The 72,089-nt window shown below is 42.2% G+C and overlaps 2 protein-coding genes across 2 annotated transcripts; both read left to right on the top strand.

Annotated features, from left to right (window-relative positions):
- Positions 1 to 26,042: 26,042 nt before the first annotated feature.
- LOC148010599 (cactus-binding carboxy-terminal, cactin) lies at positions 26,043 to 66,526 on the top strand. The gene is made up of 13 exons (XM_087671806.1): positions 26,043 to 26,450; positions 27,171 to 27,262; positions 27,725 to 27,824; positions 61,982 to 62,053; positions 62,168 to 62,230; positions 62,416 to 62,556; positions 62,918 to 63,013; positions 63,102 to 63,386; positions 63,940 to 64,084; positions 65,014 to 65,153; positions 65,268 to 65,462; positions 65,550 to 65,816; positions 65,918 to 66,526. The coding sequence occupies exons 1-13, from the start codon at positions 26,133 to 26,135 to the stop codon at positions 66,035 to 66,037; spliced, it is 2,034 nt and encodes a 677-aa protein (XP_087527932.1). The 5' UTR covers positions 26,043 to 26,132; the 3' UTR covers positions 66,038 to 66,526.
- On the top strand, positions 46,157 to 48,455 carry LOC148010600 (uncharacterized). Its single transcript, XM_087671353.1, has one exon. The coding sequence runs from the start codon at positions 46,416 to 46,418 to the stop codon at positions 47,748 to 47,750; it is 1,335 nt and encodes a 444-aa protein (XP_087527479.1). The 5' UTR covers positions 46,157 to 46,415; the 3' UTR covers positions 47,751 to 48,455.
- Positions 66,527 to 72,089: the final 5,563 nt, after the last annotated feature.

Genomic DNA, 72,089 nt, shown 5'->3' with positions numbered 1-72,089 from the left:
CTATGTGTTTTGTCCTGGCATGATAGACTGGATTCATAGCCAGGAGTACACTACTCAGATTGTCACATAGTAACTTCACTGGAGCATCTATCTGTATGTCCAAATTAGCCATAAGCTTGAGCAGTCATGAAATCTCGCATGCTGCCAATGCAGCACCCCTGTACTCTACCTCAGTACTTGACAAAGCAATCGTAGGCTGCTTCTTGCTGCTCCAGCTAATCATGCCGCTACCAAATCCAAATGCATATCCACTCGTAGATCTACGATCATATGAGCAACCTGCCCAATCTGCATCCGTGTATCTAGTCAATATCAAGGGCTTATCTCTGACATAGAACAGCCCATACTCTACAGTGGACTTAACATATCTCATAATGCGTCTAACTGCATCCAAGTGCAGCTTTCTAGGCTTCTGCATAAACTGGCTTATGAGCCCTACAGCATAGCTCAAGTCAGGCCTAGTGATGGTCAAGTAAATCAAGCTGCCAACCATCTGTTTGTACATAGTCACATCCTCTACTTCAGCCTCAATGTTCATGTCTAGCTTGACATTCTGATCAAGAGGTGTATCCAGCGGTTTGCATTCAGCCATGCCATACTTCTTCAGCATCTCTATGGCATAGTGCTTCTGCATCAGCCATAACCCATTGTCAGTTGGAATTACCTCAATGCCTAAGAAATATTTTAGTTCTCCCAGGTCTTTCATGTCAAATTCAGATTTCAGCATCTTCATTACATGCTGTATGCCCAAGTCATCATCATCAGTGATTATCAAATCATCAACGTATATGATCAGCACTACTAAACCATTGTCAGTCTTCTTTGTAAATAGGCTATGATCAGCCCTGCCAACAGCAAAACCCAATCTCTGCAAGTAGTTACTGATCCTAGCATGCCAAGCTCTCGGAGCCTGTTTCAGCCCGTACAATGCCTTTTTCAGCCTGCATACATAATGCTGAAAATCAGGGTGAACATACCCTTCCGGCTGAACCATATAGACATCCTCTGCTAGGTCACCGTTAAGAAATGCATTCTTAACATCCATCTGCTGCAATTTCCAGCCTTTAGCAATAGCCAAGGCAATCACAGTGCGTATAGTTGCCATCTTGGCAACAGGCCTGAATGTTTCCTCATAATCAAGTCCATACTGTTGGGCATACCCCTTTGCAACCAGCCTGGCTTTGTATCTCTCCACACTGCCATCTGACTTGCATTTGATTTTGTAGACCCATTTGCAGCCAATGGTCTTTTTCCCTTCAGGCAGTGGTACTAAATCCCATGTTTTATTTTCAGCCAAGGCATTCATTTCTTCATCCATGGCTACACACCAATTCTCATCTTTCACTGCTTCAGCATATGTACTTGGTTCTTTGACCTCCATCACTTTTGTCATGTACGCATAATGCTTTGCAGAGTAGCCACTGTATGTCAACCTGTCAACAGGGTATCTGACCCTCTGCGAGCGTCTAAGCTATGGTGCACTACTCGATTCCCCTCTCTCATGAGGCGGAATATACCTGCTCTGCCTTGTGTCAGGCGTATAGACAGTCGGAATACCAAGTTCGTTGTCTAAAGTATCACCAGACTCATAGCCAGAAGTCATTCTGCCAGGTGCCATCATACCAGATGCATCCTCAATAACTTTCTCTTTTCCTTTGCTGTCCAAGACATCATGTCTCCACCTCACTGACATACCGGTGTCAGTGGACGGCAAGCTCCTCAATCTCCCTGTCCATGGGGATACTGTCTGACTACGAGGTCCTGTCATAACAGTACTCTGCTGTAAATCAATTGTAGAGGCATGAGTGGAAGGAGTATCCACTGGCACTGCAACTGGTGATACATACAAGAACCCATCACATCAAAGATAACATCCCTACTTATTACCAAAGTCTCCCTGGTAGAGGGATCATAACATTTGTATGCCTTCTTCTCCTACGAATATCCAATGAAAACACACTTATGTGCTTTGGGATCCAACTTCTTCCTTTTCTCGTCTGGAATATGCACATAAGCAAGACAACCAAAGACTTTCATGTGACTTACATCCGGCTTATAGCCATACAACTTCTCAAACGGTGTCATCTCATGAATACCTGCAGTGGGAGTCCTATTCAAAATGTATACGGCTGTCATAATAGCCTCTGCCCAATAGTAAAGTGGCATATGCTTTTCATTCATCATAGCCCTAGCAGCTTCCATCAGAATTCTATTCTTCCTTTCAGCTACTCCTTTTTGCTGCAGAGTATAGCTGCAGGTGAGCTACCTACGAATGCCATTTTCAGCCAAGAAATCTTCAAATTCATTTGATAAATACTCCCCACCACTATCAGATCTCAAGCAAGAGATGTAGCATTCAACCTCCTTCTCAACCTGTGCTTTAAATTGCTGAAAAACAGCAAAGACCTCATCTTTTGTTTTCAATATGTAAAGCCAGGTATATCGACTGTAGTCATCAATGAAGGATACATAATATCTGGAACCTCCCATAGATACATTATGAGCTGGCCCCCAAACATCAGAGTGCACTAACTGCAATGGACGTGTACTCTGTCGTACATGCCTGATAAATGGCAATCGTGACTGCTTACCGAACTGGCAAGCCTCGCATACATGACCAATATCTGAATATTGGAACTTCGGTAACCCTGTAACCAGCTGTTTCTTTTGCATAATTTGCAGCCTTTGCAAATTGACATGCCCCACTCTCTTGTGCCATATTTCCAAATCCCTAACAGTGCCAGAACCATGGGCAAACATAGCTGAATTTAGCTCTGGCAAAGAAGAATTAAGAGTAAACATTCTGTCATTCCTGTGACCACAAGCTATCAACTTGCAGCCATTTCCAAATTTTTCAATAAAGCAGCCATGCTTATTGAATCTAACCTGCAAGTTCTGCTCCGTCATCTGACCAATAGATAACAAGTTCTTCGTAATTGAAGGGACATGCAATACATCATGCAAATTTTCCTTTCTACCATTATGGACCACAAGAGGCACTTTGCATTTATGCTCAATGCTATGCTGCGTGTCATCACCTGTGCATACATAGCCATGTTTTTCAACCACCATATCCGTGAACCAATCACCGTGAGGGGTCATGTGATTCGACGCCCCTGAGTCAATGTACCACAGTGCATCATCATATGATTTTTCAGCAGCCTTATCTTTGACATACTGCATGGCAAACAGTCTATCACCAGAGTCATTTGCCTGACTGGACGTAGCATAATGTCCATGCTGCTTGCCCTTCTGGTTTCCCTGCTTCTTCCAGCAGTCCTTTGCAATATGCCCATACTTTCCGCAGTAGTGACAATCCTTATCTTTATTTGGATTTTCTGACTGATGCTGCTACTGCCATGAGCCTCTGCCACGGGAGTTAGATCTCCCCCTGCCTCAAAAGTTTCCACCACCTCTTGCATTTGATGACTACTGATTGCTATTACTATAGGATGCATTCTGTTGGCCTCCTCTGCCAGATTCATAGCCTCTACCACGGCTACCACAACTACGCTAATTCGAGTAAAAAACTGCATCCTTATTCTTTGAGCTGCTTGACCCTGTAGAGCTAAGCCAAGCTTCACCTCTTCATGAATCAATAATGCAACCAGCTCATTAAAGTCAGGCATCTCAGTCTGCACAGATACTGAAGTGTCAAAAGACTTGTACTCCGGACCCAAGCCATTTAAGGTCACTGCAACCATATCCTCATCTTCTACCTGTGAGCCAACAGATGCCAGCTGATCTGCTATGGTCTTAACCTCTGTGACATAATCTTGTATGGATATGTTCTTCCTCTCCATGTTATTGAATTTCTGCTTCAATTGTATCTTCCTTGCACTTGTAGTTGTGCCATAGTATTTGACCAATATATTCCATGCATCTGATGGGGATTTACAGTTCATGATCTGCATCACCATAGCATCCGAGATACATAATGAGAACCAATGTAAAACTCTGCGAGCTCTTTCCGTCCAAGCTCGATGCGCTCGTCTTTGATCACTGTAGGATTCCTATCTGGAACTTCAGATTCAGCCTCAACACCTGTCACTAAGTCCTAGTATCCTTTGCATATCAAAAAGTTCTCCATGCGGAACTTCCATATTGCATAATTGTTGCTATCAAGCTTTTCTCCCACAATCTGGGTTACATTATCAGTTCTATCAGCATTTGCCATGTTGTAGACCTTGCCTGACTACCTGCAAACCAAGATCTTCTTAACAGTTCAACTTCAACCCGGAACTGTTTATGATAGTTTTCTGCAATTAATTGCAGTAAAAAACCAAGGTATTTCAGCCCACTGACAGTCCAAAACAGCTCACACCAAGTGGCTTAGCCTGTGAGTAAAGCAGTAAATGCAAATACTATGTATTCACTTCGGTTTGAACTCCTGCAACCTCACTGCCAGGGTACATATATGCAGTCTGAAAACTGTAATTCTGTGAGTGACCAGCAGTGATTTCAAGCCCAAAACTGAGTAGTATACATGGCATACATGTCCCAAACCTTCATAGACATCTGCTAGTACATGTAGCAATCTGAGCATAACCAATGAGGCACAAATCAGTGCATAGATAGCAGGTATAAGTATCAAGCCTTCTGCTTACAAATTGCAATTAGCAACTTCTCAGTAAACCACAGTCAGTCCAGCTCCAAAACATCCTCAAATCATGTCAGACATTCACTTTGAAGTGTTAGGTTCAATACATGAGCATTCGGGTAACTATAGGCATCCTGTCTTCATAAATCCAATTCATATATTGCATTTACTGCTTGCAACCACTGAGACAATGTCACTGCAGTGATCACCAGCCTTAGACTTCAACTTCCATGATCCCTTGATGCTCAACCCAATCCATAAACCTTCAGCATACATATCCCATGTCATACATATGATAAATCCCAGCCAAGTGTCATGTAATGCTTCAGTGAAAGCTAATGCTTGCTGCCCACTGTTCTGAGACAGGTTTCCAGCCTGTTTACACTTCTAGATCTGAGTATTTTCTTCAAGGAACTTCAGCTCAAAGGCATGAGAACTGATACATATGTCTTCCAGAGTGCTCCTAGGCTCCAATGAGGTCCATAAAGCATGTCAGAGAGCTTCAAGGCTCTTCCAAAGTATTGCATATGTTGTATATACACTGTATACAGCAGTTCAGCCTTCTGTCCTAGGTCTGTGTACTCTGATTTTAGCTCATAATAGAGCTCCAACACAAGCAATGGCTTCTTGTAACCTTGAACTACCTTCCAATATATGCTCACTAGCATTTGATGACTTCTTGTACAGTGCTCATGTCAATTTTGCTTCAGCAGAAGCCATGCCTTCATCAGGCGCAAACACGCAGGTCTGCCAGGAGTGTACAACAGCACCATTTGATGATAATAATCATGATAGGGCCCACACTAATACTCAATCAAGCCTTTGAAGACTCCTCAGCAAGCTACAACTCCTCCTTCAAGCAATAGGAATCCAATGCTTCACAGTATATACCTTTGTGTGACCATTGATGGAAATGACTGTCAGTCCTCTTCCTTTTCCAGCTCTACAGGTCACTTTTCAAGTCTTCTTCTTGAGTGCATTCCACCAGTGAGCCCATTCATGGCTCTGATACCATGTTAGATTTCATGGAAGCAGGAAGGAGAGCAACACGGAGTGAAGCAACATGCTTCCTCTCTCTATTCTTCTTCTTATTCATTTAACACACCCATAGTGCATATACAACCTAAGGTCATAAAGACCATTCACACTAGAAGTAACACCAACTTATTTAATATACCTAACTGATCTAGCCAGACTAGCTGTGTCCAGCTCATGTCGGTCAAACACACATGTACGAGCTTGATATTCTAACAATCATGTCAGGCAGCAACATCGAGTCCCTAATGGTGCTATTCCTCTTTTTCTCCAAGCGGTTTGGCTCCTTGAGTCTCCTACTTGAAAGTCTAGGGTCTTCTCCTAATGGTGGATACGTTCAATTTACGTTATCTTGTATGAGTTCCTTGTTATTCCAAAAAGTCCTCTAATTAAAGCAATTGCCTTGTGATAAGTGCTCTTGACTATGAGCTGTGTGAAATCAAGCTTTCAAATTTTCATGTGCATTTCAAGTGATTAAACATTGTGATATCCAAATGCAGCAAATTCAATGCAAGTCTCGCTCCATCCTTCATTTGATTTTGGCCCAATGTGGCTCTAAGGCACAGATTGTGGCCGCCCTCTTGGTCTGCTTAGGGTCTCTATTGGGTGCGATTAGCGGTTGCAATCACTCCTAGACTGCCAAGTTCCAAGTCTTCGGGAGAATCCACTCTTTGTCATATCTACTTGCCTGGAGCACACTTGGGTGTCCTACGGCTAGGGTTTTGGCCTCTATCTAGGTTTGGTCAAGTTAGAGCTACAAGTCAAAATCTATGTTTTTTTCATCTATCTGATTTTGACAGTTTCTATTTGATTCCCAAAATCGGTCGTCTAATTTCACATTTTCAATTCTCGATTCTAATTGTCGATTTTTACTTTTTGATTTTGGTGTCTGATTTTCGGTTTTGATTTCCATTTCTAATTTTGGTGTGGATGTCCAATTGGACAAATGGCATTGTCTAATTCTGATTTTGAAAATCGGATGTTCATGATCTGATCAAACCGTCCAATTCTAGGAATCAAACTATCTAATTCCATTTGTGCAAACACACAATCTAGCACTAGATCAATGCATTTGGTTGGGTTTCGATTGTCCCCCCCCCCCCAAGGTCCTGCAAACTCCAGACACAATTTATGACATATAAAAAACTAAGGTAGCTCACATGTAGGCATCATATTCACTCAAATTAATGTGATCTCCACTCCCTTGTCTTCTGCAACATCCTGTCAGCTCTCTCTATCTCTCTCTCAAACCCTCCAAGTGAAAATGAGCTCTCTCTCTCTTCCTCTGGGTCTTAAATCCCCTTTCCAACACTCCTTCGATGCCCCTTTCTCTTTCTTTTTGGATTTCAACCTCATTTTCCTCTTTTGTACCTTGATTTAGGCCTACTGCTACAGCAAAACCCTACTGTGTTTTTCCTTTTTTCTTCCCTTATTTTTCCTACCTAAATGCCTACAATCACAAGAAAATATTGATACTAATCAAACCAACCTATCTAAACTTCAAGAATCCAAAACACTTACTTGCAATGAAGATCAAACACCCTTTCTTTTTACCTATCTACTTCAAGCATTGGTTTGAGGAAAACCCTACTCCAATGCTCGATTTAGGCACACAAGCACTCAAGGCTTGAATCCATTAGTCCTGGCAACAAAACCAAAATGTGGGAGCTTTGCTTGATTGCCAAGACCCATGGACCACTTATTTCTCAAGCATTTTGAGTCGAATGCTAATGGCTATCTCTCAAATATCCATGCATGCCCTCTATCCTATGAGTATAGTGAGCTTACCTCCATGCCCAATCGAGTACCCTTCTCTCTTGAACCTTTCGGTAGCTCCGCAATCCAAGATGTGAGCTAAAGCAACCTTAATCCTCCACCTTCAAGCTCCATGCTCCATAGCTGCATGAGACAAGAGATGAGAAGAAGAAGGGGAAGAAGAAGAAGAGAGAAGAAGATGGAGAGCTTCTCCACCACGGTCCCTCACCCTCACTCCCTCACTCTCTCTCACTCCCTCACTCACTCTCTCAAGCACAAGTAAGAATAAGAAAAAGAGAAGAAGAGAAGAAGAAAATAAGAAAAGAAGAGAAGAAGAGAAGAAGAATAGAAGAGCCACTTTTTGCCACAAACCAAGAATAAGCTTCTCTATTCACTTTTTGGTTGTTATACATGCCCTAATCCCATTTGGGCACCCATCCCCTTTTTTACATGACCAGCCATCTTGCCTAGGTCCTCTTTTCCTATTCCCTTCTATTTACATTGTCCCTTCACCTATACCTATCTATACATTACAAATTGCATAGGAGGGAGCTTGGCATTCTTTTACAAATATTTAGGGGCGCTTTTGCATTTTAAAATGCACATTTTCCCTTTTGCATTTGCCTTGAACTTTTAAGGTGCCCTTGTGCTTTTGACCTTTTCTCCTCTTATTCCTTCTGTCATGCTATCTTTTAAGGTTGCTCTTGTGCTTTTGGTCTTTCTTCCTCTTATTCCTCCCATCAGGTTGTCTTTTTTCATATTTTTGAATTTTCTTTTACTTCCTTTTTCTCTGTCTTGCACTATGGTTAACACGCATAAGGCCCAAGTTCTTATATCATGATGGTAGGAGCTAGCTAACTACTAACATGACAAAGTGCTCAAAGTTTCCATGACAATATGAGGCTATGTCTCAACCAAAATAGAGAAAAAACTTGCAGATATTAGCATGGAGGCCTAGGTCATATTTTATAGCACCCTGCCCCTTGAAAGAAAAAATCTCACCTACATCCCCTACCCAAGGAGGCGTGGGTTGATTTTGCAAACGTGACAAACATGGGAGATATGACTTTTCACTTACCTTCAACATCAATGCCCATAGAGAGAAAGACACCCTTAAATTCTAAGAAAAATATTTGGTGTCCTCCTTCAAGCAAGTCATGCTAGATTTTTCAAATTGTCCTAATCCAACTTTTCTCACTACGTACTACTTGTGATGATTATTTGTGACATTATTGAACCAAAGGAAGGTGGTAGAGAAAGATGGCCTACATGCACTCTTTCTAAATGTGAATATAGACATTAACAAGTATGCTATGGAAAGTCTACTCCTTTGAGAAATAATGGTATTAGCCTACTACCTCGAGTTGCTGGAGGACATGAATGCTAACAAGTTAACAAATTGTAGCCATCCCTTCCTTCCAACAACACCATTGGTGGCGAGGCTAGCCCTGAAAATTTATATGATGAGTAGAGCCTGCATTGAAAAGTTATTGAAGCCACTCCCTCTAACCACATGTGAAAGGGGAAAATAACCAAGAAGAAATTGTTAGCAGTCATGTGTCTCTTGTATGGTCATCTCCTACCTATGAGCCTCGCTTTAAGTTAGATGAGGACATTAAGATGCCTAGAGCTACATGTTGGGACTAATGTGTTGCAGCCTTGTATCTTTAGCCATTGTAGTCACATGTTCCTCCTCTCTCCTACATTCTCTCTTTGTCTTCTTCTCTCCATATCTATGAAGAGGAGCACCATGTCCAAGTTTTCAACTAGCTTGACACCATCTTAGAACTACTATTGATTTATGTTTCAAACCAAGGTAGCATGTTCCCACATTCTACACCTTGCATTTTACCCTAAGGCCTTATCCCCTTGTTGGGAGGTGTTATCATTACTTTGTGGCTTTTTTTAAATGCAGTATAAACCCATTTATTTCTTGCATTTCAATGGAGGAAGCTTTCTTTTATCTACATTTTATGTTGGCAAGCCATCATTCCTCTTGTGCAATAGCTATTCATTGTGGGTGACATTATTTTGCTAATCTAATGGTTGTGTTTTTCTCCTCATATCAGCTTCTTTTCTAGGTAGGTGGACTACCTTTGTGCTACATTTACTAAAGAAAGACTTGCAGTAGCCAAGTGTTACCTCATGTGGGCATCTCTACATCCTCCACATCTTGGGCGGCACCTTTGCAAGCTGGGCGACATGTTTTCATGTGGATATTCTGTGACCAAGATGACTCATTATTGGTGCTAGGCTTCCTCTTTGTTAGGATTAAAGTAAGGAAAATGTATGTCTATTGTAGCTACTCTACTTTGGGCACTCCTAGTCTCCTACTAGCCCCTAGACTGGCTAGTTTATAGGTTGAAGACTTGTACTCATCTATGGTTATTGCTCCCCTTCTTTGCTTAGCATCGAGTCATTTCTCTCATCTTGGATACTCTACGTCTACACTACTAGGAATACATCTTCTATTGACCCATAGATTGATGAACCCCATACAAGTGGAGCACATCCCAGTGGCAACACCTTCTTTGTTTTCTTACATGTATTTCTTGAAGTATAGATATAACTTATGTGTATGCTTTGGGGATTTTGTGGCTTGAGATCATGTAGATCTTTGACACCTTCTTATCTCTCTTTATTGCTATATTATTTTGGGGTTTCTTGTCTCTAATTGCCATTGATGGCATCTCCTAAGTAGGTGCCAGTCCTACCCTCTCTACCCTCTATGGTCATGTCGCATGGAGTGCCTCCTCAATGAGTGTGACCTTTGGGATTTTGTTACCATCCTTATACGTCGACCTACCATGGATCCTCATGATTGTATGACCATGGACTCGGTATCTTATGGGATTAGTTGAATACTGGAGCCTACTCCTTTCTTTTTGAGTTGTAAAAATATGTGCTCAATCATGTTTAGCATATCCACACTAGTACAAAGGTTTGGTAGAAATTGGCATCTCTCTTTCAAATCCAAACATTTGGGCATTGCTTATCTCTAGAGTTGAAGCTAGAACAACTTTCTGTCATAGATTCCCCTACGATGAGATCTCACATCTACTAGATGGAGACTCTCACTTAGGAGGAGCACATCCCCTTCTTGCTTGAGTAGGATGCATGTCATAGTGAGATAGATTCTTGCAAAGCCCATGCACATGGTTGTGCTTATGCAATTTCATCTCCAAGTACATGCACATGGTTGTGCTTATGCAATTTCATCTCCAAGTACATGATAAACCAAGCAAAAGAAAGGGAAGAGGAAGAAATTCATCTTGTGACTCTAATATGGATTTTGTGGGAAAGTATAGAGGATATCCCATGTGTCCTCATTATGGGAAGACCTCACACCCCCGAGGAGTAGTGTTGGAGGAATACCCTCACCTTCTTTTGGGAGCAAAGGGTGGATCCACATTGAAACCTTGGTCTACCTCTTTCTCATCACATGCTATTACCACCAAGTCTGTGTTTCTACGCATTTCTCAAGTGGAGGAGCCTTTTTCTATTATCTCATCTTCTAAGCAACTTTGGCACAATGGGCTATCAAGTCTTATGACTCTTCAAGGTGATTTGCTGTACGATCTCTATTTGTCAGAGGGTATTGTCACTATAGGTGACCTCTCTTGGGTGCCTATTACTAGTGTTGGCACCTTGCCTCTATTGTCTAACCATCCATTGATGGGTCTACATGTATAAACTTAGCATGTCGATGGTCATTATGATCCTCACATGGCCATTGACTTATCACTTATTATATTTGATTTGTTGCACCTATTGTCTAACCATCCATTAGATGGGTCTACATTTCTAAACTTAGCATGTCGATGGTCATTATGATCCTCACGTGGCCATTGACTTATCACTTATTATATTTGATTTGTTGCACCTATCTATATGTAGCACATTTATAGTGCCAGTCAATTAGTATAGTCAGTTATGCATTGTTTGACTTATTAGGCCACTTTCCTTTATGTTGTATCTTATGTATACTTTGTGTATATTGTATTGTGTAAAGAAGAAGAAGAAGAAACTAGGAAGAAAACATTTTGGCCTCCATCTCTCTTCTTTGTTCTCAAGTGAGCTTCCTCTTGCGTGTATGGTGTATGATTGGTGTAGCAACTCAAGCAAGTCCCCCCACCACACGATTTATGACATGGCCCTCCCTCATTAGTGCTTGACAAAAGAGAGAAAAGGAAAGAGGGACTAGTCACAAAAAGTATTGTTCAATAGTGACCAGCTAAAGTTGTATATGAGAACAGTGGTGTGTGGTGTTATGTATGCAAAATTTAAGAGATCACAATGCAGTGCAAGTGTTTGGGTATATAAGCACGCAGAGTATATGCGTTAGTGCATGTATCAATGTACTCATATATCAATGAGAGTATTAGTGTATATATGAGCATGTAGAGTATGTGTGTTAGTGCATGTATCAATGCACTCATAAGAATAATCTTCATCTCTCTCCATCCTCTACCCTTCCTTCCTCCACCTCCTCCTTTGCCCATACAGGCTCTCAGCTAGATAGTCATGAGCATGCCTAGATGATCATGGCCCAAGAGGATTTACACTTGGTACTTGGCCTAAAGTGATCAACTTAGCATGTGTCGTGTTTGTAGCCCAAAAGAGGCTATGAATTGGCCATTTTGGCCTCAACCAACCCACCCCATCTTGGACTCGATCATCTCAACCATAGCATTTAGCCTCGACCATCTTGACCTCAACTAACCATCTTAGACTCAAGTGTGAAGGCCCACACTACTTGCCTCATTGAAACTTGAGCTTAGCCCTATGGGATTAGCCACCACAATTTGGCTACCTCCATCATTGCAACTCAATAGCTTGGTCATGTGGGTTTAGCTACCATAATGTGGCCATGTGGACCTCAAACATAACAACTTTGGCCTCGGCCCTATGGACCTCATCCATAACAACTTTGCATTGGCTTTCACAATTTGGCCTCAAAGGCCCATTTTATTGCATTGACTTAGATAGAGGGGAGCATGACTTTATTGATACATGAGATGGTCGGCAACCTGCACAATCCAAGGGGTAGAGGCTTAGCCCATTATTTGGGCAACCATCACATTTGGCTTCTAGCACTCAACCCATTCAAGGATCTCAAATTCTTGGCCAAAAATTGTAAGGCTTGGCTAAAGGTCCATAAGACCTCATGCAATAGGCTAATAGGCCCCTTAATCCAAGGACAATTAGGCCATTGGTATTTTTCCACTAGGCCCTCATCTTGGGTCATAAGGCTTTGCTTAATGATGGCACATATGTTGTTTGATGCAAACCCTCCCACTTGAGTGGCACGACCACCTAGTTGGCCCTTGTGCTAGGCCACCAAGACATTAGTCAAGCACTCATGCATAAAAACATGACCATACACATTTCTGCACACTCATACTCATTTACTTCTTATGAACCATAGGCCGCATTGGCCTTGGCCTAAAGAGCCATTGCATAAGCTTAAGGGTTGAGCCCTAGTGCATAGAATCTAATTGCATCTGAGGTCGCCTAGTTTTTCCTTTGGCAATATAGATGTGTGTAGCATTTCTAGTCCATTGTCCACTTAGGCATCCACCTCATTTGACCATGCGTTGTTCAAACAAGAGATCCATTGATAGCTATACCATTGGCACCTTGACCACATTTGTAATTGACCATCCTCACCTCATATTCTACTTTGCAAGAGCAACGTTATCATAGAAGAGTGGCTACAACACTTGCCTTGATTAAGAAAGACTAAAGCCTTGTCCCTTGCTCCCACACAATATGTTCACTATAATCAGCATTTTATCTAGTGAAAATTTTAGCAAAACCATGACTTGAGAACTTGAATCCAAGACTCAAGGTTGTCAAGCCACTAGAAGAACAAGAATTTTAAGACACATCAACTTGGTGCTTGTAAGCAAGGTAAGAGGGTAAGAAATAACTAATTGTGAAGCCAACACTTGAGCTCGTGAAGGAGTCCAAGAAGTTAGCACACCATAAACTTACCTTGGAAGCACAAGTATCAGTATCATTACCTTTCACAATTTAGGAACTCTAAAGTGGCCCTAGTACACCACTCGTAACTCTAAGAGGAGCTATTGGACATGCCACTAGACAACCACTAGGGTTGCTATCTTGAACATCACTAGGATTGTTGATGAGACTCTTGTGGGTCATGCGTTAGCACGATCATATAGGGCACCTTGTTGCTTAGGGTGAAGAAGTCCATCAAGTCATCCTAGCTTGAAGTAAGAAAACTCCTATTTGGACAAACTACCAAGCACATGGTCAAGTGAGTACAAGGCATCAACAAGGGCCACACACCCTCAACTCATTGTTGAACCCAACAATTGGGAGCACTCTCTCGATTGTAGTTGTAGTTAAGGAATTCTACTCTTACCAACAACTCAATAAAGCTAAGAATCTGTTGGAGCTTATTACATCACTCTATTGATCATTGACTACACCTAGGAGCTCATAATTATAAATTTGTTGGTAAGGTGCACTAGGATAAAACTTGCCTACTTAATGCCTACCTCCCAAAAGAGATTGCTAGATGTTTGACAATCAGCATACAAAACAAACTCAAGTGGCAACTTGAGAATTGTGCGTGTACTTTTTTGGAACCATTTTGGAAGAACAACCTAAGTTGAGTTAAACTAGCAAAACTTGTCAATGCCCCACGTGACTAGGCTACCAAGAGTGAATGTCTTTGTTTTAGAATTGATTGCATTTAAGGAAAAACCCTAAAAATAACGTGAACTTGCCTTGATTAACCAACAAAAACCATTCATGAGTGATTGGACCATCAAAAGGGAATTAATAGATTGTGAAATCATGTTGCACTAATCGTGGATTAATACTTGTTTGCACACATTGCATTTGAATTGAAATATAAATAGCTTACTTGAGTAGCATAACCATAAAAGTACTTGCATTGCATTGGATCACATCGATTGCTAAAAACAAAAAACATAATTATGTATAGTGCACTTGCACTCATTTGCATTACTTGGTAAAAATATCAGTTTCTTCTAAAAGGAACATGAAACACATATATATATAAATTTGAAAAAGGAACCATGAGGGAACAAGTAAACCAACCCAATAGGACAGTTGAGTGTGACATAGGCAAGGAAGGAGAAACCAAGGAAATTGAGAGACCAAATATTGATCAAGTCAATGTGACTATAGCTTAGACAAAGAAAGCATACCTTATTATTGGAACCATCCTAGAGCTCACACGCAACAGAGACCCCAACACACTTAATGATCCTTATCAGTTGATGAGGATGAATTAGGCAATGACCTTTTAGCACTTAGAGTGTAGCATGTCAATCACATGATAACTTGTAGAGTGAGAAGTGTCTTTCTTGGGAGCCATTGTCTCACTATCTAAATTGACCAGCCTTATTAAGACCATAGTCAATCAAGAAAAGTTAGGGACCATGTCTGCTTTAAGCTCAAATGCACATAACCTAGATTTCAATCCTAGCAAATTTCCACCAAAAATTCAACAGTTACTAGCACAATATGACTAGCCGACAAGGATAGTGCATGTAGGAAGGATAAAATAAGAGATACTTGTAGACGTAGAAGAGGAAAGGAGAGTAGGGAAAGATCTGCAACATCAAGTCACTAGGTACACATAGGCATAGAGGATTGATATAGGCAAAGGAGAGAGGTCAAGTTGTATCTTGGTATTCATAGAAAGAACTTGATTGGGGGTAAATGTTAACATGAAATGAGCCCTTGAACTGGATCTCACCCTAACTGAACTCTTGACCAAACAGTTGCTAGATAACTTAGCTAATGAGTGAAGTAGTGCAACACGTAGCCTCAATCTAGCCAGATTGAGAATAGCATCCAACACTAAGAACTAATAAAAATTTCCTATAGTTACAAAGTAGATCAAAGAGCACAAAGCAAGGGATGATCCCTATAGCTTTGTAAAGCACTTCAAACAAGTTTGTGAGGCCAACAACTTCTAAGACTTGGACAAACGAGCATAAAGTTTTGGGCTATGTCTAGGAGAGAAGGGAAGAACCTTGTGTCAACTTGGATGACATTGTCATTATCAAGAGATTCTTGGAAGCTAGGAATGCAAATAATCATTCTATCAAATGAATTGGTTGCTCAACTATAGAAGGGAGCTCCATTGGTATTACTAGTATGCAAGGAGCAAATACTTGCGACATCTAAGGTGGATGGATACCAATCTTATAGGAATACCTAGACCATGTAGAGCCCAAGCAAAATAGGTTGGCATCTCAATGCCAAGACCAACAATGTAGAGGCATCTTTGATAAGGAAGAAGAATCAAAAGAAGAGAAAAAAGAGAGCAAAGCAAAATTCACCCAAAAAATAGATACTTCTACAATGTTAACTAATGAAAAAGGTCATTGATGCAAACAAAGAAAATTTACTTTGAAGACAAAAAAAATAAAGGAATTGTGAAGGTTGGAGTGCCATAACTTAAACCAATATTCAAAAATAGTAGAAAATATTAAAAGTTGGTTGAGAGAAGCACATGCACATCTCTAGGATGCAAAACTCATATTGAAAAATGAACCGCATGAGCCTACCTTCGTCCCCCACATACATTGGATTGGAGGGAAATTGACTACCTAAAGAACTTAATCAAGAGCCAAGTAGCAATACAACTTGGCACCAACTAAGCACTTTTGAGCAATAGAGATAGAGCATTAGATGGCATAAGCATGGAGGAAAAAATGCCAAATTTCTTAACCTTAATGCTAGTCTCTCTATTACTTAGATAACTACTCAAACAAGGCCCTATGCCTTAGGGAAGTGCTGAAGGAATGGATAGAAGGACCAATATAGCCGAAAGTAGGAATCATGCAAGGACATAATGTTGAAATGCATATGCCAAGGATAACCCTAAACCCCATATTAAGAACTTTCGAAATTAATGCCTTTTGTGGGGAGAAACAAAAATGTATGTAGTTTCCCTAGTTGTAGCTTTAAGCGATACAATCAAAAAGGGAATTGTTGACACTTGGGTGTGAGGTAGCATCCTTAGCCATATGGTTTTATATGCTTGGGGTAGTTCACCTATGGAATGGGCTCACTTTAATGTCACGTTGGCCAACAAAATGAAAGTTTGACCTATCAAGGTACTGAAGAATTGGACAATTAGAATCACAAATATCCAATTCTTAGTGAAGTTTATAGTCATGAAGGGAGTTAATTATGATATCCTACTAGGAAGACCATAGATGAGAAATACACATGCAATTGAGGACTCATGCAATGGTTTGATATTCTTTGGCAATCAACAAAGATAACTAGAATCAAGATGGACACATGGAAGACCTCACTAGTTGACCTAGATGCCATTTTGGTTATGTTGAAAGGTGATTCTCAAACTCCCATGTGAAATTATAGCCTACCCCTAAAGTATATCCCTTGTCCAGAGAATGTGCAAGACTAGATGCACAACCTTACAACCATTGATAGCCCTTCTTAGATGATGAGAACGACAATGAACATTCAACTAACTAAGTGAACAATACAAAATTACCCTTGGTCTTGATCTACATGTTGGTGAGAAGTACAAACATAATGCCTCACATGACCTATCAAGTGCCTGCCAACAGCCTTTAGGGCACACTCCCTTCAATTGGTATTAGAGCCATTGCATTGGCATTGAGGAGCTCAACCTGACATCAGCTTGTCGAGAAAAGCTTCAACTCACAATTTCAATGGCAGACATGGATTCTCTACCCCAAGGTATGCATTGAGCTCTACCTTCTCCTTGACTTCTTCTTATCAAACTGAGGCTTATCCCAAGGCTTTCCTAGGACCTAGTGAGCTTCCCTAGCCGTATATATTATCAGCAGGAGTAGTACAATAGCAAGAATAGCCAGCGTGATTTGTGCCTAGCTATTTTGCTCCTTCTCTAGCTTCATTCCACCTCCCATGTGGCCTTTGCACTTGGGAAATCCTTCCTAACACTCCCCCACATTGGTCTTTGCTACTTGAGCACTCCATTGGAGTGTTATCCTTTAGCTATGGACTATGCGTTACAATTTACATGCTGTAATAATAGGGCAGACCCCTATCTTTACTGTCCCATGATTAGTAGCATGCTCGTTTGATGCCCAAATGGCTACGTATGATGCTGCCATGTTCGGGGATGATATGCTTATGCTTTGAGCTCACTTTGAAACTAATTTGAGCATTGTTCTTGTTCAATTTGATAGTGGTTTGGTTGCTTTAATAACCAATGTGCTGAAGCCTGTTTTATTAGTGAAAGCACGTGCCTATTGCTCTCGGGTGCTTACCGATTATTCTAGGTGATATATTGATGCTTATGGTTCATGTTACATGTTTGGTTATGCTTCTGGATTGCATTTGACCTAAGATTGAGCTTTAAATATTGACATTAGTTGTCATTTACTATTATGTATGGTTATTTAATGCTCCAATAAAAGCTTTGCAAAATACTTGGATCAGATGCTCTTGGATGTATGCTACTTGGAACTTGGATGTATGGATTCCTTCCACATGATATTTTTGAGCTTTGCTTGCTCATTTAATATTCAACTTTCATTCTAGTGGGAGACACTTCTCGACATTTGGAGATTACATTGAGCTTTTAGTTATGCAATTGAGCTTGAGGGTCTTACAGTGAAATCGTGGGACTTGGTGACGTGTACATGCTCTTGTCGTGCTTTATATATGTAGTTGATGCTTAGTGAGTTGATCTAACATTACTTTTGGGTCGGTACTTATCTCTGTCTCATGATGTTGCTAGCGATGTATGCATCTTGGTTGTGGTTATGTATCGAGCTTATGTTACATTGCTCAATCTGTTGTACATGCAGTTGGTCTCTTCTGTTACCCTAAGACCCACTCTATGCATGATGGTTGTGCCTATGGGATGTTTCTCAATATGACACATTGATTATTTGAAAGTTCTTCGTGCCAGTCACATATTCACTCACTACTAGTTGGAGCTATTCTCTATTAGTAGTTGCAATTTGTCTTATATCAATGATTGCCCCACTTTTGCATTGATTTCTTACTACTGATGTACTTCACTTTCAACATGTTGTAATTGCAATTTATTGTGATCACCTTCATTTGATTGTTCTTTACATTGAGTTTGTGGAAAGTTCGTTACTTGGTCAGCACCCTTTGTTTTTTAGCGTGATCTAGCAGTGGTTTTAGGGCTATTTGCAATAATTATAGTGGCATATTTCAATAGTTTGTGCACTTGTTTGCCTTCATTATGACTGGTGGCTCGACTAGTAGTGCTATCTTTAAAATTGACAAGTTGGATGGCACCATCTACAACTACTGGAAGGCCCAAATATGGCAAGTTTTAGTGTAGAAAATGCAAGTTAGGCCCTTGAAAGATAAGGGTATCAAGCCCAAACTTATTGATGTAGATGATTGTGCTGAATTAGATGAGCTATGTAAGTTCACCATCATATTATCCCTCTCTAAGCGTTTTATAATTTTGTCTCTTTGATGGGTAGTCTACATGGGAATTATGGGAAATTATTTGCAATGTTTATGACAAGCAAAGGCCTGCTTCTCAGATGTATTGGTTGAAGCAACTCGTAGACCTTTGTCTGAAGGAGAATACTTCTATGTCATCCCACTTAAATAAGCTTCATTCCATTATCAACCATTTGTCATCCCACTTAAATAAGTTTCATTCCATTATCAACCATTTGTCTTTGCAAGGGATTGAATTTAAGGGCACTCTTCTTCCCTTCTTTCTCTTAGTTATATTGCGTGACTATGGGATACATTTTGCATTGGTATGTGTGCCAATATACCTACTGATGGGTCACAATTTGAAAGATTAGAGGGTGCGCTCTTGATTGAAGAGGTTAACAAGAAGAATGTCAATGCTTCTTCCCACACCTCTCATGTTTTGATTGTTAAAGGCAATAATGGTAGGGGTGGTGATCATCATGGCAGAGACTCTTAGTAGTCTCACTCTTAGTCACACGGATAGTCTTTGAACAAGTCCTATGGCCGTAAGTCCTCATTGACTTGTCATTACTGTCATAAAAAGGAAGGTATATTTGATTGCAATGCCATAAAATGCACAAAAAAGAAGTGCAAGAAAAAGGGCAAGGGTAAAGCACATGACAAAAATAATGATTGCACCATTGTCCATAGCAAGCCCAGTGTTAAGATTGAAGAGATTGTGCAAGTTGATTTTGATGACGATTTCATACTTGCAACTTCTTCTCTTGATACTTCACACAGTTGATTGATACTTTGTCAAGGTATACTGAGTGTTGGTTGATAGAGTTAGGGGCTTCTTTTCATATGACCCCTCATAGAGAGTGGTTTCACTCCTATTCGCAGATTGACTGGATCTATCTATTTGGGTAATGGCCTAGCATTGGAGATAGTTGGTATTGGTGATGTCTAGCTATAGTTTGGTTCAGGTTGCATATTTACTCTTCATGATATACATCATGTACCAACTCTCACGAAGAGCCTTATCTCTGTTGGCACTTTGGATGATGCAAGCTATGTAGTTTCTTTTAGCGATTCCTCATGGAAGATTGCCGTGGAAATCTTGTCATTACACGTGATGCTAAGTCTAATACTCTCTACCCCCCCTTGCTTGTATATGGGTTAGTTGACTATATTTTGGTAGTGGATGCAATTCCACGTGTATCTCTTTGGCATCGTCGCCTTGGATACATGTCCTTAAAAGGAATGAAAATGCTTACTTATTTGTAGTGTCTTCCACCCCTTGATTATAAATGTTTTGAGTCTTGTGATCATTGTCTATATGGCAGACAAACACGTAGTACGCATAAAAGGTTTGGAATGACATGCATGGGTGAGCCTTTGGCTCTTGTTCATTCGGATGTATGTGGTCCAATGCCATGCATGTTGTTAGGTGGCACGAAGTACATTAATTTCATCGATGACTATATACATAAGGTCTAGGTATATCCTATTAAGTAGAAATTAGAAGTCTTGGCTACATTTCAGCATTGGCTTGCTTTGGTTAAGAACCAGTTTGGGTATACATTAAAATGCCTAAGGTTAGATAATGGTGGTGAGTATGTCTCTAAAGCCTTTGAGAAATTTTGTGATGAGAGGGATATTAAGCATTAGCTAACTGCCCCATACACCCCACCCCAAAGTGGTATGGCTGAACGCATGAATGGGACAATTCAGGAGTAAGTTTGTAGTATGCTTAGCTAGGTAGACTTACCATAGCATTTCTGGGCTAATGCAATTACTACTATTGTACACTTGATAAATCAGTCCCCATGTGTACTACTCTTGACTATTAGGTTGCAAAGGAGGTATGGCCTAGAAAACCTCCCTCATATGCTCATTTGCGTGTCTTTGGTTTTGTGAGGCTTTTTGCTATGTATCCAAGGACAAGTGCAATAAGCTAGATTCTAAGTCTAGGAAATGCATATTTCTTGGTTATGGGGATGCAGGTGATATGGAATCTGCAAGCTCAAAAGGTTATCCATAGCCATGATGTTTTTCACGAGGAGAAAATGCATAAGCAGTCTGAGCATGTTGTTGAGGTACATAGGGCGATCTTTAAGAAGGAACCTCATGTTAATTGTGCAACTAGCTAGACAGCCTATAGCAACAACTTATGCCATCGATTCCTAATGCTCCGCAAGATGTACAAGCCCCACAACTAGCTTTGAGGAGGCAGTCTACTAGAGATAGCTATTGTCCTGCATAGTTTGAGTCCTCTATGGATTATGTTATGGTGACATATGTATGATGTTGAGCCTCTTATTTATGATGAGGCCATGCATGGAGGTGGTAGTTACTCTTGGGAGAGGGCTATGTAGTTAAGAGTATGACTCACTATAGAAACATTATATGTGGAATTTGGTTCATTTGCCTAGTGGCAAGCATGCTTTGCCATGCAAGTGGATATACAGGTTGAAAAGTACCCCTGGACACCCCAATCTAAGGTATAAGGCCAGATTGGTTGCTAAGGGCTTCAAGTAGGAACATGGTGTGCCTTTTCTCTTGTTATTAAGATGACTATCCTATGATTGGTACTGGATTTGGTTGCTCAGCTTGACTTCTATCTTTACTAGATGGATGTGAAGACAACTTTTCTTCATAGGGACTTGCATGATGAAATTTACATGGAGCAGCCTAAGTGCTTGGATCTTTATTAGATGGATGCTAATAGCTTTTCTTCATGGGGACTTGCATGATGAGATTTGCATAGAGCAACTTAAGGGCTTTGCAAAACATGTTAGGGAACACCTAGTGTGCAAATCGAGGAAGAGCCTTTATGGTATTAAGTAGGCACCTAGGGAATGGTATCACAAGTTTGATGCCTTTATACATTCATAGGGATATTTTAGAAATAATATAGATCCGTGTTTATACACAAAGAAGGCTCGTGATGGCAACCTTATCATTTTGATCCTCTATGTGGATGCTATGTTGATTGCTAAAAGTGCTCATGATGAGCTAGAAGCTTTAAAAAGTTAGCTCAATAAGAGCTTTGAGATGAAGGATATGGAACAAGGCTCACATATTCTTGGGATGCACATTATGCAAGATCACTCTAAGGAACTCCTCTACTTGTCACAGAAGGAGTACATCCAAAAGGTCCTTGAGCAGTTTCGTCTGCAATACGTTATGCCTATTAGCTGCCCTTTACCTTCTCATGTGAAGGTTAATCGGGCCGATTATCCACAATCTGATGAATAGAAGGTCGAGATGGCTAAGTTCCCCTATGTATATGCAGTGGGTAGCTTGATGTATTTCATGATATCCACTCATCTTGACATAGCATTTGCAATGTGCATTGTGGCATTATATATGGCTACACCTGGCAGTTGACAGCATTGGGATGTTGTCAAGGGATGTGCATATGTTATAGTGGCCAAGACATGTGAGTCATAGGATACATTGACTCTGATTATTCAGGACATGTAGATAGTACAAAGTCCACCTCTGGCTATGTCTTCACCTTTACTAGAGGTGTTGTTTCTTGGATGTCCAAGATGCAAAATATATGGCTCTATCTACTACAGAGATAGAGTATGTTGCATACATTGAGGCTCTTTGGTTAGGCTGTATGGTGGTAGACCTTGGTATTACTGATGTGGTCCCTACATTGCATTTGGATTCTATAAGTGCTATTCAGTTAGCCAAGAATTGGTCTTCCGCGTGTGAAGAAGAAGCACATTGAGGTGTGTTACCACTTTTATTCAAGAGATCATGGAGGACAAGTCCATTGAGCTTGTTAAGATCTCAATTGACCAAATTTCTGCAAATCTACTCACTAAAAGTCTCTCAATGAAGCATTTTGCCTTTCTTGGGACGTTGATGGGTAGTGGATGAGATGATGTCTTTCCTCATCCTGTTGTACTTATGTACATTTATTCTTTGTATTTTTTTCTTGTTCTCTCCTCACTAGGGGAACATTTGCCCTTAAGTGGGAGGTTGTTGGGGATAAAGCCCTTGTGCCTAACTACCCATTGATTAGTTACACTGATAGTACCCGCATACGTGCACACATGTACACTGCAAGTGGTGGGTGCTCATTGTTGTCATTTCATTCATTCCTTATTCTTTCAGTGATATTTGAATAAAGGGAAGGCCGGTCACACATTGTGACTGTTGGAGTTCCCACATCTTGAGTGTGTCTCTCTCTTGCTCTTACTCCTTCCACCATAGCTCTTACTTTCACTCCTTGCTTCCACTTCAGGACACACTCCCTTTATATGGAAGTGGAACAAGGTGTACAAACTAAATCTTATGTACAACTGGGTCCTTCTAGATGAGAGCAATAATCTAAACCAGAAGATGCCTCTAAATGATGAACCTATTGATAGGCTAAACACAAAAAGCACTTACATTGATATTGAATTTGAGGGAGAAGCCTTAGGAATGAGCTTGAGGTAATCAACTATGACACTGATGAGCATATAATAGAGATAATCATTGTTGACTGTAAGTGTACAAAAACACTCATTGATGGAATGATCAAAATGGATGGTGATCAAACTTGGCTCAAGTACTTGAAGGTGCTACGAACAAGCAAGACTTAGCCAAGTGAAACCAATTGCACTATATAAGGTTGATCATTTTGAGAGAGAGAGAGAGAGAGAGAGAGAGAGAGAGAGAGAGAGAGAGAGAGAGAGAGAGAGAGAGTAATTTTCATGCAAATTGTAGTATTATTTGAGTGAGGCATCATGAGCAAAAAAATTTGGCTTGATAAAATTGAAAAAGGTTTTCTGAAAAGGAAAGAGTATGCACCAAATGAGGAAAGATCCATTTGCGCTAAATGATGAGAGGATACCCAAAAAATCAAGGCCATCTATAAAAAACAAAAAATGAATAGATAAGCTCGTCCTTGTGATATGCAATCTTATGGAGCTCTCTTCTTGCATATTGCTTCTCCATCTTGCTAGAGAGAGAGAGAGAGAGAGAGAGAGAGAGAGAGAGAGAGAGAGAGAGAGAGAGAGAGAGAGAGATGTGTGTGTGTGTGTGTGTGTGTGTTTGTGTGTGTGTGTGTGTGTGTGAGGGACTAGTGCAGGTGAAGCTCTTGCTTCTTCTTCTTTATGGAGCATGTGTAACAATTGAGGCTATGGAGGTTGAGCTTGCTTAAGGTGCACTACTTGAGTTGTGGAGTCATCAAAAGCCTTTGTGAATAGAGTACAATGAAGAGGTAAATCAGTGAGTTCACTATGTTATTTGTAAGAGCATGCAATGGTTATGTGAGAGGCAACCATAGCCATGTTGTATGAAGCACTTGAATCAATAAGCATTCCATTAAAGCTTTGATATATACATTAGGGTTAGGGTTAGGGTTTACACCTCCAATTAGGGTTAGGGTTTCCATCCAAGTTCGATGCCTTACCCACTTTTGTGGCTCTAACTAGTCCTCCTTCACCAATAGAGTTACCTACCTACAACTTTGACTTTTGTTGTTGCAAGTCGTTTAATCTATCTCAGGGAGGTGTCATAACTTGCATGAGAGTGCGTTTGGCTCTCCCATGATAATAATGTTCGTTGATTTGTTAAGGAATACATGTAATAAATTACAACAACACATATGGATATAGTACCTAAAATAATGTATTGAGGCCTAAAAAATAATCATTTTTCAAAAACAAAATTTAGTACAAAACTTTGACTTTACCTTTACATCTTGCATAACCTTATTTCTTTTGTGGTTAATATCATCTTAAGCAACATGTTTGTCATCACAATAAAAAGCAAAGGGGCTAGGGACACCCTTGCCTAGTAGATATTTTCAATTGGAAGCTTCGTGAAGAGAACCTACTTATACTTATTGAGGGCATGGCACAAGCCAATAATGATATTATAAGAAACTATAGCACAACTAAAGATAACAAGGAACACAAGTATAAGAAAAAATAGGAGATTATAAATTTTTTTCTCTCTTTTACCAAACTAATACAATTGATGGTGGTGGTTGAAGGTTCTTTTCACTTGTGCACTCTACGAGCTTCAACGATGATCTAGAAATATGCTAGACGGAGAACAATGAGTGTAGAAAGTATAATGCTCAATAGCTATATTATATTGGAGGGGAGCATTGCCTATGTATATATAGTGATGGAGGTTGACTAGTCATTGACACATATGGGCTCACCACACATGTGATTGGCCTTGATTCACTGCCCATGTGGTTTAACTGACCCATTGACCATTGCCTATGTGTATGATACATGTTGAATCCCATGGACAAAGTGCATTCGATAACTTGTCACTTGGTGTATCACATCTTCATTGTCTCTTTCCCACTTGACACAATGGTCAAATCCATATAGGCCATCTTGTAACCATATGGTCTTCGAGGATAGACCCTTCTAATGTTTAAGTTTGGGCACCTTACCAATACCTAGTGCCCATCATATGGCTTCTCCTTATTTGGGGATCTTACAACATTTGGGACTTGGAACATAGGAATGTGATTAAGAGGTGGGCATTTGAGTGACCTCCAACACCTATTGTAGAAGGGAGAGCCAAAGCCCATAGTTGCCAATGTGGCTATAGTAAAATCCCATCTCACTTGATCATAACCTTTGTGCATATCCATGTTTACCAACATGAGTTCACATCCTCTCTCAAGTGAGAAATCCTTTGCAAAAACTAAATTAAGAAAAGTATCATGGATGGGTCTATCATGAATAAAGCCATATTGGTCCTTATAACAAATCTTCGCAATAAGAATTTGATACGTAGAGCTAATGCCTTAGCAACAATCTTGTAGCATAAATTTAGCATTGTGAGTGGTCTTCACTAGTTGACCATTAGCCTATTTGTGGACTTTGATATTAACTTGATTGTTCTATAGTTGACAAAGTCTAGAAAAAGCTCAACATCTTTGAATTGGTTGCCATATGCACATAAAACAGGGCCTTTGACATTTCATGTAGCTGCATGAAGCTCTAGTGACAAAGCCTTGAAAGCAAAAAGCAGAGAGAGATGATGAACGATCCAAGTTGCAAATGGAGTTGCTCCCAATGATGATAGGTTCCTAGTCTTATGTATTCTTATTTTACACACAAGGGTTAGTGAGTTAAATCTAACTCTAACCAAGCTTGGATTGGAATATTGCTCGTTAAAGGAGCAAAGCGTAGGGGACCTTATTTAATAGAGAAGGCCGACAAAATTTCATTGCTGTGCTTGTAGCGACACATTATTGTTGCGGAGCATGTAAGACTGCAACAGTCCGCCTCACACACAGAACACACACACAAGCTGCGACGTGATGGGCAAGCACCGGAGCAAGAGCAAGGATCGCTCAGACGATGACGATGACGAGGAGGAAGAAAAGGACCCTAGCAGAAGACAGGAACGAAGGAACCGCTCCCGTTCCAGCAAGAAGAGGTCCTCCTCCGATAGGACCAGAAGCCGCCACCGACACGGGAGCCGCAGTAGCAGCAGGCGAGCGAGGAGCAGGTCGCCCGAAGACTCTGCCAGTCTGACCGAGTCCTCCGATGCCAGCCCCGATGCCCATCGTTCTGGACACCGCATGCCCACTGATGCAGAGCTCTTGGATTACATGGTCAAGAAAGCTCAAAAGAAGGTAGCTTGTGCATCCCCTGGGCACAGCTGATCTCTGTTTTGCATCTTAGTTTTATTTAGGGCCTTCATGTCATTGTGTGGGGCTCATCTCTACAAGCACGGTGTCAAAGTATGAAGCAAATATCTGCTTGTTTGACCTCTCTGTACCACGTATCAGTAATTTGCAGCTAAATGCACTCTAAGGTGGTGACTGGTTTGGTGAAGGAACTGATGTGCCTGCATTAGCACAATTCAAGAGCACTCCTAGTAAGTCGGGTGTGCTCATCTCTTGACTCAGTGATCACGTTCACTGGTTCAACAAGTTTGCAAACTTCATGCAACTATGGTCGTTTTCTTGGCACGGTTATGTTCATGCTCCAAGTAAACTTGTTCGCTTTTCCACATGTTGCTAAGTCTTCAAACACATGATTCCTTTGCACTCTCATGAGTGCAAAAGGAATATGTGAGAAATTTTACAGCTAACATGTTTGATAATGAATACCGACAGTTGGGTTTGTCTTTAAGATGGTTGAATTGGATGTTTAGTGAGTGTTTTAGAAACAACTAGATGTATTTTGTCTTTATTGAACTTTTAAAAGTTGGTAATGATGCTTGACGATGGCTTGCTTGAATCACGAGTCCTTTAAATGGAGGACATTCATAAATACAAAACTAGGAGTTAACTCTTGAATACTCTAGAGCATCTAGTATTTTCCTCATTTTGACAATTGGATTTTGGCAGGCACAAAAGGTGGCCAAAAAGTTGAAGGCTCAAGCTCCGGGAGGGTATTCTAACGATAGTAATCCTTTTGGGGATTCCAACTTAACCGAAAAGTAAGCCGTCAAAAATTCCATGTTTGAGAGTTGCAAAATTTATTTGTACATTACCTTCAATCAAGCCATTTTTTGATTGCTAATACAAATGTTCAGCTTGGTGGCCAATATTGGTGGCTCACTTGATTGCTGTAATCAAGGAATAGAGTAATCATATCTAGTGGCAGTTAGGGTGCTTAAGTTAGTCCAGCCTGAACTTTCTCAAGCAATATTGTTGTCATATAGATGTCTATAGAAAGGTGCTTCTATTTTTAGACAATTATTGGTTGTGAATAGTGACTTTACTGCCTTGTAAAAATATTTAACTTGTTAGCATGTAATACTTCGCCTTTGATTGAACGGATGCTTGGCTTAAGGTTTGTCACTTGTCTGAATTGCTTACTTAGAAAAAAAAGAGAGGAACACTTTGTTGTTATCTTGACAAATTGCATATATTTGCTAATGGAAAACATTGTTTGCTAGATTTATATGGAGGAAAAAGATCGAACGTGACCTGTCCCAACGAGTTGTTCCAACTGAGGTTTCTTTGAAAGCTGAAAAACGACGACAAATGGAACGCTTGGTATCACTTCAAACTTTACTTGCTCATCTCTAAAGATTCAGTAATATCTTACATGTGTCAATAACCTTATCACCATTATAGAGTTCTACTGTGAACTCCTTTTGTTTTCATTTATTGCTAATTTATTGATGTAAATGTATTTTGGAAGTGGGTTCTTTGTTTTGCATGTAAGTAGCAGTTTTATTTCACCATTACAATGTGAGAGTGTGACACGGAAGAAGAAAAAAGAATGCACATAGAGAGAGAGAGAGAGAGAGAGAGAGAGAGAGAGAGAGAGAGAGAGGGAAAAGATTGCACTGGTATGAAAATGAAAGCTGAATACAATTTGGACTGATTAGTCTCCTTGCACCCAGCCCAAGGTGTTAGTCAGTGAGGGCACTAGATCAAGTTGATGCAGAGGAAGATGTCAAGCTAGACAAAGAATGCTGGCTGTACAAAAATGAATGTAAGAGGGAAAGCTATTTATGGCAGCAGCCCAAGAATGTGTGCAGTTGGTTGCATTAATCATGGCTGAGTCAACGTAGACGGCTGCAATTAATGCACCCAACCTATATAGGTAGGTCATCGACCTTATAGAGAGTGAATGCAGCTTGGTTTCATTGAAATTGAAATGCAACGAGACTAGTTTGGTGTTTGGTGTGAACACTCAAAAACACACAAGAAACTAAAATGCTTGGGCTTGAAGTTGAAATGCATGAATAGTCAAAGCTCCTATATCTTTGTCACACTTTGATAAAGCTCACAACTAAGACTTGTATCGTCTTGTGTGGGACATTGGATGACTACTATTTAGGATTTCATGATTTGTGCATGTAAGACGTATTTATATTGTAGTAGGGATTTTGAAGAGATTGACAACTCTCTACTGAAGGTAGACATTTGGGCACCTTCTATCTCTCGAGTTGAAGCTATGATAGCTTTTTGTTGTAGATTCCCCTACAATGAGGTATTATGTCCATAGGATGGAGGAGTTATGGGATGAGCTTGCATTCCTTGGTCAGGACATTTCTTTGGGGGATCTAGCTATGACACTTCTCTCACATTTTCTGTTGCTAACTTATGATGTGTCCTACATGAGTTTTCTCACCTCTTGTATATGGGAGACTATTACTTGGGAGGAGCTACTCTTGTTGGTTCTTGAGTAGGATGTGTGTTACAAGGAGACAAATTTTGGGTGCTAGTGTCCATAGCCATGCTTTTGCAACAATATCTACAGGTATAGGACAAGCCAAGCATATAAAAGGGAAGAGAAAGAAGTCAATCATCTTCAAACTCTTATACATATTTTGAGGGAAAGTGTAGAGGATATCCCAAGTTTCCTCACTATGGAAAGACCTCACACCTACGAGAAGTGTTGGAGGTATACTTACTTTCGTCTGAGAGTCAAGGGTGGACACAAAAGCAATTGCATGACAAAGCATAAACTGATAACATAGATCACAATTAGAGTTAGGGTAACTCAGAGATAGTGAACACAATGAATAATGAAGTGAATGACTACTGAATATACAATGCTCATGTAACAAACACACTATGCAATGAATATTGAATCTCAAACTCTCGTACCTTTGGGATCAAGGTAGAGATTATGAGCTAGAGAGCGTGTTGTACTCTGAAATGGATCCCAAAACGTAGCAAGGTAGTCTTTGTGTGTCGAACACTAGTAAATGCAACGAGAGGCTAGATCTAATGTAGATAGGCAGTGAGGAAAGAGAGAGACAAAAAACATAGGTACGTGGGGAGAGAGAAAACTTGGGTGATAGTAGATGATTGTGCAAGATGTGTAGGCGATAGTTGGAGGGAGAAACTTAGCAAATGCAAGGTTTTGGGTAATGGCAACATTTCCAGATGATGACATCAGCAACAAACATAGGGTTTTGATAGAAGGGTAGGAAACATTGAATGGAGATGTTGGAGGTTGTTGTTTGTGTAGTGGGTTTTGTTCTTTCTGTTATACCAGGATTTAAGTACCAAACCCTCATCCCTAAAAGACACCTTCTATTTTAGCGCTCTGCTCAAGAGTTCTATTGAATCCTACTGAGATGAAAGGAAAATATTTGAATATTTATCAGCTTTTAGTTGGTCTTTGGGAGATCAAGAAGTAGTCACTCGTAGGGGCTTTTTTTCTTTTAATATCAAGTACCCAAGGTGGCAAATGAGCCTGAGAAATGGCTGGTTGCCTGAAATGCAAATCATCAGTTGAAGAAGCAAGGTCGAGAGAGTCAAAGCAAATATCCTTTTTTTCGTGTGCGTGAAATTTTGAGACGCTTTATTATGTCGATAACATTTGATTAAGATATTTATTAAATGTGCAAGGTTGTTAGCACATGGTAGTTATTTCATGGTAATATGCCAAGGACCTTGAGGATGCAATGGGCGCCAAAGGCAAAAGTTGTAATAATAGTATCGTACAGATCGTATCATACGAATTAATTCATACTTCATAAGAAGACAACAAAGAGAGAGAGAGAGAGAGAGAGAGAGAGAGAGAGAGAGAGAGAGAGAGAGAGAGAGAGAGAGAGACGAGAGAGAAAAAGAGTGTGGGAGGCTTGAGAAAGGCTTGGGGGAGAGACAGAGAAGAAAGAAAGAAGAAAAAAAAAAGAAAGGAGAAAGAAAGAAAGAAAGTTATAGCCTTGGGGAAGAGTGGCTAAAGAGTGCCAGTTTTTTGTACTAAATTGTACGAATACGTACGGTATGGTGCCCTATAGATCATATCGTACGAATTAGTCCGTACAACGTATGAAGACAACCTTGGTTTGTGAATAGGAGGGTCACATGACTAAGGACTGTTGTAATAGGCGGCAAGTTGAAAAATAAACAAATTAGGGAGATCCCAAGGGTAAGATAAAACCAGCCTTCCTCCTTGGATAGGGTGGTACTAACCTGATTTACCACTAATTACAGTAAGTATAAATTTGTATAAACTGAAAATGCAAATGTTACCACTTAACCTTGGACATTGGACAGCTTGTTGGCCCAAAACTTGGTGCCCTTTGAGGTATTTGTTTAACTTGTATTGCAAATGGTATTAGAGATTGTCATCCCCTGGATAGGCATTTTCCTCAATTAGGCTGTGTACATATGTATTTTTCTAGTTGGGTAGTCATTCAAGAGTGTTTTCGGTGTATAGAGCAGGTTACAGTGCCACATCAACAGCGCCACATCAACAGCCAGATAGGTAGGATGCAGTTGGCTAGTTTGCAGTACAGTCAGCTGCATTTAATGCAGCCGATCTGACAGTTTTTTTCGTATTTCAGCAAGCTATAAATAGCCTAACATCAACACACTCTCCTACACTTGCAGTTGCAGATTTCAGGGCAAAGATCGGGTAGAGGTGTAGGGAGATATTGTCAAGGTCAAGATACGTAGACAATACGGACTGCGCCCGTGTACATATCTGCATTCCTTTGTATTTGGCATACTTCATAAGGCAAATATTCTTGTTCTTCTATCTCTTTCTCTCTTTCCTCTGTGTGTTCACCCTACTCTCTTAGTCTTGGTCCCATGCTTCCGCATTGCTGTGCTCTGACATGGTATTAGAGCAGTGAAGACGGACTGACTGAGTGAAGAACCCATTTGAAGAGGAGATTTCAGTGTGACACAAGGCTATGTTTCTAGCATTCGAGGCCAAGCGGGAGTGCTGTGCATCGGAACAAGGCTGAAGTGAGCGTGGGTGTGCAGGAAAGGAGCAAAGTTTGTGAAGTTGTTTATTGTTGTTCCAAGAGGAGGAAGGTTGAGTTTTTGGCCTTCAAGTGCAGATTTTTTTGGGCCTTCAAGTGCAGATTTCACCTTTTCATCACCTTCGGCGAGTGAAGAAGAGCGGGATGATTTGGTGAAGTTGTTGTTTATTGTTGTTCCAAGAGGAGAAAGGTTGAGTTTTTGGCCTTCAAGTGCAGATTTCACCTTTTCATCGCCTCCGGCGGGTGAAGAAGAGCGGGATGAGCAAACCATAGTCCTAGCAAGCTGCATTTTCATAGGCAAAGAGGGCTGCTTTTTGTGTTTTGTGCAAGCATTGTCAGTGAAGATGTATGAGATCGTCCCATGAATTGTAGCTATGGAAGTTTTGTTTATAATATAGATAGTAATATGAATAGTTTCAAACTAAAAATATTTATGAAAATTCTTTTCAACCACCATCAATGTCCATGCAACTTCTACAATATGATTATTTTTTCTTTTTGTAACCCCATTTTTTTGTGGGATATACCTACAAGTAAACCATCTCTTTATCCCATGAGACTTCAAAAAGTCACTAAACTCATTAGAGAGGTACTATCCCTCTCCATTTGATCTCAAGCACTTAACTTTCAATTGAGTATGTTTTTACTTCAACACTAGCCTTGAAAGTTTTGAAGTGCTAAACTGCCATTCTAGAGTCCTATGATTTGGCGGAGCTTGTTACAGAGGCTATCCATCGTCCTTCTTTGCGAGACGAGTCTAGACAAACTCTCTTCTAGTGATCAAGTGGAGTTGGCAAAGGCTTAGGCACATTGGGATAAACTCAATGCTTGCATTCGCTCGTTTTTATTTCTCTTATGTACTATAGCCATTGTCTCTCATATTGAGCATTTGACGCTGGCCCAAGAGATATGGTTGGAGTTGGATCAAATGTACAATCGGATGATTGTCATGAAGCGAGTTTCTTTGGAAGTAGAGATGTGGACCATGAGTGTCAACAAGTCATCTTCCACGTGGAAGCATATCAACAAGCTGAGACAACTTGAGATGCATGTTCAAAATGCAGGGAAGGTGATCACTTTTGAAGACATGGTGATAACTCTCCTTCACAATTACCGCTCTGCTTCATTGGTTTTTATTCCACCTTGATTGGTTTAAGGCGGTCTGAGACTCTTCGGTGGAAAGAGTTGATTCCTATGATCTTGGACCAAGAGGAGCAACCGAAAGGAACGAATGGTTCGAAATTTGAGGCATTAGTTGGTCAGTCCTCTCAAAAGAAGGGAAAGGACCAAAAGAAGGAGGAGGAGGAAAAATCTAAGAAGGATAAAAACAAGGAGTCTACTTGTCACATTTGTGGCAAAATGGTTCAATGGAAGAAGGATTGCCCTGACAAGGAGGAGAAGGAGAAATCTTCAAAGGATTTCGGAGCGGTGGTTGCTTCCTCATCAGCTGCTTTTCTCCATTTGGAGGTGGTTGAGGATTTGCCCCTGACGGTTTTTGATGTTGCATTGATGGCTCCATACACTCGGGAGTGGATTGTTGACAGTGGTGCCTCTTGACACATGACTCCTTCAGTAGGTGTTACTCCTTTGTAGCTTTCGCATGGCAAGATTCTAATTGGTGACAATTCGTCTATTCCTATATAGGGACAGGGCAAAATGCATCTTATTCTAGATGGACGCGGTGGTACCCATACATCTGAGGTACTTCATGTGGGGGCTTTGTATCATCTTCTTTTGGTGCACAAGATTTGTGCCCTCGGCCTTTTGGCCGAATTTGATGTGTATTCTTTTCGGATTCTTGATTGAGGATTGAGACATGTTCTTTCTTTAGGTAATGAGGAGAATGGAGTCTACAAGTTGCTGTCTTCTTCTGTCTTGACTTTTCTTCTTACCTCTCAAACTGAGTGCGAGCTTTGGTATGCTAAGTTTGGCCACTTGAATTATGATTACCTTCAGAAGACGTCTTAGGGACGACTTGTTCAAGGCTTGCCGGATGTTGTGGTGAGCTAGCAGCCCCGTGTCTCTTGCATCCGTGGGAAGCAGACTTGTGATGTTCTTCTTAGCAAGGCTTCAAGGCGGTCTTCGGCACCCTTGGAGCTTGTTTCTATAAGCTTTGTGGACTGATGAGGATGGAGTCCTTTAGAGGGAGCTTGTATTTCATGCTCATCATGGATGATTACGACAGGATAACATGGGCCTATTTCTTGAAGCTGAAGTCGGAGGCTTTCTCCAACTTTAAGGATTGGTTGCTCTTTGAGGAGATTGATTGGGCCGGAAGCTGAAGACCTTACGATCGGATAAGGGCCGAGAATTTGTTTCTAATGAGTTTACCCGTCTTTGTGTAGATCGTGGTATTCACCAGGAGTTTGTCAATACAAATACCCCTCAAGAGAATGGCTTCTTGGAGCGCAGGAATCATAGGGTAATCGAGATGGCCTGTATCATGTTGGAGCATTATTAGACACCTCAGTGTCTATGGGTTGAGGTTGTGGCTACTGTAGCTTACATCCTTAATTGTTTCCCTACTTCCTTTGTTGTTGGTATGGCTCGATATGAGGTGTACTTTGGGTCCAATCCGATGTTTCTTATTTTTGGGTTTTTGGGTGTGATGCCTATATTCACATCCCGAAGACCTAGTGTAACAAATTAGAAGCGGCTTCCAAAAGACAGGTGTTTGTGGGCTATAGCTCATAGTCTCAAGGCTACCAATTGTATGATCCTGTTGTGGGATGTCTACACGAGCTGTGATGTTCGGTTCGTGAAAGTTCCAACCCTAGAGGGGGGTGAGGAATACCTTGTTCTTGGAGATCTTGGTAATAACTGGGCCACAACGACTGTTCCTATGGATCTTGTACCTCTTAAGGACTCTTCTTTGGATGAGGAGCTTAGTTTCCCGCCATCAGATTCATTGATTGCTCCCTTGCCATCGGTGGACCTTCGAGAAACTTCAGCAAATGTATGGCAAGTGATGAGGCAAGATCCGGCCTCCTCTTCGTTGGGCTCATGACATGCTCCGAGATTCAGAGATCTAGGGGGTCCTTGAGGAGTGGCGACTGCAAGATAGACCGTGGAGGTCATGGCAGCACTAGGCACATTCTATGGAGCTTGTTTGCTCTAACTACCGTTTAATGTCTTGTGTTATGCAGGATAGAGAGTCTACCTCTGTGAAGGAGGCTTTACAGTCTGACCATTGGCGGAAAGCGATGGAAGCCGAGTTAAAGGCTATTGAGAGGAATGGCACTTGGTACCTTGTGGCTCGTCCCTCTCATAAGAAGGTGATTGGTGTCAAATGGGTCTTCAAGACTAAGTACCATAGTGATGGCTCTTTGGACAAGCACAAGGCCCGCCTTGTTGCTAAAGGTATTGCTCAACGAGACCAGGCATTGATTTCAATGATACTTTTGCCTCCACTGCTCATATGGCGGTGATCCGTGCTGTTCTTGCCTTGGCTGGTCATAGGAGATGGCACATCGTTCAGTTGGAGGTGAAGTCGGTCTTCTTGAACGGCGACTTGAAGGAGGAGATCTATGTAGAGCAGTCTCCTGGCTTTGGATCCTTAAAACTTGCAGTGCCAATGTTAAAAAGTAGAAGGATGATCAATCACCAAAGCGTAATAAGTTCAAGGGCTTTTGAAAAGCCTTAAAACTTCTCACGTGGTAATGCTTTGGTAAAAATGTTTGCAACATTTTCTCGTGTGGATACATACATCAAGCTGATTTCTCCTGCATAGCATCTCTCTTTGATATAATGGTTATGCACCTCAATGTGTTTCATGTGAGCATGAAACATAGGATTTCATGCCACTGCAATAGCACTCTGATTGCTAGAAAGAATGGGTGTAGGACCTTCCAATGGTAAATATAAATCAACCAATAATTTGCGCAACCATACACATTTCAATTCTGTTATGAAGGCTGCCTTGTACTTATTCTCACAAGGTGAGGTAGCCGTTGTAGGCAGTTTCTCGCTTAGCCATGAAATGCATGAACAGCTTAGAAAGTGTCCACTAGTAGATTGCCTAGTGTTTGCATCGTCAATCCAATCTGAATCATTGTAAGCATGTAAGTGTAAGTCTCCCCCTTGGAAAATAGTAACACGTCATTGAGTACCTTGCAAATATCTGAAAATCCACTTAACAGCTTGCCAATGTACAGTCCGTGGGCTATATATATATATTTGCTCACCTAAGATATTGTATACTGAATGTCAGGATGTATGCTGCAAAGGTATATAAGGCAGCCAACAGCTGTAGTGACGGGTTAGGCACGGAGATTGGGACAGACAGTCATTATGCGCAGCGAGAGACAGAGAGTGAGATGGAGTAGAGTAGAGAGTGAGTACGTTTTTTAGGTACAATAACGAGAGTGTACCTTTAGGTTTTTAGATAGATATATATGTGTAAGTATAAGTGCTAAGGGTGCGTTCACACCCGAGCACATTTAAAGGCATGAGGCCTTTATTTCCAACCTCCTCTCACCTAAAGGCAATGTGCTTGAAGAGGAGAAAAGAATCAACTAAGTCTAGGTATGTACAAAGCTGAAATACATATATCTATCCAACTCCCATCATCTGTTGGCAATGAGCAAACCTCTCTGCTGGAAGACCCTTCATGAGAAGGTCTGCAGGATTATTATCTGTTTGCACTTTGACAAGCTCAACACTCTTGCTGCTAAGTACATCTCTAATGAAGTGGTACTTTACCTGTATGTGCTTTGTCTTTGCATAAAAGATAGGATTCTGTGCTAGCATGATAGCACTCTGACTATCACAATGGAGAACAAGTAACTCTGAGATGCCAAGCTCTTTCACCAGACGTGAAAGCCATAAAGCCTCCTTGCATGCCTTAGTGGCAGCCACATACTCTGCCTCTGTAGTAGACAATGCAACACACTTTTGTAGCTTGGAGATCCAAGAGATTGCTCCTCCTGTGAAAGTAAACACATACCCAGAAGTGGACTTCCTACAGTCCGTATGACCAGCATAGTCTGCATCCGTAAAGCCAACAACAGATGCCTTTTGCTTTCCAAAGCAGATGCACAACTCCTTTGTGCCTTTGAGATATCTCATAATACCTTTCACTGCATCCCAATGCTTCTTGCCAGGGGTTGCCATGTATCTGCTAACCACTCCCATTGCAAAGGCAATGTTAGTACGTGTAGCAAGCATAGCATACATCAAACTACTAACAGCTAAGGCATATGGTATCTTGGCCACTTCAGCCTTCTTATTATCAGATGTAGGCTTGTCCTATGCACTAAGTTTCAGATATGGAGGCAATGGAACCCCAATTGTTTTTCCCCCCTCCATATTGAAACGCTGCAAAACTTTGGAGATATACTCCTGCTGAGATAGATAGAGTAAGCCTTTCGATCTATCTCTGAGTATTCGCATGCCAAGAATGTGATTTGCATCACCAAGATCCTTCATGTCAAAGCTGCCATGAAGACTTTGCTTCAATGAATCCAAGGCATGAGTATCCCTACAAGCAATCAGCATGTCATCAACATACAAAACCAAGATAATTAGACTGCCATCTACTGCCTTCTTGGTGTACAAGCAGTGATCCACTTGACTTCTATGAAAGCCTTGGGATTGCATGAATGTATCAAACTTATGATACCATTCTCTTGGTGCTTGTTTCAGTCCATACAAACTCCTTTTGAGTTACATACCATCTTTTCTTCCCCTTGTTCAACAAACCCTTCAGGCTGCTGCATATAGATGTTTTCATGTAGATCACCATGTAAAAACGCAGTCTTTACATCCATCTGTACGAGCTCCATATCCTCAATTGCAACCAAGCCCAAAATGGTTTTCAATGTAGTCATCTTGACTACAGCCTACAGGAGAGAAAATCTCATCAAAGTCAATTCCATGCTCTTGCTTGTACCCCTTTGCAACCAATCTTACTTTGTACTTGGGTGAGGAACCAGAAGTGATCTTCATCTTGTAAACCCATTTGCATGGAAGTGTTTTTTGCCCCTTAGGCAACTGCACAAAGTCCCAAGTGCCATTTTTCTCAAGAGATTCCATCTCTGACAACATGGCTTTATACCATTTCTTGCTATCCTGTCTGTCCATTGCTTCCTTGAAGCAAGATGGTTCACCACAGTTTGTCAACATGACATAATCAGCCACATTGTTTGCACCAGGAACAAATCTGTCAGGTTGTCTAGTAGCCCTAGACGATCTCCTAACACAATGGTCATTGTTTGCTGGCTGTTCCTGCAAATTTCCATTTTCAGCATGCTGTCCTGGCATTTCAGCCTGCAAATTAGCATTAACAGCTTGCTGTCCTGGCTGTTCCTGCACATGTAGTGGCTCATTTTCATGGGCAACAGCTGGCTGATTATTGCCAGCATCATTTCCTGCATTTACAGGTTCATTTACAGTAGGTATTTGCTGCTGTACAACGGGCACATTTTGCTATTCAAAAGGTATTTCTTCCCAGAATACAACCCTACGGACCTCCTCAGTCTTTTCAGGCTATTTGTGCATGCAATCTTCCCTGAAGATAACGTCATTGCTGTGCACTACTTTCCTTTTCTCGGGATTCCACAATTTATATCCCATTTCACCCTCGTCACCATATTCTAGGAAAATGCATTTACAGGACTTTGGCTCAAGTTTGTTGCATTTTTCTTTACGAATGTGCACAAAAGCCTCGCAGTCAAACACTTTCAGATGAGCATATGAAGGTGGTTTGCCGGACCATGCTTCTTGGGGAACTCCCCCTCCTCCCCAAAGACTTTTTTGGTGACCGATTAATTAAGTGAACGGCTGTCATAACAGCCTTTGCCCAAAAACCATGGAGTAATGCAGCATGAGACAGCATCGTATGGACCTTATCCTGTAAGGTTCGATTCATACGCTCTGCAACTCCTTTTTTGGGCGGATTATGAGGGGCAGTGAGCTCCCTCTTTATTCCTTCGTTGTCACAAAATGCGTGAAAGGCCTTAGACACATATTCCCCACCATTATTAGAGGGAAGACACTTAAGTGTCTTATCTATCTGATTTTCAGCCAATGCCAAGAAATTTTTAAACTTGTCAAGCACTTCATCCTTGCTACGAATAGGGCAAACCCATACCTTGCGTGTAGCATCATCGACAAAGGTGACAAAATATTACTTTTCCCCTAAAGATAATCCTGGCATTTGACATACATCCAAATGTACTAAATCTAGAGGAGAAGATTTCAAAGAAAGAGACTTTTTATGAGACGTTTGTGCATGTTTGCCATAAATACAATGATCACAATGCTCAAAATTAGCATAACGAAGACAAGGCAAGTAACCCAAACGAGAAAGCATTGGAAGACTTATTGGATGCATTGTTCTGCCGATTCATCTCTTTCATAAGTAGAGCACTCTCTACATCAGCATACAAAAGGATCACTTTAGAATTGCTCATAGCAGTCCTGAATGTATCCCAACTTACTGGTAGAGTGCAAAGCAAGAAAGTAGCCTTAAATTCCTCATCAATCATGAACTTCAAGGCAACCAGCTGGCTGAAAATGGAGTTATACTCACTCAAGTGAGTAGATATTGCTGTGCTCTCTTTCATACGCAAATCCATAAGCTTTTTCAGCCATTACACTTTGCTTGCAGTACTCTTTTGTGCATACAATTCTTCCAGTCTAGCCCATATAGCATATACAGAATCCAAACCTTCAATGTTGAACAGCAAGGCATAAAAAATCGATAGCTCTATGGTTGAGCGTGCAAGCTCATTTAACTCATCCCAATCGTCAACAGTTCCGTCGCATGTGAAGCTCGCTAGCTGTTGCCCGATACCCTGAAAATGGAGTTAAACTCACTCAAGTGAGTAGACATTGTTGTACCCTCTTTCATACGTAAATCCATAAGCTTTTTCAGCCAATACACTTTGCTTGCAGCACTCTTTTGTGCATATAGTTCTTCCAGTTTAGTCCATATAGCATATGCAGAATCCAAACCTTCAATGTTGAACAGCAAGGCATTAGAAATCGATAGCTCTATGGTTGAGCGTGCAAGCTCATTTAACTCATCCCAATCGTCCTGTTCGATGTCCGCGGGCTTTGCCCCTTTGGTTTTGATCGGCTTTGCCTTCTTCTTTTGCAACAGGATATTGTAGCACTGCTTTTGCAAACTGCAAAGTTATGTGCGCCTTCAAGCTTCTTTATGTGCATCAGATTACTGCTGTCATTGCTGCCAGCCATGATTTTCAGCCCAAATGTGACCAAAAAACAGCAAATGCAGGTCCAAAATTGTCACCCAAGTGAACAAGGTACAAACAAGTACTCATCAGCAACAAATGACCACGCAGAAGCACAGATTTCAGATCTGTAATTAAATTTTCAGAAGCACCAAACCATGTGCTACAACATTCCATGACTGATTAAGCTGTTCCAAGGGCATATGCATCACATTACATGAGAAATCCCAGATTTTAGCTGCAATTTCTGTTGTGTATGTACCCACAGGCATAAAATTTGACTCAAACGGTCAAAAGCCCCAAAATTTTTGTGCTCAAAGTATCAACCACACATGTGCATTTTCTCTGTCATGCATAGAACAGGCCAATTTTGCCAAAATAGAGCAATTTCGGCAAAACCCCCAAATTTTACCAAGTGTTGATGTCCAAATTGTGTGGAATTCAACGTGCATATACATAAAATGACCAAATGCTGCACAGATTTTGCCCAAACTGCAAAAGCCCCAAATTGCACGGGGTCCAATGTGCATCAATGTCGAGAAATTGGGTAAACTTCAGCCCAATTTGTGTATTACATGAAAAGCCCTAAATGTCAGGGACAATGTCACAAATTCTTGCAATTTCTGAGACAGATATCACTATTGCATCTCGCTCGCACCAAATTTGGACAAATCCCCAAAATTTCCAAGTCTTCCGTGTACTAATTTCAGTGAAATGAAAAGAATTTCACCAAAATGTGAAAAGCTTTAAAATTCCCGGGAAAATGTGCACCGAAATTGCAATTTCTGAGTTAGATTGTCCAATTCTGCGTTGAGATCCCCAAATTCGGGAAAAGGCTTAAATTTTTGGGCTTGAATTACATGGAAATTTGTGTTGTGCCTCCATGTGGGGTCAACGGACCCGCCGTGCAAGTCGCCGCTTGGTACTCATGTCGCATCGCGTGTGGAGGTCGTCAATTGTTCCATTGCCTGTGCAGCTCGCCAGCTGCTGCCTAATACCTTGTCCCATCCGCTGGAGTTGCTCGCTGGAGCCGTTCGTCAATTGCAGTTGCCGTCAATTGTTGGTCGCTTGTTAGTTGGTTGCCCGTCACTTGCTGCACCACTGCTGTCTGCTGGTCCATGCTGGACCAGTCGCTTGGTCCTGCTCGTGTTGCTGGTCACTTGAGACTGTTTCCTTTGCTCACGAGCTTGCTTGCCGCAACCGATTGCTCGACTGTCCCCATGAGTGAGATGGAGTAGAGTAGAGAGTGAGCACGTTTTTTAGGTACAATAACGAGAGCGTATCTCTCGGTTTTTAGATGGATATATATGTGTAAGTACAAATGCTTAGGGTGTGTTCATACCCGAGCACATTTAAAGGCACGAGGCCTTTATTCCCAACAATAGCTTGGCTGTAAATTGCAACATCGTGCATCTCTTCACCATCATGCATAGATCGCTTTAAGCCTGGCTATATAGGAGTGCACATAGGTTTGCAATCTTGCATATTAACCCTATGTAACAGCTTATTCACATACTGTGATTGTGATATGATGATACCATGTTGATTTTGGGTGAGCTGAATCCCAAAATAAAAATGTATATAGTATATTTGACATAGCAAATGCATGTTTTAATTCAGCCTTAAAATCTGCAAATTTTCCTTTTGTAGATCTAGTGAGCAGCATGCCATCTACATAAAGAGTGATGATTAGCAAGTCCCCTCCTTCATTCTTAATGTATAGAGTTGAAGCAATTGGACTATTTTTGAATCCTCTTATCGGCTAAAAAGTATCAATTTTTGAGTACCATGCACAAGGAGCCTATTTGAGACCATAAAGAGCTTTATGTAGCTTGCATACCATGTGCTCTTTCCCTTTAACCACAAACCGTGGAGGTTGTGACACATAAACATCCTCATGCAAATCCCCAATTAGAAATGTTGTCTTAATGTCCAATTGATGTACTTTGTAGCCATAGCAATCACATATCTCACTGTACTCGTATGGGATGTGGGAACAAAATTTTTCTCCTAATCCATGCTCGTCTTCTGTGCATAGCCTTTTGCTATCAATTGTGCTTTGTACTTGTTAATTGTACCATAAACCTTACGTTTAAGATTAAAACCCATTTTGTGCCAATGTTGCCTTCTTGCCAGGTGGTAAATCCACAAGATCCCATGTAGAGTTAGTGGCAATGGAGTCTTAACTCTTGCATGACTTGCAACCAATGTACATCTTGTCGAGCTTTGTCCAAGGAAGTAGGTTCATCATCATCCAATAGTGAGCTCATAAACGCATGCTTATCACAATCATCTACTTCCGTAATATCAGCCAAATGTGCACCCCCCACCTAGTCGGGCAGCGGGCATCATGTGTTGCATGCTTGATAGCCCTTCTAGTGTGCCAAGATGAAGGAGTATCCATTTTACTATCGTGGAGAGTTTGTAACAGCCATTTGGGATTATTTTGGTTGCATTTACAATAGCCCTTTCATGCTGTATTGCTTCTTCCACTGCATGTGGCAAACCATCATTAATACCTTGCTGTTTGGAGGCATATGGTGCAGCAGCATCTTGCTGTAATAAGTTTGTCCTGCCATTTACCATAGACAGGGACTCCAAAGAAGTGGCAAAGGCCCTCAAAGACATCACCAATGTCATGAGTGGTTTTGGGTTTCTTGCCATGTCAATCTTCGAATGATGTGATCAACACATGATTAGCGCATTGAAGACCTTTAAGCCGAAATTTATGAGGCAGTCCCTTGCTTTTCAACATACAATGAGTCATTTAGATGAGAGTATGATCCTTTCTTTCACCAACTCCATTTTGTTGAGGGGTCATTCTAACAGGGGCTTGATGTGTAATGCCATGATTAAGCAAATACGTCCAAAAGCATGGTCTGTGTAAGCCTATACTTTTAAGCCAGTTTCAGCCTCAAGCTTTGCCACAACATGTTTAAAATGCATTAATCCATCAGATTTGACCTTTAGTGTCACAAGACTGTGACAACTATTACCTTTTTGCTGATTTTTTAATTACATATTTTATTTGGTTTTTCTTTTTGGAAGGATCCCTCTTGAAATCTAAACGCCTGAGTTGCATGGCCAGTATGTGAAACGGACAGGAATGTCTAGTGAGTCAAGACTGGACAGTTAAGGTCCAGTATAAGTCTGGAAGAGACTTGTGAAAGTGTATATAGACAAGTGTGTTGAAGAACTAGCCTGGAAGAGACTAGTTCAAAGTGAAGATGGTCAAATCTCCAAGAGATTAGTCCATGTGGGGTCATCAGTGGAAATTCACTTTCAGTTGAGCTACATTACAAATTTGGATGTAGCCATAGTTTGCAAAGATGGTCAGAAGACTAGTGGGGATGCAATGGAAGCAACTCCTAAAATTTAGGGAGTTACTATTTTTGGACCCAGAATCTGTTCGCGTCATTATCTTCGTTTTTGTACAGGGATTAATCCTCTGGTCTGTGTCGAGGTCAAATTTCGTACCGAGGATGGAGAATTTTAGGCCGGTAGGTTAGAACGGGAAATATCTTCCAGTGCTGCCATTTGGCACAAATTGGTGCACTTACCTCTTTAAAGAGGGCTGGCGTGCAGTTTTTTGGCTTAGGGGGAGTCATTTGAGAAGGACAGTTGTTTGCTGATGAAGAAGGATTGAGAGCTTGCCTACCTTCCTTGACTATGATGCACAGAGGGTTGAGCTTGCTTCCTACTCTCTCTCTCTCTGACAGTATGGTTATGCTTTTGCTTCAGAATCAAGGGCCTTTCTTCTGATTTATGTACAGTTGTGTGGGAATATGCTGTCTTTGCATGAGGCAAGAGCCTCCTTTCTCCAGGAACAGGAGCAGTTGTTTGTTGCTCACCAGCAGGGACAGGTGAGGGTGGTAATCTCACCAAGCAGGTGTCTGAAACAGCACTAAATCAGTACAGATTTTGGACTGTTCAGAGGTTATTTCAGAGCCCAATTGATGTCAGAGTCAAGGGGCACTTGGCACAGATGATGCAGAACAGTACAGGGAACAATATGAGCTGAAAACAGGTTTTAGAACAGGTCTGAACCAGTAATTACAGTGGGCTGAACAGTACAGGGAACACTATGAGCTGAAAACAGGTTTCAGAACAGGTCTGAACCAGTAATTATAGTAGACTGAAATGGTCAATTCTACACTGCAACCAGAAGTTTCAGACTTGGGCAGAGTTTTCCCATCCTGGTCAACTTGTTTTGGGTCAGTAATTGTACTGTTATGCTGCCAAATTTCACCCAGAATAGGTGAAAGACAACCCATTGTACTTTCTCTCTTTCTAAAAATAAAGTAATACCGCAAGGGGCGCCTGACTTAGGGGCCAACAGGGTGTCTGTGTGGCAACAGGAGCATTCTAGCTTCCTGTTTTTCTTCTTGATTCTGTGTCTTTAAGTTCAGGTAAAGTGGGCGACTGTGAATTGTGTGAAAGCATTTATATATTTTGGTTGTACACTACCGCCCTTCCCAGTGAACAGGCCGGTTACATTTAGCCAATACACCCATGTATACCGTGAGTAGTCATCAATAAATGTAACAAAGTAAAGATAACCCCCAAGTGCACATTGTCCTCATAGGATCACAAACATTAGAGTGAATAAGCTACATTTTTCGGACTGCATGCATTGCACTATTCCTTTTTGAAGGCAAACTTGTGCATCTTGCCCAAAATACATTCCTTGTATGCACGAGGAGGTGGAGTCTCCAGTGGAGGTAATGTATCTACTATAGGACACCTTTGAAGGGTCATCAAACTCCCAAAACTCATATGTCCATAGTGAGCATGCAATAGCTCCACATCCTGCATAGTGGGGGAAAGAGTAGTGATTGTTAAAGCATTATGAGACAGTTTGTCATATTGTATCCAACAAGAATAGACCCTTACTACAAGGTGCCAAAGAGCTCAAGTGCATAATCCATCTTTATGTCTCTTACAATACATTTGTCATCCTCAAAGATGACCTAAAAGACATGCTTATTAAAAACAGAGATAGACAACAAGTTCTTTGTAGTGCTAGACGCAAATGAGACATCTAGAAGCATGACATTAGAACCATCTGTAGCAGTAATTGTGATTGTCCCATAGTGACAGGAAACGGCCGGAACGGCCCCCCGGCACGCAGAATCGCCGTCCCCGGCATGTTTCCGGCTCGGACCGCGTTTCCCAAAAACGGAACGTTCCCTGTCACGTTTCAGACAGGGAACGCCTTGCTGCGTTCCCTGTCTGAAACGTGACAGGGAACGCCACGTGGCAAGTGCCTGCGCCTAGTTTTCGCCCGCGCCTTGTATTATTCTTCGCGCTGTTCCGTCTGCTCCCGCCTGCATTCCGTCTGCTCCCGCCTGCGTCCCGCTTGCTCCCGCCTGCACCCGCCTGGCCCATTTCTCCTGCAGCCTGCTCTCGCCTCAGCCTGGCCCAGTTCTCCTGCCCTAGGCCCAGCCACCTTCTTCCTTCTCTTCCCTCTCTTCCTTCTTTTTCTTTCTCTTCTTTCTCCTCCCACCTCCAACCTCTTCCTTCTCTTCCTTCTTTTTCTTTCTCTTCTTATTCTTTCTTCTCTTCCTTCTCTTCTTCCTTCTACCTTCTCTTCTTCCTTCTAACTTCTCTTCACTTCTCCCTTCTCTTCTTCCTTCTTCCATGAACCTTCTTCTTCTTCTCCCTTCTCTCCCTTTCCCTTCTCTCTCGACTCTTGAGTGAGTCTTGACTCTTGAGCCTTCTCCCTTCTCTCGAGCCTTCAATAATCAATTTTCAGCCTTCAAATTTTCCTTCTCTCGACTCTTTAACCTAAGGCCTTCGATTTTCAGCCTGAAATCATAAATGGCTTCATCTTCCCGCCCCGCTCGTCGTGTTGGTGGTCGAGGAAGAAGGTCTGATGATTGATCATGGTGGGAAGAAGTAAATGCTGACCGCCCTTTGAGTGGTGGAGGATCTCGACCATGGACTTGCAAGCTTTGCCCATACAAGCGAACTAGTGGAGCAAACAAGGTAATCCATTGAGCCGAGCATTTGTATTTCAAATTTTTATTGATTTTAATTTTTCAAAGTTACTTAAATATTAGAATATGGACTACCAATTGCCACTTGTTCCATTTTAAATTTTAATATTTATGCATAATCAGGTCCGAGCTCATCTCCTACATGAGCCAAATTCAGAGGTGCAGTTTTGTCCAAATGTGACCTTGGAGAAGCAAAGGGAGCTTCGTGACCGTGTAGCAGGTCAACAAGCTTATCTTGCATCTAGACCACGACGTGTTGCAGTTGACCCTGCAACTTTTGTGACACCATCCCCATCAGATGCATCTAGAGCAGGGTCAGTATCAGGAAGTGCTACCTCCACACCTACTACAGGCATTGCATCGGCCATGGCATCAACAACGCCACATGTTGCACGTAGACAAAGCACACTTGATGCTAGTTGGGATCCCAAGAAGAAGGAAGAGGTGGATACATCAGTGGCACACTTTTTTTATCATGACCACATTCAGTTTCGTGCAGCCAGGTCAGAGTATTTTAAATTGATGTGCAAGAAGATTGGTGAGTATGGCCCTTCGTATGTACCTCCATCATCAGAGACCTTACGCACCACTTTGCTCGACAAGGAAAAGCGCCTTGTTGAGCAAGCAGCAGTGACTAGAAAGAGCATGTGGGCTAAAAATGGAGTTTCCTTGATTGCTGATGGTTGGAGTGATACACGCAAGTGATCCATTCATGGTATGGTTGCTTATTCTCGTGGGGAAATGTATTTTATATCTTCACATGATGCATCGGGGACAGGAAAGTTAGTAGATGTACTTGCAGCAGAGTGGGTTACAGGTGTTGAGCTTATTGGCCCAGAGCATGTTGTGGGATTTGTTGCAGATGGAGAACCTGCAAATAGGGCAGCAGGTGCTATTATTCAGGGATATTATCCACATATCACAGTTTCATATTGTATGGCTCATTGCTTGAACAACCTACTAAAGGATATTGGTAACTTGTCATGGATTGCACCTGTCATAGAGCAAGGAGCTCAAATGGTTAGCTTTGTTTTGAACCACCAATTTCTTCGCCATCACTTTTCTTTGCGGTCGAAGAAGACACTTTTAAAATACTCTGATACCAGATTTGCCTTTAACTTCTTGATGCTAGGCAGGTTAAGAGAATGCAGTGATGCCTTGAGGCAGTTATTTCTTAGTGATGAGTTTACCTCATCAACATTGGCAGATACTCCTACAGGTATCTTATGCTTGGAGAAAGCAAATAACTCCACTTTTTGGAATGATGTAAAGCTGATAGATGCTATGGTATCACCCATTGTACATTTATTGAGGGTTATGGATGCTATGCAACCTTGCATTGGCAAGGTATATGAGGCTATGGACAGGTTGAATGAAAAGTTGCAGGAGTTGGCACCAAATGATGAGGCGTATGAGGAAATACACCATTTAGTTGTGACGAGGTGGAACTCCTATAGCTCACCCATGCATGCAGCTGCATTTGTTGTGGATCCTGAGTTCCAGGGCAAGGGTCAAGAGAGTGACAGTGAGGTTATGGATGCATGGAGACTTATATTGTCTCGTCTAGTGCCTGATCATGGCACTAGACGAAAGATCAGAGATCAGCTTTCATGTTATAGGACCTTTCGGGGTTCTTTTGGTTGTGGGGATGCACAGGAGGATCGCTGTAAGATTGGGGCAGCTTTGTGGTGGGAGGACTATGGTTCGGATGGTCCTGAGTTGCAGCAACTAGCCATCCGTATTTTGAGTCAGTCAGTTAGCTCCTCTTGTTTGGAGCAATTGTGGAGTACCTACGCTCACATTGCTTCAAAGAAGAGGAACCGTCTTGGTGTGGAGAGGGCAAACGATCTAGTATTCGTTAGTGCTAATTTGAGGATGTTATGTAACAGTATGACAACAAAGCCTGATCCATTCACAGAGTGGGAGATGCAGCAAGAAGAGGAGACACATGCTGATGTTGAGGGAGATGCAGCAATTCATGGTACACATGATGATGAGGCTGGCACTTCAGGAGTGGCTAGAGCAGCCTCAGAGCCCCATCATGATCTTTGATTTAGCTTACTTATCACGAGTCTCATGATACATGACACATTTACATTATATATGATATTATGATCATTGATGACACTGTGACACTTGGGTTGTTGACAGTTGTGCCATGTCGATATTATACTTGTACTTGAGTCTTGCAGTCTTGCAGTCTTGCAGTTGCCCTTTGGGCTATTTTGGCATGCGGCATGCCGCATTTTGCTTTAGTCTAGAGATTAGACTTTATATTTGCAGTCTTTTTTGGGGCAATGAGCATGTTCTTTCAAAGATTAGACTTCAATTTCATATTTGTAATCTTTTAAGTTTTTTGGCAATGGTACCATAGGCATGTTCTTTTAGCTTAGACTTTTAAGTTTAGTTCATTGTTCATTGTTTTATCATTTATGATTTTTGGCATATGTATTATGGATTTTATTATTTATAATTGAATAGCTTACCTCTTGAGCCTTGTAAGTTGCAATTCAATTTCTAATGAGTAGTTTTAGAATAATGCATGATATCTTAAAGTTAAAACTTAAAACTTAAAATGATTTGTCCTTGTGGATTATATACCTTGGTTTTAAGTTTTAACACTCCAGACTCCCAGAGTCCACATGGATTATCAGTGAAATATTAATTTTTTTTCATGAATTTTGATTTTTTAAATGCCGTTCCCGTTCCCACGTCCCCGTTCCCTAGGTTTGGCGTTCCCGTCTCCGTCCCCGTTCCCGTTCCCCGTTTCATGTTTCTATGGATTGTCCCAATGCCACATATATCATAATTTTGGTGTTTGCACATGTAACATGCTTCTTAGCAGGGGCTGAATGCAAAGAGATAAACAAACACTTCCTCAAAGTGATGTATTTTGATGCTCCATTGTCAAAATACCATGTTTGCTGTGTTTCAGCAGGATTAAATGTTGAATTAGCCATTGAAGAATCACAACTGTATGTGAGAAATGCATAATCCTCCTCCACAAAGTTGGATGAAGCATCACCAACCCCCGATTTGCTAGCTAATGTCTCTTGGATAGCTAGACCAGAGTCTTTATTCTTCTCTTTGGCCAATCTCTTTCTACGTTCATCAATATAGTGACCGGGCTTCTGGCAATAATGGCATTTTCCCTTCTTTTTAGACTTTTCTTAGTCTTGGACAGCTTTGTCTGATGGCTGTCCAGCATCATCCCTTTGTTGATTTTTTGCATTTTGCTAGACTTTAACTTTGCCTTTGAACTTCGAAAGGATAGCCACATCAGCTGAACACAATGCAACATTCTTTTGAGTTTGTTCCTCTCGCAATAAGAGGTCTTCTAACTGCACAAATGTAAGGGGTGTTGGATCTTGGGATGAGCAATAGTTCGAGGAGTGAGAGTGACGGTGAGGGATAGAGAGAGAGTGAAAGTACGGTTAGATTTGAGTGTACCAACAAAATGTGTTGGTACACAAAGAATAAAATGTATTTATACTTAGGGCATATAAGGGTGCATTCACATGTACAACTTAATAATGTGCGTGTACTATACACGGAGGTGAAGACAAGTCTTTATCCCAACAAGGGGTTGTTGCTCTTCTTTCCCCCCCCCCCCCTTAAAGATAACATGAAAGAGGTATGGAAATCGAGATACGACTTTGGAATAGAGTTCAGTGTGATGTTCATCAATTCGGTATCCTGAATAACCTCATCAACATTGTGTAGCTACTCATGCAAATCTTGTATGTGAGTAAGGTGATGTGTCATGCTATCACCCTCATCCATGTTGACATCGGCCAACTCTTTGTGAAGATAGTAGATCCTGGTCTCATTGTGGGCCGCAAATATGCTTAAGTATGTCCCATGTTGATTTTGAGGTCTTACAAGACCGAATGTGCGGAATAATGACCTTTTCACTGATAGGCAATCAAAGAAAGTGCCCCTGCATCCTTTGAATTCCATTTCCTTTGATTCTCCGTAGGAGGCAGAGAAGAGGCAGGAATAGCAGTAACAACAACCTATCCTCGAGCGTTACGCACAAGTCACCTGTAACGTAGTCCCACACCTTCGGAACAAGAAGGTTGTGGACCATAAAACTATACAAAGAGTAGTTTGAGCCATCAAGTTTATCCTCTTAAGTGAGGACACTAAGAATGTTACTTTGATCATTATTTTCGTGACATGCCATGCCGTTAATAATGAGCAAAAATATGCAGCCAAATACTTATGTACTTCAGAAGTATAGAGTGTATACTCCTCAGAGTACCAAAAGTCCCCATTGGATTAAGAAACAAGTACGAAACTGTCACACAAATACCAAAGTGTGCACAATGTTACCCAAATCAGCACTCAACCACCTTCTATATTTTAATATCAAAGCCCCTGCTCATTGCGTCGCGTTGTTGCCCTGCCATCGCGCCAGCTCTCCCTTGCTTGCTACCCGCGTGGTGCATTGTCTTCCCCCGCCCCCTTGCCAGGCAAGGTCCTACGCCAATTCTCCCCCGCCCTGATCCCCCCTACGCCTCCTCCCCCTTGCGGCACTGGCCCCGTTCGGCAGACCCACCACCCGCGCTGTGCTTGTCGTGAGTTGGCCATCCATGGCGTCCAGTACCTCCCCTACTATTAGAAAATATCTCTCTCTCTTTCCCCCTCGGTTGCTTTCTCCGTCTGCAGCAACTTCCCCCCTCGGTAGCACATCAACGTGATTAGTATGTTCTTAGCAGGGACGTGCAATGGAAATCTCTCGTCATAGCCGGTGCATTCTGCGAGTACCTCCCAATCAAACACCTTATGCATCGTCCTCTCTGAGAAACAACTCTTAGCCGTTTGTGCCACAGAGCTGGAGCTGAAAGAAACAACGATGTTTGGTCAGGTCGTAGGACACTCCCTATCTAGAGCCCAGCCTTGGGATTGGCTTCACTCCATGCTGCGCATTGGAACAACGTAGATCGTGGAGGCAATTCTCATGGATCAGGGATCTTCATGGTTCGACTCACCTCTGCGGATGCAGCTTGTGAGCTAGTGGATAGCTCACCGTATGTCTCCATGAAGGGGGCCATTTACATGGTTCCTTGGTACAGTGGAGGCATTGGCACTCCATAACAAGTTTCTTAGACATCCGGTAACCTTACTTTTCCCTGGAGTGGTCGTAGAGTATTGCCAGTTTGTGGAGGACTTTGGACAGCTCTTTGGCACAGTTCTTCCTACCTCCTTCGCGGATGCAGTGATAGCTGTAGGAGTCCCAAAGGTACGGGTGGTTATGAAGGATACAAAGAATATACCAAAGTTTTTGGAGATTGAGGTAGGTGGACACTCCTTCAGGCAACAGGTTATTGTGACTGGGCAGCCAGGGTAGTACCTGTGTTGCTGTGACTTTGGGCATTACACAGCAGATTGCAGGCGCTTCAGAGCCAAGACGGTCCCACTGACAAGTCCGCAGGTAGACGTTGACGATTTTACATGGGTTCAGATATGACAGAGGAGACGACAGAGGGGGCCGCAGTTAGCCCCTTAGACATAGCCATGGCAGTAGGGAGCAGGAGGGCGAACGACGGCCCTTAGGCAGCACCCCGCAGCCCTTTTTGCTCGTTCCACTCAGTAGAACCACAATCCTCCACATCCACCACCCACCCATGGAGGCATCACATGCTACCTCACCCGAGATCCCACAACACCCCCCCGACCCCTCCCCCCTGACTCTAGCCCACAACCCCCCCTTCTAGGGTGGCGGACCACACCCGTGCCCCACACACACTTGCCTCGTACCTTCGACCACCCCACCATCTCTCAATCTTCCTCCTCCCCACTAGCTCCCCTGATAATCAATCCCCTTGATCCTCACCCAGTATAGGTGTTTCCCCCCCTATTCCCCCCTCTCCCCCCCTATCCCCCCCTTTCTTCTTCTTTCCAGAGGAGATGATGAGCCCTATACGCTTATATCCTCCACTCACCAACAGCCTAGCTTCCCCCCCTCCCCTTTTTCCCACATAGCCACCAGCTTATCTGTCCTTGCTGCCTGTTACACTTTCCTAAGATAGGTGCAGCTGCTACCATAGGAGTTCTTTCGCAGTGGTCCATGGTTCTACTTGAGAGTTGCGGAGTGCAAAGAGTTTCCACTACCTCGGGAGGTGGGGATCTTCGTGGTACTTTGACTTGTAGCAAGGTCCATTTACTAGCACCACCGGATGGATCAAACTATGCTTTCTTCCTTCAGACCTCTCACTCAGGAGACTGGATGATGACATAGATAGAGGAGGTGGAGTTAGGTGGCAGACCACATCTCCCAGTGGATGGGAGGAGGACTAGCACTCTTTTCCCAGCAGTGGCCAGGTTGCATGATGGACATTAATTGGTGGGTTGGTGCCAAGGTGTCACATTTGAGCATTATCTTTTGAGTCCCTTCATAGTGGAAAGCACCAATGGATGTGATTGAGTGGCCGTGGCACAGGTTGCCCGTTTCTACCAGTGTACAGAGTCATGTCTCTCAACCTGGCTGATAGATGTCTTGGTGGTATCACCTGGAGCATATATCACCCCCGTGGTCATCCGAGGGCCACCATGGGGGAATGGAGTTCATCGTCCAGGCCTGCGGCAAAGCGTATTTGCATGTCCCATAGCTCTTCTTCTTCATCAGTAGCTTCCACACCGACCATATGCTTGTTCGGTTAGTCATAGGTTTCCCTATGAGTCTACATCTTGCATCTTGAAATGTGAATAGCCTTCACTACAGTGGGGCATGTGGTTCCAGGAAGTTGATTGTTTGGCAGGAGTTGCAGTATGCCCTTGCCGAACGGATCAACATCTTACTTCTGCAGGAGCATAAGTTCACCCTTGCCCAGGCCCATCGGGTAGGGAAGGTACTCCCAGGCAGTTTACACATTTACTAGGAGTACGCCATCGGTGCCCACAGCAGGAGTGGAGGCGTATGCACCTCTATTGGCCCGACCCTCGCTACCTGTGTACGTGACCACGAGATGATTGTGGTAGGGAGGGTTCTATGGATTAGATTGGATATTGGGGACTCGTGCCTTGGAGTTCTCAATGTTTATACCCCTACTAAGGTTAGGGCATGCAACAGGTTCTGGGTGGAGATCACAGTAGGACTCCCAAAGGTGGACTCTTGGATTGTTGGAGGAGACTTCAACAACTTGGAGGCCTTAGAGGACTAGCAAGGCAGAGGCAGAAATTACCAGGGTATGGCAGGGGAGGAGCAGGAGGCATGCGAGGTCTTTCTGCTTGCAGTAGGAGCACGCGATGCTTGGAGGGATCCAGCTTTCCACAAGAGGGAGAGGTCGCTGGACTTCTCTTGGGGATACAGGCAGTTGAGCGGAGTTTTGCTGGAGCGGTTGGACAGGTTCTATGCGGGAGAGTGGGTGCTCTTGCAGAAGCCAGGTAGGGTAGTTGGCCGGTACCACTTTGTTTGATCACTGCCTGTTCTCCTGACACTTGATGCTTGAGTTTCAGCCCTAGACACATGATCCTATCGGATCCTTGACTCAATCTACAGGAGGAAGGAGGTGAGGAGGCAGATTGAGCAGCTCTAGACTAGAGAGTGGGACAATAGGAACCGGATCGCAGAGGAGGTTGCAGAGGTTCTAGCCGAGTCGAGCAGGATTTGCCAAGAGGCAGCCCTTTAGGCTAGGTAGCAGAGCTGGGAGGAGGAGAGAGCACTCCGGCGGGACCTAGCAACCACGTAGAGACTACTCCAGGAGGCACTAGGAGATTCCACTCTCCACACATAGGAGGTGCGAGTACGGGCAGCCCTCGCCAGCCTTGAGGATAGGTGCTTGGAGTTTTTCTTCCACACCTTAGCAGCCTTTTGGGTGCGGAAGGGGGACACGATGTGCAGGGAGTTTTTCGAGGTGCACCAGCCTCACACCTCAAGAGATTAAATTCACAGCCTCTGGGACCAATATGGGAGGATTCGCTCTAGCCCAGATGAGGTGATGGAGATTGCCATTGAGTACTACAGACACCTTTTACAGCAGGAGGCAGTCTCAGCCAGAGAACGGAGCTGTAGACAGTAGGTCTGGGACCATATCTCGTCCCTCGTCACAGAGATGTGACGCTCCCTCTTGGACCGCTTCACAGAGAAGGAATTAGAGGAGGCTTTCCATGCATAGGACGGGTCTTTCTAAGGCCTTCTTCACTACCTACTGGGAGGTGGTAAAGCACCCCCTATTGTTGGCCTTTCAGGAGATTTTCAGCTCAGGACGGATGTCAGGGAGTCTATTGGTAGGTCTTATCAATTTTCTCCCTAAAGGGGGAGACCGGTTGGAGCTATCCTAGTGGAAACTGATCACCGTGTTGTCAATGGCCTACAAGGCATTGGCCAAGATGATCGGTAGGTGACTCCGCCTCGTGCTTCCAGACATCATTTATGACACATAGACATGTTTTGTCCAGGATAGGAGCATTTTAGACAATGTCTTCACCTTCTTTGAAGCAACTGAGTGGGCCCAACACAGTGGTCAGGGATTGGCTGTACTTCTCCTGGACTTTAAGAAAGCCTATGACAAGGTTGATTGGGACTTTTTAGAGGGCACCATGGTGAGGTTGGGCTTCCCCTAGGCATGGATTCGTGGGGTTTGTGCACTTTATAGATCGGCTACCAGCACGGTTCTCATAGGTATCAGGAGGGGGGAGGAGTTTCGACTGGAGAGATCGGTCCGACAGGGTTGTCCTTTGACCCCGTATCTGTTCCTACTCTTTACAGAGGCGATGTCTTACTTTCTTGGTCACGTGTGAGTGGGCTACGTGGCCTTCGATTTTCGATGAGGGAGGAGACAGAGCTGTTAGATTCAGAGTATGCAGATGATACCGCACTTCATATAGAGGACGATGTGGAGAGAATGAGACTAGCTCTAGAGGTGGTTTGCATTGCAACGAGAGCAAAAATCAATTGACGAAAGTCGGTTGGTTTTCTTACGGACCTAGACTCTAGCATGGAGTGGGGTGTCCACTTAGGATTTGGATGGGTGTACAGAGGCCAGACCGTTCGATACCTAGGGTTCCAGGTGGGACTCGACATCACTCCTGCCCAGCAGTTTCTTCCAGTTCTCGATTCTATTAGGCGGAAGCTGACCTACTGGAGTACTATCCGCCTTTCCTTAGCGACTCAAGCCCTGGTGGTCAACCAGGTCCTCTTAGCAACGGCTTGGTACATCGCCTCGTGTTGGTGCTTTTCCTCGTCTTGTGTAGTTCAGCTTCGTTGCCTAATGCGGAATTTTCTTCGGGCCGGTTCAGACGGTTCGAGGGATTCTCGGGCCAAGGTGGCATGGGAGACCATTATCCAACACATAGTTGCATTTGTACTACGTACGGATTAGATCATTCCATACGGTTCGTACAGTACGGTACGGTACGTATCCGTACCATTTCGTACCAAAAAACAAGCTATTTTTGGCCTCTGAAGACTAGACCATACAATATCTTCCAACTCCTAAGCCTTACGTTTATTATCATAATTCCAAATCTCACACATACACACATACACACACACACACACACTCTCTCTCTCTCTCTCTTCCAACTTCCAAGATGAGTATGCAATTCCAAGAGCATCCCCCCCCCTCCCCCCTCCCCGCCCCCCCCCCCCCCCCCCCCCCCTCTCTCTCTCTCTCGTCTTACACACAAAAAAAAGAAAGAAGAGCCTGTTTGTCCATCCACCCTAAACTTCACTTTGTTCTTTGATGTATTACATATACACTCCCATCAATCTTCTAGTAGCGCCTTGCGCATGTTGTGTATGAGGTTTTTCCTTGTTATCCTCATGTATTCATCCTATTAACTCAAGTGACATTGCTATTTTAGCTCTAAACATGTGTTCTATTATCTATAATCCAAAATAACTAAGTTGTTGTTTTTTTTTTGTACTAATATTGTACTGTACCTTATAAAATCATAAGGTACCAATTAGTACCATATTTTATCGTACCGTACCGTATCGTACCTTTCATACTTGACAACCCTGATCCAATATCGGTTTGAGAGAGGGCTTGAGATCGTAGACCTAGAGTTCGAGAGCCTGGCCTTTTGGGCAAGCTACTAGTCGGCGGGCTCACATTAGGAGAGTAGACCTGAAAGGCCCTATTGTAGGAGGGTTTCTATGAGTGTAGACCGAGGCTTGGTCCTACTGCAGGAGGGTTTCTAGGAGTGCAGACCGAGGCTTGGTGGTGATTGGAGGCCAGCCTTGAGATGGATCTTCATGACGGCCCAGATCACGGCCCCCAGATCCTCCTTCCTCCACAGCCTACTTTGTGTGTGGCATGGCCTTTGTAAGGTCCTAATTCATAGCCCTCCAGGATGCCAGGAGGAGATAGACCACCAGTTGGTGGTGTGGAACTCCTAGGTCAGAGATTGGGATGGGATATAGATTAGCGAGCACCCCCACATCCAGTGGGCTGGTTGGGAGGCCGGCCTTGCTCATATGATCAGGATGTGGCAGGAGGTGTACAGAAGGTGGACTAGGAGGTGTTGCAGCAGCCATCAGGTTATGAGAGAGGAACTAAGCTGAGGAGAAGGGAGATTGATACAGCGATACCTTAGGAGTGGCTTGACCCTCCAATCCGAGAGTCGGTAGAGCTTGGCGAGGTATGGGCCACTAGATTTTCATCAGCAGGTATCCCCCTATAGGTGACAAGTAGTGTGGGCGGCGCTTCCTACGGGATTTTCTTCACCGTGCAGGAGGGGGGTTGTTTGGTCCTTAACAGAGGATAGTAGGATGAGGAGATCGTTGTCCTTTCTCGGAGGAGGATTCGTGTGGTTGGTCTTCAGGGGAAGACTTGGCATTTGGACCCTTATGTGTTATGGGAGGAGTTCCAGGAGTGGTGCCTCTGGATATGGGAGAGCAAGCCGCTTGATGATCTAGAGTGGGACCTTGGAGAGTGGCTATGGTCAGCCATTGGGGTCTCCAAGAAGCCACTGAGGTTCTTGGAGTACTCAACCAGGATTGGCAGACATGTACTGATGCACAACATGGATTGGGCACCTTCACGTAGCAAATACTGGGTAGAGCACAGCATCACGGATGCCTTCGATTAGACTTTTTGGCACTGCCTATGGGACAACTGGAGGCCGAGGAGGGTATCGTATTTCCTATGGCTTTTGGCACATGGAGATCTGGCGGTGGGGAGTTGGCTAGCCCAGATGGAGTAGGATGGAGGGTGTAAACGCTGCCCACAACAGCTTTTTGAAACTCCAAAGCACTGCCTTTGATCGTGCGAGGCGGCACAACTTGTGTGGAGAGGAGCATGCCGCATTCTTCGCTGTCCAGCACCCAGCCTTGGATGTATCTTGTGGGGAGCTTTTTGTTGGTAAGCAGTCAGCCAAGGCGGTCACCTTTTATATGAGGCCGGGATGTAGGACACGGTTTTCATCATTGAGGCTGGGTCTTGCAGTGGTTGGTTTGGAGGCTTTACCTAGCTACCAGGTATTGGAGCCCACAACAGACCGCTCTGAGGTATGGGAGACCGTAGGGAGTCTTACTAGATGGCACATCTGGAAGGCACGCTGTTAGGAGGTTTTTGGCGGGGAGAGTCTTTCAGTACAGGTGACTTTGGCAGAGCTCTAGACTTCCATCATCCACTCCCTCCGTGGTTGGTGGGACTAGGTGTAGGGCGAGTCTCGAGCTCGTTAGGAGCTTTGTTTTCACTTCTTGCGCACCTGGGGCGGCCGGGACTTGTTCTTCATGATGTAGACAGGCAATCCCAGATGGTGATACACCCCCCCTTCCATGGCTTCTTGCTCCCATCCCCTTGTATACATGATGTATTTGTGACTTTGCATCAGCTCTAGCTAGTCTGTTGAGCATGAGCACTTCGTTGTAATAAGTTTTTTGAGTAATATAATTAGCCACACTTTACTTGCAAAAAAAATAAAAATCAGCACTCAACCAAGAAATAATAGCAATGCATTGTTGTACATTGTTGTACCACACATGCCTCGAACTGCGTGCCCTCAAAGGTACAAATGATGGTAACTTCATGCTGATTCTCACCAAAATTTATTGAATTTCCCTAAAATATTCTGCTCCATCTCATTGTAGCAGCAATGAAATGTTGTGTTGCTTGTTTCTTGCCTTGGAGTGCATGTAGGGAAAAAGCCTAGAATTTCTTCTTGAAATTTCAAAGAAATTTATACCTTATAGCTTGAATTTTTGCAAAATGTCATCTTGGGATGCATGCTAATAGTGAACAACAGTTGGAATCTACTTTGGGTGCATGTTAGAACCGCTAGGCTAAAAAGCCCCCAAATTTCTTGTGCAAATCGAGATGAAATTGTGCAATATCGGGTTGCTAGGTATCAATCTGCCCGTTGGAGGCCGAATCAACAAAAAGCCTGATTTTCAGATGCCTTGAGGAGTGTGTACAGCTTTTGGGACTTGGTGGCGGCTCAATTGACATTGAAGGAGGTAGTGCAGGAGATAGTGGTGCCTTTGTAGGCGGCAGACAGCAGGCAAGGCTGTAGGTGGGTGCAACACTAGTATTGATGAGTTGGGAGGGAGGCACACAGGGCGGTGTTGTAGAGGTAGCATATGTGGCGGTGATCAAATGGCGTCAACGACAGTGCTGTACAAGCATGGGAGGTGGCTTTAGTGCAGCATGAGGGTTGGCTGGAAGCAGCGAGCAAAGCGCAAGGGGCACATAAGGCGGCGACATTGTCTAATAAACAGCAGTAGTAGCAGTGCATTGTGTGTAGGCAGGGTGGTGGAAGACAAGTACAAGGAGGACAAGCAGCGGCAATTTGAGAGGGAGTTGGCGAGTTGTGCAAGACAGAGTGTAGGCGGCGCTTGCAGTTGTTAGTGGATTGAGGGGTAGTTTTGGAGGTGCTGGTGAGGAGGCGGCGGCTTAGGTAGAAATGTTGGCTTAGCCAATCGAGCTGGTGTTGCGAGCTGAGGAGGTGGATTGGGTGCATAATCATGCTAGAGAGGCACTGTTTTAGCATAGTTGGTGGCTCGTTCAGGCGGGGCGGGTGGCTTAGTGCTGAACTGACCGATGGGATTTTGAACGATAGCGGATTGTGTATTATAGTATAGTTGCTAAACTTCAAGTAGCTGTTCTCTTTCTTGTATGAGCAAATGTTGATGGTGGTAGGACCTTGGTTGACAATGGTGGTTGTTCGGAACATGCGCGGGAGTTGCTTCTCTGATACCAAATGTGAGAAATTAGAATCAGCTATGGAGGAGAGAGAGAAATGAGACAGTAACATGGAGCGATCTTAAGCAAGAGTGTAGAGTGTACTTGCTGAACTGAAAGACAGAGTGGAAGTACAACTTGTGTTTAGGTCATGGGTTGACCTAACCAGCCTTCCATCAATTAAAGAGAGTTAGGTTTATTTACTCCAGAGTCTAGTGTCACTGCTTTAAGTTCCTAAGACACTAGGTGTACATACCCTACCTTAACAGTTTAATAAGTGTCCATACTACTTAAAATACATTGGGCAGTGCTTGGAATTGCCAAATTCTAATAGCATAATGGTTAGGGAGAGAACTCCAATGATTAGTTGCCAAGGGAAAGTTTTGTAATTGTTAAAATTTGCTATAGCATTGCAAGCTCTCCATTGACAAATGTGGTCAAGGTGGCAAGATTTGAGCATCTGACATTGGCTCTAAACCAACTACTAGGCTCCAAAGACCATGAGATTCAAGCACTTTTTGCATTAGATACCAAGTGGTGGAACTTGACCTGTTAAAATGAGTCTTAGCATTCTTGGCCATACCAAGAGGAGTGATAGTGTTGAGGGAGAAATAGGATGGGCAGGGAGCGTAGGGTGGGGGGGTGGAGTATACTTCGGAATTAACCCTAAAGTGTCCACCATGCATGGAGGATATGTGCATGGTGGATCCAAAAAGTAGGTATGGGTTGATTGGACATGGGCATGGTAGCTCTATGAGTATTTGTCACGGGGACGTGAAATTTTTGAGATGCTTTGCTTTTGCTAGTAACTTTTGATTAATTTAATAATCAAATGTTCAATATTGTAAGGCATGTGTGATGCACATGGTAGTTATTTTATTGTAATAGGCGAAGGATCTTGAGGAAGTAGTGGGTGTCAAAGCCAGTGGGATTTTGGATGTCCATTGGTGTTAGTTTTGGCCCTAGGACAATTAATTGGCCATTAAGTGTTAGTGGTGATAGTAGGGACTAGGCACTAATTAATTAATTTGTGCTTACCCAAGGGTTAGTCAATTAAGGTTGGGGACCACTTGGGGTTACAAATGAACTAGCCAATTAAATTGTGGATGGGCACATCTAATTTTGGGCAGGGTCCAAAAGGCTGAATTAATTTTCAGAGTTAAATAATTTTGAAAATTAATTAATTGGCTGAAAATTGTTGGAAAATGGGATTAGAAGGTTGCCCCTTGGCAAAAATACCCATGCGATGTAGGAGAAGGCTATTTGGGGGTGGAAAGTCTCATTCAGTTCATTGGCTGGCTGTGAGAGAGTGGAAGTTGCCATTGATCAGTTTCTGGAGCTGTAGGAGGCCACTTATTGCAGGGGACAGCTGCCAGGAGACCTTAGAAATCAGGCGACAGCATTTAATGCTCCAGGGACAGCAGGCAACAATATCTTGGGGGTAGTAGGCGACAACATTTATTGCTCATCAGACAGGGCAGCAATCAGATTGGGGGGTTTTCTCGCGAGGAAACTCTGATTTCTCTCTACTCAGCATTCTCTCACTTTCTCTAGTCCATTCTTTGAGTATCTTGACATACCTCAGCCAATTGAAGGTGTTTGTAGTCAGATTTGGTGGACAGCAGTGAGATTTTTGCTCTAAATCTTAATTCTCAGCAGAAACTAGGGTTTATCAGCCACCTTTGGACGCGTGCCAGCAAGTAGAGGCATTGTACATTGAAATCAGCAGTTGAAATTCAAGGAATTGTCGGGGATTTCAGATGCCAGCCCATCCCATTTGATTTGGGGCAGGATTTGGCTAGTTAGTGGTACCATCTGTATGAGTCTTGGGTAAAGATCAAGGGGCAATTTGCTCAATTGGCTTGCTGATTGGTTGTGATGTCAGCAAGGGGCTTTTGGATCAGTGGAGGAAATCAAGAAATCTCGATTTGCATTCCATTCAATAGTAATACAAATTAAAAAGTAGCGGCCAATAGGGTGTCCAAAGTCCAAGAATGTTATGATAAAGTGTGCATTTCAGTTTATGTTCATTTGTTAATTGTTGTAATTAAGTGCTTAATCAGGATTGCCCGACCCTCTCCGAGAAGGAAGTTTGGTCTCATAGTTTTGAGATGCTCTGCTCTTGCTAGTAACATTTTTTAAATTTAATAATCAAATGTGCAATGTTGTAAGGCACATTGATTTACGTGACAGTAATTTCATGGTAATTGGCTGACTTGATGCTATGAGAAGATGGTGCCTACAAATTGGCAGCCCACTAAAGAGGAATGCCACCCAGGCTGCCATGTGGCCAAAAGTGGCAATGCACTCCATACAGTGGATTGATTTTAATGTGAACAAGCTAAGTGAAGCAATGGATGATATGACAAGGTGTAGAAACCCTGATCTCCACTCGATATGCCTTTAATGAAGGTATCTGACACACAAGATAGACTGACAGATTCACAGTGATAGAGCTCCCACTGTCCTTGTTTGACTCAGCTGAGGTGCAGAACCAGGCGGTATACACAATACAAGACATACAATAACATGTTTGCTAACAAATAGAACCTAGCTGCCCAAATCTAAAGTGCCTTGAAGGCGTTTGCATTGCAAGATTGTCCTAACTTTTAGGACAGATTCAAAGGTAGTGACCCTTGGGCCTTAGTGGTCAATGCAGTGTGCGTCCATCCATGAGTTCCAAGGATGTAACACCACCTAATTGCATGGAAATGATAATTCACTTGCAGTTGCTGGTCTGTGTACAAGAGCTTGACAGGTAGCGTAGGCCCTATAGGACAACAAGATGATTGGTACCTTTTGAAAGACTATATCCCTTTTGGGGGACAAATTTGAGAACTTGTGTTTCATGCTCAGGTATATGAACCAGACCTTTGCATGGCAGTCTAATTGTAAAAACACTGAACCTTGCTGAGAGCAGCAGGTCAGGATATGGCTGATCAGGTGATTAGATATGATTTAGTTGTCGATATGGTCCAAGGTATGATTGCTAGAGTCCAGTAGCAAGTAGGCAGGGAAGATTTTTTCTTTTACTTTGTTTTTTGGGGTGCCCCAGGGGGGGGCGGGGGGTGTGTATGGGGGAGAAAGAGAGAGGGAGGGCTTTACTGTCATGGAGTCTGTTATGCTAAAGTCATGACCTTTGTTTGGCAGGCTGAAATTGAAAAAGTCAAAAAGCGGAGGGAGGAGCGAGCAATTGAGAAAGCACGACGTGAGGAGGAAATGGTATGGGGCTTCCTATATTCTTCACTTTTGTCATATTTCATTCGCTGAGTCCAGAGCAAAGGAATTTATGAAGCTCACTGACATTCTGATTTTGTCTGATTTTATGGCTATCAGGCAATGCTTGCCAGGGAGAGAGCAAGGGCTGAATTCCAGGATTGGGAGAAAAAAGAAGAGGAGGTAACTGCTCATTAAAGATTTCTAGATATATATGACGAAAGTTCAGAAAAATCATGCTGTTTTGCATTATTCAAAGCAGCTGTCTTTAATATCTTAGCTGCACACTTGGAAATGGTTGATGGTATTTCCAGTTTTTGCTGCACCAACTGGAATCATACTGATAAAGTTTGACATATATTACACAGTTTCACTTTCAACAAAGCAAAGTGCGATCAGAGATCCGGTTGAGAGATGGCCGGGCAAAGCCTATTGATGTGCTATCAAAGAATCTCAATCTCTCACATGATTTTGATGTGGAAATAAATGAACCTTACAAGATCTACAAGGTTTGTAAGTTTTCACCTTGTGCATTACTCCAATGAGATTGTTTGTCATGTTCGGTATGTTGCAATCAAGCATATACCGCTCGAAGATGCATTATCAACTTACATCATCATCTGTCTTTCAAGGTCATGGTAAAAGTATTTTCTGAAAATGGCGTGTGGTTAGAACTGATATTAGATTCAATCTGCTGACAAGCTTCTGCAGAAGATACTGGCTTAAGACTAAACTATTCTCTGTTGATTGTTTTTTCAAGATGGGTTGGTTCTTGAGTTTTCTTCTTTGGTGTCCAAGACAGCCTGAGTTTTCATTTATACTATTTGGAGTTTGAAATTGAGTTATATACACTGGAGTTTTTGTCTGCAGGGTTTGACCGTAAAGGAAATGGAAGAGCTAAGGCTTGACATCAAAATGCATTTAGATTTGGATCGTAGCACCCCAACACATATTGAGTTCTGGGAGGTTAGCATTTTTTTTCATGAACGTATTAATTTATGCTAAAACCCTTGCTTGCCTCTGTTTGCTGAAGATTATGGTTTCCTTTAAACAGGCAATGATGATTGTGTGTGATTGGGAGATAGCAGAGGCTCGTAAAAGAGATGCTCTTGACCGTGCTCGTGTTCGAGGTGAGGAACCACCTCCAGAATTAGTGGCAGAAGAAATGGGGTTACATGCAAGCGTTGAAGTGGAAGTAGAGAACTTGCTTCATGGGAAAACTTTTGAGCAGCTTGAAGCGTTGCAGAAACAAATCGAGTCAGAAATGCGCTTGGGGACTGCAAAACTGGTGGAATACTGGGAGGCAGTGCTGAAGCGATTGCATATCTTCAAAGCCAAGGTGGGTAAAGCAGATCTTATATCAACCCTAGGAGATGTAGCTGCTAAAGAACTTAAAAATGATTGTAAGAAATTATTGAAGAGTAGAAGGGCTGAGTGTCCTGTTGTTGTTCTGTAAAGTTATTTGAGTAGCTGGTCTCACTTCTGTCAGGTGTCTAGACAATATTTGATGAAAAGATGATAAATACTTACTGGTGAAGGACTAGTTTCATAAAGCATGGATGACAAATTTTGAAAAGGCTTTGAATTCTGGTTCTTTTAATATGTTTTGAAGTACACCAAAAATTGTTTGGGAAACTGTAGGTACAGAGTAGTTCTAATGTCTTTTTGGAGCTGGACGAAAATTCGTTTTGATAACTGTATTGTCATGTGTGTTGTCAACTTTTTTGATAACTATATTGTCACGTGTTGTGTGGAAAATGTTGTGGTCTTTACCCAAAACGTTTCTACACTTCTTTTCTGCTTCTTTATAGAATGGGCCATATTTCAAGCATGTTCATCCTTCCCTAGATAGTCTGATTCTCAAAATCTCTTGGGTTAAAATTGTTTTGCAGGCTCGTCTGAAGGAAATACATGCAGATCTCTTGCGACAACATCTGAATAGGTTCCAAGAGCTGGAAGAGTATGAGCAGCAGACTAGTAGTCATGATGACAAAGTACCAGTCCAGCAGATTGAGCACACACCTAGAGACCTTGAAGGTATTACACATTTTCTGACAGGTTTTCATATTGTTTATTACCTATAATAACTGGGAGGCCAATAGTTGTGTAATGGTGTCAAATTTTTTTGTGCGGGATCCATTGTGTCTCATGTATAGTCAGGGTCTTATGTAGGTCCAAGCATCAATGCAATTATTTAGCATGTGCATAGGACTCTTTAAGGCCTTGAATGTAAATTTGGGGAGTTGTAGGTATGATAAGAGATGCTATATAGCATGTGATGTCTTTGTGAAAGTTTACTTTATGATAATGAAGGATGGGACTCTCCCAGTCCTTATAGATTAGGCAGGTAAGTGGGTTAAACCAGAACACAATTTAGGTTGGACTATAACCTGCAATTTACAATCAGGCACTTAGAACCATGGTAGGTACCTTATTATGTAGGGAAACTTTCAGACAATGTGTTTACAGTTATATTAGTTAAGCTTCATGATCAGAAAAAGGTAGTATGCTTTTAGGTAACTTTGTATCTTTACTTCACTTTACGGGGTCTGTGACCAGATTTTTAAGATTCAATCCTCTTTCTATAGTCGCGTACTCAAAATCTTTGTACTCTAGCGTGGCCTTCTCCACCAGAAGGCTCAAGTTGCATTTGGAGTGTAGATTCAAGCCTTGAAATATTGTCACATTGACAGGGTTATGAGATGAAGTAGAATGAAGGCGGCCCTCTGCATTCCCTTTTGGAGTTTTCTATTCTCTTGACAGATCCTGCTGATGCATTTTGATAATAACTAGATGTCATCCATTTGTTTATAAATGCAGTATTTAGTACCAGTTTCATCCAGTGCTATACTTTTTCCTTTCCTCAGAAGTTGAGGGCATGCTATATACTCTATCAATGCTTTTGTAACCAGGGACAGCTGATTGTTTGATTCATTCAAGACAACTGACTGCATATTTACTTGCAGAATCAGTGCCAGTCTCACCAGATGCCTCAATTGAAGAGGTTCCTGAAGCAGAAGAAGAGGCAGGGTCATTTTCACCAGAATTGGTCCATGACTACGAAGGCGATGTGGTTGTAGATCCTGAAGCTGATAAAGCAGAATTGGTTGGTCTCTTAGTTGTGAATCTTGAAGCTAATAAAGCAAATTTGGTTAGTTTAGTAGAGAAATATAGTTATGTCTAGTACAAAACAGATCTGAGTTTTTTATTTTAATGACAGGACCGTAAGCGGGCTGAAGTGCTAGAAGAGCAGCATCGCAGACTGCAAGATGCTGCCACTGGTTCAGGTATGCTGGATGATGATAGTTTGGAGCTCACACTGCAGGAAAGGGATCTTGCTCTGAAAGCCATGGGGTCAATGGAAGAGGGTGATGCTATTTTGGGATCTGGTGCGGAGGTTAATCTTGAGTCACAGGTAAGCATCTCAGCCCTTTGCTTTATAGAGGCAGATGAAATCATTAGCTGAATTGCAGTTTGACCTATGTATGTGCCTATCATGCAGGTATATTGGTGGCATGATAAGTATCGTCCCAGGAAGCCCAAGTATTTCAACAGGGTGCACACTGGTTATGAATGGAACAAGTACAATCAAACACATTACGATCATGACAACCCTCCCCCCAAAATTGTGCAAGGTTATAAGTTCAATATCTTCTATCCAGATCTTGTAGACAAGACCAAAGCACCGGTCTTCCTCATAGAAAAAGATGGAAGTAACGGGGAGACTTGCTTGATCCGTTTTCATGCTGGGCCACCTTATGAAGACATCGTATATTTCAACCTTATCTTCTTTGTAATTTCTATCTTGGCGTTTGATGTCCTCTGCTTTGTTCTGTCCTAACATTGACTTTCAAATATATTGTGTTTCAGGCTTTCCGCATTGTCAACAAAGAATGGGAATATTCTCACAAGAAGGGTTTCAAATGCACATTTGAGAGGGGTATTCTACATGTGTATTTCAACTTCAAGCGGTATAGATACCGTCGCTAGTGAAACTGATCCTCTACATGTGCTGTCAATAAAGAATGGGAATATTCTCGTGAGAGTTTCAAATGCACATTTGAAGGGGTTTTTCCACGTGTGTATTTTAACATCAAGTTGTATAGATGCCATTGCGAGTGGAAGTGGCAAACCTCTGCATGTGTGCAACTTCCAGTACAGATGACATTGCTAGTGGAACTGGCACTTGGAGAAGTATTTCCATCTTGTTCTCATAAAAATGTGGAGACGAGGCAAACAATGGCCATTTGTGACTGCCCACATGCGGGACAACTATGGAAGACCTTTTGATTGATTATCTGGTCTTGCTATATATCTACCGCAGCATTCATGGTTCTTTAAACTTGAAGCCCATGATGATGTTGGAAACCACAGCAAATAGATGGATTAGCTGTGTATTATATGCTCTCTCCTCCCTGTCAAACCATATGTATCATGATATGTTGTAGAATGTTCAGGCTTCAGTATTCCTCTTGTCAAGGCTTTAGTCTTGAACCTTCCTATACATTAAGTTACCTAATCATTTTTCTAGAACTGTTCTTATAACATCCTCCGTAAAGGTGAGGATGTATACTTTGTGCTGATTGTCAGAAGATGGTTTGTTTTATAAGTCGAGTGTAGGAACTTGTAACACAAATGTTGAAAAAAGCACAATATCTTTGCGTGTTAGAAGAAGAGCATTTGAGTTTGTCAAGCACAGATATTAGTATTTCTAGAGAAGACTAGAGTAAATTTACTTGTACTAATTTTAAGTTATATAAAAAATTTGGGCTTACCGATATGTGCACATGTGCAAGTGAGTGAGCGAGCTAAGCGAAGTATAGGAACTCAACACAAACATTGAAAAAAGAACAATATCTTCACGAGTTGGAAGAGCATTTGGGTTTATCAAGTACAAATATTACCACTTCTAGAGGAGACCGATTTAAATTTTTTTGTACAAGTCTTTTTGAGTTATATAATTATGGACTTGCCCCTATATGTACATGCATGAGTGGGGGGGGGGGGGGGGTGTGTGTAGAGAGAGAGAGTGCAAAAATTTTGAGAGTGCTCCAAAAAGCCAGGCCTGTGTGTATATGTAGAGAGAGGAGGTAGGGATTTGTGTCTATGAGAAACGAGTACATTTGACCATGTCATCTCAACTTGAGAACAACTTTGAAAATGAAAAATGACCATGTTGATGCTTACAATCCTAATGATTGCAAGTATAGGCTACTATCATGTACTAGACAATCTTTCAATGTCCTTGACTCGTAGGATGTCACTTTGATCAATAGGTCTCTTTAGAAACATTGAAGTCCCATGGAGGCAAGAATTTCTATCATGGGGTGTGTGACAATGAGTCCATTGACAGGAAGTAGTCTTTAATGGCTCGAATTTGTTAAAGGAAAGGATGTTGGGTATGGTGATGGGTGGTGGGCATCGTGCTGTGAGTGTGATAGCTTGGTTTGTTGTAACTCCTTTGACTAATGGGTGGTGTGGCGCTAGTGTCTAGTGAGCTAGCTCTAGAGCTAGTATTGAAGAAATCAATAAGAACTTGTTGGCTCACAAGCTTTGTCTCGGTCTTTATCTTGCTCCTTAGGAGTTTTTGTGTGTTTGGAGCTCCAATAAGAATAGGCATATAGATCTTTGATCCTTGTACTCTCATGACCTTGCAAAGAGGCCCAAACCCCTCTTGGAGAAAGGCAATGGAATCTCCCTCTAATCTCATCATACATAATATATTTGCAAATAAAGTGCTCCTTGGACTAACCTTCTAGTGGCATAACTAACAAATGCATGTGCCCTCATGCTTGTGCATATCGTTATGTCTAATATCGAGTTAGTATGATGATGTCCATATGTGACCAATAGCACTATGTATCCCATGGGAGGTGGATGTCATGTACACTAGCCTCACAAGGAATCCCTTTGTTGACACTATGAGAAATTGTGTTGATATTGTGCCATCTTTGTGCCAAGGGGCCGTAGAAGATGCAGCCATGTGCAATCTATATTAATCTTCACAATGTTGGACATGATAACTCGATTCTCCTTTGTATGAATGAGATCTAAGCATAGGCAATCCAAATTGTATCGTAATGGTGGGAGTGCATCCATATCTAATCCATCTTTCTTGAACCATGACTTATCTTTGCTTACCAACAATGTGACTCCCAATTCTTTGTTAAATTTGGGGATCAATGCAATTCGTAAATATCTATATCTAGGGAGCTCCCATATACTTGGTAAGCAAGTTATTGATTGAAATAAGGCCTGTGTGACCACAAGTGTTGCTCTAATTATTGCTCTAATAATCTCAGGAGGGGGTAACCAATGTACCAAACAATCAAACTTTAGTTTAGGATTCCTAGAATTGAGCATGTGTACATTTAACCTTAAATGCTTTGAGTGCTACATAACCTTTATCCAACCTAGCAATTGTTGCATCTTGCAATGAAAACGTAGATCATGTTAATGTGACCCCCAAATATACATAGTATCTAGCGTACTCAACCTTATCCCCTCCAAGAGTAAATTGATGACCTCTTGGGTAACCCGAGCTTGTGTGGTATTAAACACCATCACCTTGTCGCTCGAAGGTTCCACTTTGATTCCCTATCCATGCAAAATGCTTGCAATGCATCCATGTGTCTCTAAAAGCCCTTGGGACAGTTAGATCAATACCACATCCTTCGAATACAACAAGATGGGTATCAATGCCAAGCTTGCACTTGCCCCCCCAAATATATCCAAATAATCTAAGAGTTTTAAACAACAAAGAGAGGAGGTGGAAGCGGTCGCCATTGCTTCACCCTATGGTACCGTGCATCATATTAGAAAGACCACTTGGAGCATGTACCCCCTTCTTATTATTGATTCATAAAAGGTATAAATCCCCCATTGTAGATCCTCGCATGGGACATTGTGTTAAATACTTTGCGAAACTCCATAAAACAACTTTAATTCCTCTTCACATGTGCCCTAACCTCCTCTATAATAGGAGTCAATATAGGTTTGAGTGTAGTGAACCCTCCTGTGAAGCCTACTTGCCCTTGTGCTCTATATTCATGCCTCTCTGCCCATGTGTTGAGCTCATGTTCTAAAACGAAGTCATATATCATGGCCAAGTAGTTACCACTTGTAGTTTCTGCAATGGTATTCTTTGTCCAACCCACATGAAAGCCTTCACACATGTCTTGATTAAGAATGTGCGTCAACAAAGGGGCAAGAATCTCACATACATGCTTAAAATGTTCCCCAACAAGGCCATCATAATTTTGTGCATTCCCATGTTGCAATCTACGATTTGCCTTCAACATCATCCCTATAGTAAAGTATGAATTGAAAAATGGGTGTGGCCCCTACATGGGAGACACATGGGGCTAGCCTTGTATGTCATATAGGTTCTTTGCATAGCTATACCATGCCTCAACTGGTGCTGGGATTGTAGTACCTAATGTTTTTTCTTGAAACATCTCCCATGCCCTCTTGTTGTCCTACCCCAAAAGTAACTAGTATATTTTTGCCTCTAGTTTGGCCAAATACACTTGTTTCTTTGTTTGCATTAGGCACCAAAAGGTCAACAAAGCTTATTTCTATGTTGTATCTCCTATAGCTATCTCACATTGTACCTTTGTTGATACCAATTTTTTTGTAGGGCAATACTTTGTAGTGGGGTGCTAGAAGCCATAGCATAAGGGTAGGCATGTGTCAATGCATGGAAGATTCGTCCCAACCTTGTCATGATCTCATCCAAAGAGAATACATGTCCATAGTAAACAATCCATCATGTGCTATAGTTCTATATACATGAGCCATCTCTTGTAGAAATTGGTTTCTAGGGTATCTGGAAACTAGAGTGGCAAGTGAGCTCCTGGTGCCCCACCTATCATTGTAAGTCTCAAATGTGCACGATCCACTACTGAACCAATAGGTACGCATGAGAGGGTAAAGTTGATGACATTTGGCAAGGGTGACCCCATCAAAAAGTCTATCGTGTGCGACCCCCCCTTGGGGTTCCAACACGTGATCCCTCTTGAATTGGGCCATAGTGACATGCCATTAAAGGTGACCATCTTGCGTGTCCTCCCTAGTGCCATGAAATTTCTACCATACTCTTATCATATCTCTAGTGTCACATGATCATCATTGCATGTTCATATTCTCTAGTACAATCTCTTGATACATGGCATCACACATATCATACATCACTATCTAAGTAGTACTTTGTGTGCATTCAAATCCCACAACTAGCAGTATGTCACCCATACTGGCAAACTATAAAATTTATAGTGGTACTTGAGGGGATTTCTTTGCCGCATCTCTTGATGTTGCATACCTAGAACCATTTTGTGGAAAATAGTAAATTATTATGTACAACTCTTTGAGTCCACCTTTGCATACTATGATTCGTAGTATCGTGCCTTAGAATCTCTATGTACTACATGCATTCAATCTTGGAGATCCTTCCTAAATACTTCTACTATTTCTTTTGATCATCTCATTCCCTCTAGTGTGCATGATTGAGGGCAACAAATTGACTTCCATCTATATCCTCATACCTTTGGTAAATGCCGACTAGTGCATTGGTGTGCCTACATGGCAATATCTATATTCTTGAAAGTGTCCTCCAAATAACAAGTGCCTGTTCAAAGAGCTCCATTACAGTTCCACACTATAAATCTCAACATCTTATAGGCCATGTACCATATGTGGAAAGATGGTTGGTGATAATCACCCATCCATCACGATACACTACTGTGTATATCTTCTCTCCTTTCAAGGTTCCCATCTTGGACATGAAAGCCTTATTTTCTTCCATGTCTTGAAACCTAATAATTAAAGCCTTACATAGTACAAACACACCATGCATCCATGACTAGCACCTTATTTACACCAATTTTTGTCCCAAGTGACCTTGCATCTTCTTGGGGTGTGCCTTTCTAAGCCCATAGTTTTTTGAACCTTTCTTTGATAGCATCGTTGCCTCAATAAAATGCCCATTTACACTCTTTCCTAGTTGCCTTTGTCTTAAGGATCACACTTTGGTTGTGATTTGAGTTTTGTTTGTGTGAGTTCATCCATGATCCACATTTTGGTTTCCTTGAAATATTTTGAGTGCTTTTGTGCTTTAACTACTTTACCTTTGATATGTTTTCAAAGTCCAACACTTCTTGATGCTTGGTGATGTGCCATGGGGGCTACCCAATTGAACCATTGTTTCTTTTCCAAGAATGGCCTTAGTTTGATCTCTAGCATGAATGACCTAAAACATTCCTAATGGTAATTATCATCTAGTTCCTTTTGCATTCTTGGATGTTACCCATAAGGGAGGCCACCTAGATGTGCACGGGTTTGCCATGGTCGACAAGCCTAGCAATGACGTGCAAAGTGAGGCAATAGGCACCCAGGGGAGAGGGGGAGAGAGAGAGTGAGAGCGAGAGAGGCCATCCATTTTTCCTCTCTCAAAGGACTACTCTCTCTCCCTCACTCTATCTCACAATAAATAGGAGACTCAAAGTTTTACTAAAAGATTTGTATGAGTTTTTTTTTTAATACACCAAGAAAAATATAGAGGCAAGGGGGAGAGAGAGAATTTACAAAGGAAAAAAATTAGAGATCTACAATGTAGCTTGGCTGACTATTAAGATAGTCTTTGTCATACCTTGATGATGTTCCTTTTCCTCATTTTGATTTCCCTTTGTGCCTTTCTCACATTCTTCATTTCATGGACTTCGTTTTCAAGCTCCTTCTTACTAGCCATATATACCTCCATAGACAACTTTTTCTCTAGCTTAACCGAGAGTATGTGCATTGGTAAGTGTGTCTTTTAAAACCATATGCTTTGCTTCCAAATTGTAAATGTGTGAGTGTAGATATTTCCTTTTATGGGCTTAGTTCTTGGGGTAGCTTCGATAGTTCTCCTAGGACAGTTAAGAAAGTCTTTCTTACAGTGAGGGCAATAATTTTATGTTTGACAATCACAGTTAGGTATTTCCCTTCCACTGTAGGGGGAGTTGGTAGAAAATTTTGAAAAGATCGCATGCGTGTGATCCAAATT

The sequence above is a fragment of the Lygodium microphyllum genome, chromosome 29, assembly GCF_053477565.2.
Source record: "Lygodium microphyllum isolate KBCC chromosome 29, Lygodium_microphyllum_v1.1.10, whole genome shotgun sequence".
NCBI classification, from domain to species: Eukaryota; Viridiplantae; Streptophyta; class Polypodiopsida; order Schizaeales; family Lygodiaceae; genus Lygodium; species Lygodium microphyllum.
The sequence above is the reverse complement of the archived record's forward strand: the minus strand, read 5'-3'. Positions and strand labels throughout refer to the sequence as shown.

What these genes read in the sequence shown, in the direction of transcription:
- LOC148010599 (XM_087671806.1), top strand. Translation starts at nt 26,133, where the DNA reads ATGGGCAAGCACCGGAGCAAGAGCAAGGATCGCTCAGACGATGACGAT. An exon ending in GGGAGAAAAAAGAAGAGGAG is followed by an intron (nt 62,231 to 62,415) that starts GTAACTGCTCAT and finishes TATATTACACAG; the next exon opens with TTTCACTTTCAACAAAGCAA. An exon ending in CACACCTAGAGACCTTGAAG is followed by an intron (nt 64,085 to 65,013) that starts GTATTACACATT and finishes ATTTACTTGCAG; the next exon opens with AATCAGTGCCAGTCTCACCA.
- LOC148010600 (XM_087671353.1), top strand. Translation starts at nt 46,416, where the DNA reads ATGGTTGCTTATTCTCGTGGGGAAATGTATTTTATATCTTCACATGAT.